Source organism: Ambystoma mexicanum, chromosome 7p (genome assembly GCF_040938575.1).
Source record: "Ambystoma mexicanum isolate Mex_15411 chromosome 7p, UKY_AmexF1_1, whole genome shotgun sequence".
Classification (NCBI taxonomy): domain Eukaryota; kingdom Metazoa; phylum Chordata; class Amphibia; order Caudata; family Ambystomatidae; genus Ambystoma; species Ambystoma mexicanum.
Window position 1 is genome coordinate 192,295,116 of NC_090939.1, and position 72,089 is coordinate 192,367,204.

A 72,089-nucleotide genomic window follows, 5' to 3' on the forward strand; every position below is an offset into this window, starting at 1 on the left:
CCAGCCACCAGGGGCACCCTCCACCAGGCCCCCACTCATGCCCCCTATCACCACCACCCCCCAGCAGTGCAGGGGCAGCCTCCACCAGGCACCCACTCATGTCTCCCACAACCCCCACCCCCCAGCAACCAGGGGCAGCCTCCACAAGGCCACCACTCATGTCCTCTATCACCCCCACCCCCCAGCAGTGCAGGGGCAGCCTCCACCAGGCCCCCACTCATGTCTCTCACCACCCCCACCCCCCAGCCACCAGGGGCACCCTCCACCAGGCCCCCACTCATGTCTCCCTGCACCCCCACCCCCCAGCAGTGCAGGGGCAGCCTCCACCAGGCCCCCACTCATGTCTCCCATCACCCCCACCCCCCAGCACTGCAGGGGCACCCTCCACCAGGCCCCCACTCATGTCTCCCACCACCCCCACCCCCACCCCCAACCACCAGGGGCAGCCTCCACCAGACCGCCACTCATGTCCTCTATCACCCCCACCCCCCAGCAGTGCAGGGCAGCCTCCACCAGGCCCCCACTCATGTCCAACTCATGTCTACCACCACCCCCACCCCCCAGCCACCAGGGGCACCCTCCACCAGGCCCCCACTCATGTCTACCACCACCCCCAGCCCCCAGCCACCAGGGGCACCCTCCACCAGGCCCCCACTCATGTCCCCTATCACCCCCACCCCCCAGCAGTGCAGGGGCAGCCTCCACCAGGGCCCACTCATGTCTCCCATCACCCCCACCCCCCAGCAGTGCAGGGGCACCCTCCACAAGGCCCCCACTCATGTCTCCCATCACCCCCACCCCCCAGCAGTGCAGGGGCACCCTCCACCAGGCCCCCAATCATGTCTCCCACCACCCCCACCCCCCAACCACCAGGGGCAGCCTCCACCAGGCCCCCACTCATGTCTCTCACCACCCCCACCCCCCAGCCACCAGGGGCACCCTCCACCAGGCCCCCACTCATGTCTCCCTGCACCCCCACCCCCCAGCAGTGCAGGGGCAGCCTCCACCAGGCCCCCACTCATGTCTCCCATCACCCCCACCCCCCAGCACTGCAGGGGCACCCTCCACCAGGCCCCCACTCATGTCTCCCACCACCCCCACCCCCAACCACCAGGGGCAGCCTCCACCAGACCGCCACTCATGTCCTCTATCACCCCCACCCCCCAGCAGTGCAGGGCAGCCTCCACCAGGCCCCCACTCATGTCCAACTCATGTCTACCACCACCCCCACCCCCCAGCCACCAGGGGCACCCTCCACCAGGTCCCCACTCATGTCTACCACCACCCCCAGCCGCCAGCCACCAGGGGCACCCTCCACCAGGCCCCCACTCATGTCCCCTATCACCCCACCCCCCAGCAGTGCAGGGGCAGCCTCCACCAGGCCCCACTCATGTCTCCCATCACCCCCACCCCCCAGCAGTGCAGGGGCACCCTCCACCAGGCCCCCACTCATGTCTCCCATCACCCCCACCCCCCAGCAGTGCAGGGGCACCCTCCACCAGGCCCCCAATCATGTCTCCCACCACCCCCACCCCCCAACCACCAGGGGCAGCCTCCACCAGGCCCCCACTCATGTCCAACTCATGTCTCCCTGCACCCCCACCCCCCAGCAGTGCAGGGGCAGCCTCCACCAGGCCCCCACTCATGTCCCCTATCACCCTCACCCCCCAGCAGTGCAGGGCAGCCTCCACCAGGCCCCCACTCATGTCTACCACCACCCCCAGCCACAAGAGGCACCCTCCACCAGGCCCCCACTCATGTCTCCCATCACCCCCACCCCCCATCAGTGCAGGGGCAGCCTTCACCAGACCCCCACTCATGTCTCCCACCACCCACACCACCCAACCACCAGGGGCAGCCTCCACCAGGCCCCCACTCATGTCTCCCATCACCCCCACCCCCAGCAGTGCAAGGGCAGCCTCCACCAGCCCCCCACTCATGTCTCGCACCATCCCCACCCCAAACCACCAGGGGAAGCATCCACCAGGCCCCCACTCATGTCCTCTATCACCCCCACCCCCCAGCAGTGCAGGGGCAGCCTCCACCAGGCCCCCACTCATGTCCCCTAACACCCCACCCCCCAGCCACCAGGGGCACCCTCCACCAGGCCCCCACTCATGTCCCCTATCACCCCCACCCCCCAGCAGTGCAGGGGCAGCCTCCGCCGGGCTCCCACTCATGTCCCCTATCACCCCCACCCCCCATCAGTGCAGGGGCACCCTCCACCAGGCCCCCACTCATGTCCTCTATCACCCCCACCCCCGGCAGTGCAGGGGCAGCCTCCACCAGGCCCCCACTCATGTCCCCTATCACCCCCACCCCCCAGCCACCAGGGGCACCCTCCACCAGGCCCCCACTCATGCCCCCTATCACCACCACCCCCCAGCAGTGCAGGGGCAGCCTCCACCAGGCACCCACTCATGTCTCCCACAACCCCCACCCCCCAGCAACCAGGGGCAGCCTCCACAAGGCCACCACTCATGTCCTCTATCACCCCCACCCCCCAGCAGTGCAGGGGCAGCCTCCACCAGGCCCCCACTCATGTCTCTCACCACCCCCACCCCCCAGCCACCAGGGGCACCCTCCACCAGGCCCCCACTCATGTCTCCCTGCACCCCCACCCCCCAGCAGTGCAGGGGCAGCCTCCACCAGGCCCCCACTCATGTCTCCCATCACCCCCACCCCCCAGCCCTGCAGGGGCACCCTCCACCAGGCCCCCACTCATGTCTCCCTCCACCCCCACCCCCAACCACCAGGGGCAGCCTCTACCAGACCGCCACTCATGTCCTCTATCACCCCCACCCCCCAGCAGTGCAGGGCAGCCTCCACCAGGCCCCCACTCATGTCCAACTCATGTCTACCACCACCCCCACCCCCCAGCCACCAGGGGCACCCTCCACCAGGCCCCCACTCATGTCTACCACCACCCCCAGCCCCCAGCCACCAGGGGCACCCTCCACCAGGCCCCCACTCATGTCCCCTATCACCCCCACCCCCCAGCAGTGCAGGGGCAGCCTCCACCAGGGCCCACTCATGTCTCCCATCACCCCCACCCCCCAGCAGTGCAGGGGCACCCTCCACCAGGCCCCCACTCATGTCTCCCATCACCCCCACCCCCCAGCAGTGCAGGGGCACCCTCCACCAGGCCCCAAATCATGTCTCCCACCACCCCCACCCCCCAACCACCAGGGGCAGCCTCCACCAGGCCCCCACTCATGTCCAACTCATGTCTCCCTGCACCCCCACCCCCCAGCAGTGCAGGGGCACCCTCCACCAGGCCCCCACTCATGTCCCCTATCACCCTCACCCCCCAGCAGTGCAGGGCAGCCTCCACCAGGCCCCCACTCATGTCTACCACCACCCCCACCCCCCAGCCACAAGAGGCACCCTCCACCAGGCCCCCACTCATGTCTCCCATCACCCCCACCCCGCATCAGTGCAGGGGCAGCCTCCACCAGGCCCCCACTCATGTCTCCCACCACCCACACCCCCCAACCACCAGGGGCAGCCTCCACCAGGCCCCCACTCATGTCTCCCATCACCCCCACCCCCAGCAGTGCAAGGGCAGCCTCCACCAGCCCCCCACTCATGTCTCGCACCATCCCCACCCCAAACCACCAGGGGAAGCATCCACCAGGCCCCCACTCATGTCCTCTATCACCCCCACCCCCCAGCAGTGCAGGGGCAGCCTCCACCAGGCCCCCTCTCATGTCCCCTATTACCCCACCCCCCAGCCACCAGGGGCACCCTCCACCAGGCCCCCACTCATGTCCCCTATCACCCCCACCCCCCAGCAGTGCAGGGGCAGCCTCCACCGGGCTCCCACTCATGTCCCCTATCACCCCCACCCCCCATCAGTGCAGGGGCACCCTCCACCAGGCCCCCACTCATGTCCTCTATCACCCCCACCCCCCAGCAGTGCAGGGGCAGCCTCCACCAGGCCCCCACTCATGTCCCCTATCACCCCCACCCCCCAGCCACCAGGGGCACCCTCCACCAGGCCCCCACTCATGCCCCCTATCACCACCACCCCCCAGCAGTGCAGGGGCAGCCTCCACCAGGCACCCGCTTATGTCTCCCATCACCCCCACCCCCAGCAGTGCAGGGGCAGCCTCCACCAGGCCCCCACTCATGTCCCCTATCACCCCACCCCCCAGCTACCAGGGGCACCCTCCACCAGGCCCCCACTCATGTCCCCTATCACCCCCACCCCCAGCAGTGCAGGGGCAGCCTCTTCCAGGCCCCCACTCATGTCTCCCACCACCCCCACCCCCAGCCACCAGGGGCACCCCCCAGCCACCAGGGGCACCCTCCACCAGGCCCCCACTCATGTCTACCACCACCCCCACCCCCCAGCCACCAGGGGCATCCTCCACCAGGCCCCCACTCATGTCCAACTCATGTCTACCACCACCCCCACCACCCAGCCACCATGGGCACCCTCCACCAGGCCCCCACTCATGTCTACCACCGCCCCCACCCCCAAGCCACAAGGGGCACCCTCCACCAGGCTCCCACTCATGTCCCCTATCACCCCCACCACCCAGCAGTGCAGGGGCACCCTCCGCCAGGCCCCCAATCATGTCTCCCACCACCCCCACCCCCCAGCCACCAGGGGCAGCCTCCAACAGGCCCCCACTCATGTCCAACTCATGTCTCCCTGCACCCCCACCCCCCAGCAGTGCAGGGGCACCCTCCACCAGGCCCCCACTCATGTCCCCTATCACCCCCACCCCCCAGCAGTGCAGGGGCAGCCTCCACCAGGCCCCCACTCATGTCTACCACCTCCACCACCCCCCAGCCACCAAGGGCACCCTCCACCAGGCCCCCACTCATGTCCCCTATCACCCCCACACCCCAGCCACCAGGGGCTCCCTCCACCAGGCCCCCACTCATGTCCCCTCTCACCCCCACCCCCCAGCAGTGCAGGGCAGACTCCACCAGGCCCCCACTCATGTCTCCCACCACCCCCACCCCCCAGCCACCAGGGGCACCCTCCACCAGGCTCCCACTCATGTCCCCTATCACCCCCACCCCGCAGCAGTGCAGGGGCACCCTCCACCAGGCCCCACTCATGTCTCCCACCACCCCCACCCCCCAGCCACGAGGGGCACCCTCCACCAGGCCCCCACTCATGTCCCCTATCACCCCCACCCCCCAGCAGTGCAGGGGCAGACTCCACCAGGCCCCCACTCATGTCCCCTATCACCCCCAACCCCCAGCAGTGCAGGGGCAGCCTTCACCAGGCCCCCACTCATGTCTCCCATCACCCCCAGCCCCCAGCAGTGCAGGGGCAGCCTCCACCAGGCCCCCACTCATGTCTACCACCACCCCCACCCCCCAGCAGTGCAGGGGCACCCTCCACCAGGCCCCCACTCATGTCTCCCACCACCCCCACCCCCCAGCCACCAGGGGCAGCCTCCACCAGGCCCCCACTCATGTCCAACTCATGTCTCCCTGCACCCCCACCACCCAGCAGTGCAGGGGCAGCCTCCACCAGGCCCCCACTCATGTCTCCCATCACCCCCACCCCCCAGCAGTGCAGGGGCAGCCTCCACCAGGCCCCCACTCAATCTCCCATCACCCCCACCCCCCATCAGTGCAGGGGCAGCCTCCACCAGGCCCCCACTCATGTCTCCCACCACCCACACCCCCCAACCACCAGGGGCAGCCTCCACCAGGCCCCCACTCATGTCTCCCATCACCCCCACCCCCAGCAGTGAAAGGGCAGCCTCCACCAGCCCCCCACTCATGTCTCGCACCATCCCCACCCCAAACCACCAGGGGAAGCATCCACCTGGCCCCCACTCATGTCCTCTATCACCCCCACCCCCCAGCAGTGCAGGGGCAGCCTCCACCAGGCCCCCTCTCATGTCCACTATCACCCCACCCCCCAGCCACCAGGGGCACCCTCCACCAGGCCCCCACTCATGTCCCCTATCACCCCCACCCCCCAGCAGTGCAGGGGCAGCCTCCACCGGGCTCCCACTCATGTCCCCTATCACCCCCACCCCCCATCAGTGCAGGGGCACCCTCCACCAGGCCCCCACTCATGTCCTCTATCACCCCCACCCCCCAGCAGTGCAGGGGCAGCCTCCACCAGGCCCCCACTCATGTCCCCTATCACCCCCACCCCCCAGCCACCAGGGGCACCCTCCACCAGGCCCCCACTCATGCCCCCTATCACCACCACCCCCCAGCAGTGCAGGGGCAGCCTCCACCTGGCACCCGCTCATGTCTCCCATCACCCCCACCCCCAGCAGTGCAGGGGCAGCCTCCACCAGGCCCCCACTCATGTCCCCTATCACCCCCACCCCCCAGCTACCAGGGGCACCCTCCACCAGGCCCCCACTCATGTCCCCTATCACCCCCACCCCCAGCAGTGCAGGGGCAGCCTCTTCCAGGCCCCCACTCATGTCTCCCACCACCCCCACCCCCAGCCACCAGGGGCACCCCCCAGCCACCAGGGGCACCCTCCACCAGGCCCCCACTCATGTCTACCACCACCCCCACCCCCCAGCCACCAGGGGCATCCTCCACCAGGCCCCCACTCATGTCCAACTCATGTCTACCACCACCCCCACCACCCAGCCACCATGGGCACCCTCCACCAGGCCCCCACTCATGTCTACCACCGCCCCCACCCCCAAGCCACAAGGGGCACCCTCCACCAGGCTCCCACTCATGTCCCCTATCACCCCCACCACCCAGCAGTGCAGGGGCACCCTCCGCCAGGCCCCCAATCATGTCTCCCACCACCCCCACCCCCCAGCCACCAGGGGCAGCCTCCAACAGGCCCCCACTCATGTCCAACTCATGTCTCCCTGCACCCCCACCCCCCAGCAGTGCAGGGGCACCCTCCACCAGGCCCCCACTCATGTCCCCTATCACCCCCACCCCCCAGCAGTGCAGGGGCAGCCTCCACCAGGCCCCCACTCATGTCTACCACCTCCACCACCCCCCAGCCACCAAGGGCACCCTCCACCAGGCCCCCACTCATGTCCCCTATCACCCCCACACCCCAGCCACCAGGGGCTCCCTCCACCAGGCCCCCACTCATGTCCCCTATCACTCCCACCCCCCAGCAGTGCAGGGCAGACTCCACCAGGCCCCCACTCATGTCTCCCACCACCCCCACCCCCCAGCCACCAGGGGCACCCTCCACCAGGCTCCCACTCATGTCCCCTATCACCCCCACCCCGCAGCAGTGCAGGGGCACCCTCCACCAGGCCCCACTCATGTCTCCCACCACCCCCACCCCCCAGCCACGAGGGGCACCCTCCACCAGGCCCCCACTCATGTCCCCTATCACCCCCACCCCCCAGCAGTGCAGGGGCAGACTCCACCAGGCCCCCACTCATGTCCCCTATCACCCCCAACCCCCAGCAGTGCAGGGGCAGCCTTCACCAGGCCCCCACTCATGTCTCCCATCACCCCCACCCCCCAGCAGTGCAGGGGCAGCCTCCACCAGGCCCCCACTCATGTCTACCATCACCCCCACCCCCCAGCAGTGCAGGGGCACCCTCCACCAGGCCCCCACTCATGTCTCCCACCACCCCCACCCCCCAGCCACCAGGGGCAGCCTCCACCAGGCCCCCACTCATGTCCAACTCATGTCTCCCTGCACCCCCACCCCCCAGCAGTGCAGTTGCAGCCTCCACCAGGCCCCCACTCATGTCTCCCATCACCCCCACCCCCCAGCAGTGCAGGGGCAGCCTCCACCAGGCCCCCACTCAATCTCCCATCACCCCTACCCCCCAGCAGTGCAGGGGCAGACTCCACCAGGCCCCCACTCATGTCTCCCACCACCCCCACCCCCCAGCCACCAGGGGCAGCCTCCACCAGCCCCCCACTCATGTCCCCTATCACCCCACCTCCCAGCAGTGTAGGGGCAGCCTCCACCAGGCCCCTACTCATGTCTCCCATCACCCCCACCCCCCAGCAGTGCAGGGGAGCCTCCACCAGGCCCCCACTCATGTCTCCCACCAACCACCAGGGGCAGCCTCCACCAGGCCTCCACTCATGTCCTCTATCACTCCCACCCCCCAGCAGTGCAGGGGCAGCCTCCACCAGGCCCCCACTCATGTCCCCTATAACCCCCACCCCCCAGCCACCAGGGGCACCCTCCACCTTGCCCCCACTCATGTCCCCTATCACCCCCACCCCCCATAAGTGCAGGGGCAGCCTCAACCAGGCCCCCACTCATGTCCCCTATCACCCCCACCCCCCAGCAGTGCAGGGGCAGCCTCCACCAGGCCCCACTCATGTCTACCACCACCCCACCCCCCAGCCACCAGGGGCACCCTCCACCAGGCCCCCACTCATGTCTCTCATCACCCCCACCCCCCAGAAGTGCAGGGGCAGCCTCCACCAGGTCCCCACTCATGTCTCCCACCACCCCCACCCCCAACCACCAGGGGCAGCCACCACCAGGTCCCCACTCTTGTCCTCTATCACCCCCACCCCCCAACAGTGCAGGGGCAGCCTCCACCAGGCCCCCACTCATGTCCCCTATCACCCCCACCCCCCAGCCACCAGGGGCACGCTCCACCAGGCCCCCACTCATGTCCCCTATCACCCCCACCCCCGATCAGTGCAGGGGCAGCCTCCACCAGGCCCCCACTCATGTCCCCTATCACTCCCACCCCCCAGCAGTGCAGGGGCAGCCTCCACGAGGCCCCCACTCATATCTACCAACACCCCCACCCCCCAGCCACCAGGGGCACCCTCCACCAGGCCCCCACTCATGTCTCCCATCACCCCTAGCCCCCAGCAGTGCATGGGCAGCCTCCACCAGGCCCCCACTCATGTCTCCCACCACCCCCACCCCCCAACCACCAGGGGCAGCCTCCACCAGGCCCCCACTCATGTCCTCTATCACCCCACCCCCCAGCAATGCAGGGGCAGCCTCCACCAGGCTCCCACTCATGTTCCCTATCACCCCCACCCCCCAGCCACCAGGGGCACCCTCCACCAGGCCCCCACTCATGTCCCCTATCACCCCCACCCCCCAGCAGTGCAGGGGCAGCCTCCACCAGGCCCCCACTCATGTCCCCTATCACCCCCACCCCCCAGCAGTGCAGGGGCAGCCTCCACCAGGCCCCCACTCATGTCTACCACCACCCCCACGCCCCAGCCACCAGGGGCAGCCTCCACCAGGCCCCCACTCATGTCTCCCATCACCCCCACCCCCCAGCAGTGCAGGGGCAGCCTCCACCAGGCCTCCACTCATGTCTCCCACCACCCCCACCCCCCAACCACCAGGGGCAGCCTCCACCAGGCCCCCACTCATATCCTCTATCACCCCCTCCCCCCAGCAGTGCAGGGGCAGCCTCCACCAGGCCCCCACTCATGTCCCCTATCACCCCCACCTCCCCAGCCACCAGGGGTACCCTCCACCAGGCCCCCACTCATGTCCGCTATCACCCCCACCCCCCAGCAGTGCAGGGGCAGCCTCCACTAGGCCCCCACTCGTGTCCCCTATCACCCCCACCCCCCAGCAGTGCAGGGGCACCCTCCACCAGGCCCCCACTCATGTCCCCCAGCCAACATGTCACCACAATCTAAATCCCTCGCCCTTATGGTCAGCCTCCAAATGCCAAACACCCACCGAAGTATTGCATCCACCCACTTAGAAATGGCAAAAACATGATATAACCCCAATTGCAAGTTTGGAAATTAACACATGTCCCTCACATACACCCAATGGGTGTCAGTGAATGTCAAAACCCATATCATGATATGCATGAAACCAATCAGATGATACTACACATTGAAGTTTGAAGAAAAAATATGTATTAAACGCAACATAAATTGAATCAAAAATAAACAAACAATAACTGATTTTTTTTTTCAAAAAAACAAGCAGGTATGTGAAATAATGCAAAACCACAAATCATAATGCAAACGAAAGGCGTCCAAAGTCACAGTCCACAAAAGTAAATCCAATGGAAAATTAAAATCGAAAACCATTGCTCCATGGGGAAATCATTAAAAAAATGAAAATCCAAAAGTCAACTATATACAGATAAACAATCCAGGGTCCATGATCCCAACCGAAGAAATTAAACCTATCTAATAACACTACCTAAAATAAAAATATATACGAAATTGTGGCCCATTGCCAAAAGGTCCAAAAAAAAATGCTAAACCAAAGGAAACCTAACACTAACTACAGAACTATTTACAAGGGCAGCGGGCTAGTCCGACGGCTCACTTCGGGATGTTCCGGGCCAGGGCATCATCGAACTCCTGCTCAATGTCCCGGAGGCGCTCCTCCTCCATGGCCCCGAGGGTCCGCAGGGCCGTCCACATGTTCCCCCAAACTCCCTGCGGATTGCCTCGAGGCACTCGGCCCGCCTCAGGGCCCTCCGCATGGAGTTCTCCGCACTGACCATCGTAAGCCGTGCCTCTTTCGCCCGCTGCCGCTCCGCATCTATGGCGTGGCCCAAACGCTGCCACACGGAAGACACTTCCCATCCTGGGTCCTCCTGCCCTCTGGCCGATGCCTGCCCCTCCGATGTCGAAGGCCCCGAGCCATCATGGCTCCCACCACATTGCTGCTGCTGCTGCGCCTCTGCCCGTGCACTGCCTCCTGCTGCCTGCACATCCTCCGCTGGCTGGGGTGCAGTCGTTGATGTGGCCACCCCTGCTGGACGTCCGACTCCCGACTGTGGCAGGAATGCCTCCTCCACCAGCCTGGCCGCACCGTCAGAGGCAGCTCCACAGGGCACCCAGGTGACTGATGGGTGGGAAGATGGCACGGAGGATGACTGGCGCATAGGGGGTTCAGTTGAGGAGGGGGTCGGAGCAAGCCCCATCAAACGGAGGAATCCGGCCTGGGTGACCTGTCCCAGTAGGCCGACGCGGTCAACGAGCCATTCGAGATGACGTGCAGTCTCCTCATGAAAAGACTGCAGGTCACCTTGCATGGCCCGTTGACGCAACGCCACACCAGTCAGGACAGGCTCAACCCGGACCCGGATAGCCACGTCCACAGGCAGTGGAAGGCCAGTTGTCGTGAGCTCATCCCCTGCCTGAAAAGGGGTCTGGATGTAAGCATCCCTGCTGGTGCAAGATGATGCAGTGACAGGATCAGGGACAGGATTGCACACAGGCACCTCCGCAGCGACCTGTGCTGCCTCCTGTCCCTGGTCCTGCACTGCACCACTAGCACCAGTGGAATCCCCACCTCCAGACCCCGACGAGATCACTGCGTGTGAAGGGTAGGCAGATGGCACACATTGATGACACCAAGATGGAAGATGAACACATTTGCTGCATGCTGCCTAGCAGTGGCATCACACATTGGCCAGTGATTGGCAGGTCAAATACACATGCCATCACACAGATGGCATGTACCCTAGCCATGAAGTGAAGAGGGAGAGGAGGTCACCAATTGTTCATTCAGTCCAGCTTGCTCATGAAATTGATTTTTCAATTGAAATGGTTCAAATGTTTAACCTGGAGCTGCCAGTCCAAAATGGTCCTATAGCACAGGGACATGTCTAAACAAATCATGTCCAGGAAACAAAGCCAGTCCACTCTAGCATAGCCATGTCAGACATGTGACAATAGGACTGAGAAATCCCGAGTAAAAGTGGTGGTATGCAAACAATCTGCCTGAATAAACAGAGGTAAATAAGCAACAATGTTGTGGCAAGATGACACTCCAAGGGCAACTGACGTGGTGTTGGCTGGATGTCTAATGTTGGCAGAAGGGATGCTGCTACGCCCAAATGCTGGTGCGCAGAATGTATAGGATGAGGCGCATGGGTGACCCAGACCACTCAGGCACACACACTCCTCCTCCTCCTCCTTTGGTAACCCACGGCCACTGCTGCTAGGAACGGTATATTCATCCTGGCGTCTGAGCTTGTTTGTCGTTTGCGAGCACTTTTATGCTGCGCGGGTCGACGTACGCCTGCTTCATGCTGGCGTATGTGTTTCAGGATTGGACCATTTATTTTTCGGAGCGTCATAGGTGAACGTGTGAATCTTCCCGCCCACCCCAGGAATACACGTAGCACGCTCTCCCAGGCCCAGTCGTGAGTATATATTCCCGCCCACCCCTGGAATACACGTACCCCACTCTCACAGGCCCAGTCGAGTGTGGAAGTTCACGCGCACCCCGAAATACACGTACCCAGGCCAATCGCGTGTGGAACTTCCCTCGCACCCCGAAATACACGTACCCAGGCCAATCGTGTGTGGAACTTCCCTCGCACCCTGAAGTACACGTACCCAGGCCAATCGCGTGTGGAACTTCCCGCGCACCCCGAAATACACGTACCCAGGCCAATCGTGTGTGGAACTTCCCGCGCACCCCGTAGTACACGTACCCAGGCTAATCGCGTGTGGAACTTCACGCGCACCCCGAAGTACACGTACCCAGGCAAATCGCACGGCTGGGGGGTGGGGGTGGTGGGAGACATGAGTGGGGGCCTGGTGGAGGGTGCCCCTGGTGGCTGGGGGGTGGGGGTGGTGGGAGAGATGAGTGGGGGCCTGGTGAAGGGTGCCCCTGGTAGCTGGGGGGTGGGGGTGGTGGGAGACATGAGTGGGGGGCCTGGTGGAGGTTGCCCCTGAACTGCTGGGGGGTGGGGGTGGTGGGAGACATGAGTGGGGGCCTGGTGGAGGGTGCCCCTGGTGGCTGGGGGGTGGGGGTGGTGTGAGACATGAGTGGGGGCCTGGTGGAGGGTGCCCCTGCACTGCTGGGGGGTGGGGGTGGTGGGAGACATGAGTTGGACATGAGTGGGGACCTGGTGGAGGGTGCCCCTGGTGACTGGGGGGTGGGGTGGTGGGAGACATGAGTGGGGGCCTGGTGGAAGGTGCCCCTGGTGGCTGGGGGGTGGGGGTGGTGGGAGACATGAGTGGGGGCCTGGTGGAGGCTGCCCTGCATTGTTGGGGGGTGGGGGTGATAGGGGACATGAGTGGGGGCCTGCTGGAGGTTGTCCCTGGTGGCTAGGGGGTGGGGGTGGTGGGAGACATGAGTGGGGGCCTGGTGGAGGCTGCCCCTGCACTGCTGGGGGGTGGGGGTGATAGGGGACATGAGTGGGGGCCTGGTGGAGGATGCCCCTGGTGGCTGGGGGGTGGGGGTGGTTGGAGACATGAGTGGGGGCCTGGTGGAGGGTGCCCCTGGTGGCTGGGGGTGGGGGTGGTGGGAGACATGAGTGGGGGCCTGGTGGAGGGTGCCCCTGGTGGCTGGGGGGTGGGGGTGGTGGGAGACATGAGTGGGGGCCTGGTGGAGGGTGCCCCTGCACTGCTGGGGGATGGGGGAGGTGGTAGACATGAGTGGGGGCCTGGTGGAGGGTGCCCCTGCACTGCTGGGGGGTGGGGGTGGTGGTAGACATGAGTGGGGGCCTGGTGGAGGGTGCCCCTGCACTGCTGGGGGGTGGGGGTGGTGGTAGACATGAGTGGGGGCCTGGTGGAGGGTGCCCCTGGTGGCTTGGGGGTAGGGGTGGTGAGAGACATGAGTGGGGGCCTGGTGGAGGGTGCCCCTGGTGGCTGGGGGGTGGGGGTGATAGGGGACATAAGTGGGGGCCTGGTGGAGGGTGCCCCTGGTGGCTGGGGGGTGGGGGCGGTGGGAGACATGAGTGGGGGCCTGGTGGAGGGTGCCCCTGGTGGCTCGGGGGTGGGGGTGGTGGGAGACATGAGTGGGGGCCTGGTGGAGGGTGCCCCTGGTGGCTGGGGGGTGGGGGTGGTGGGAGACATGAGTGGGGGCCTGGTGGAGGGTGCCCCTGCACTGCTGGGGGGTGGGTGTGGTGGTAGACATGAGTGGGGGCCTGGTGGAGGGTACCCCTGCACTGCTGGGGGGTGGGGGTGGTGGTAGACATGAGTGGGGGCCTGGTGGAGGGTGCCCCTGCACTGCTGGGGGGTGGGGGTGGTGGTAGACATGAGTGGGGGCCTGGTGGAGGGTGCCCCTGGTGGCTGGGGGTGGGGGTGGTGAGAGACATGAGTGGGGGCCTGGTGGAGGGTGCCCCTGGTGGCTGGGGGGTGGGGGTGGTGGGAGACATGAGTGGGGGCCTGGTGGAGGGTGCCCCTGCACTGTTGGGGGGTGGGGGTGATAGGGGACATGAGTGGGGCCCTGGTGGAGGGTGCCCCTGCACTTCTGGAGGGTGGGGGTGGTGGGAGACATGAGTTGGACATGAGTGGGGGCCTGGTGGAGGGTGCCCCTGGTGGCTGGGGGGTGGGGGTGATGGTAGACATGAGTGGGGGCCTGGTGGAGGGTGCCCCTGGTGGCTGGGGGGTGGGGGTGGTGGCAGACATGAGTGGGTGCCTGGTGGAGGGTGCCCCTGGTGGCAGGGGGGTGGGGGTGGTGGGAGACATGAGTGGGGGCCTGGTGGAGGGTGCCCCTGGTGGCTGGGGGGTGGGGGTGGTGGGAGACATGAGTGGGTGCCTGGTGGAGGGTGCCCCTGCACTGCTGGGGGGTGGGGGTGGTGGGAGACATGAGTGGGGGCCTGGTGGAGGCTGCCCCTGCACTGCTGAGGGGTGGGGATGGTGGGAGACATGAGTGGGGGCCTGGTGGAGGATGCCCCTGGTGGCTGGGGGGTGGGGGTGGTCGGGGACTTGAGTGGGGGCCTGGTAGAGGGTGCCCGTAATGGCAGGGGGGTGGGGTGGTGGGAGACATGAGTGGGGGCCTGGTGGAGGGTGCCCCTGGTGGCTGGGGGGTGGTGGGAGACATGAGTGGGGGCCTGGTGCAGGGTGCCCCTGGTGGCTGGGGGGTGGGGGTGGTGGGAGACATGAGTGGGGGCCTGGTGGAGGGTGCCCCTGCACTGTTGGGGGGGTGGGGATGATAGGGGACATGTGTGGGGCCCTGGTGGAGGGTGCCCCTGCACTTCTGGGGGGTGGGGGTGGTGGGAGACATGAGTTGGACATGAGTGGGGGCCTGGTGGAGGGTGCCCCTGGTGGCTGGGGGGTGGGGGTGATGGTAGACATGAGTGGGGGCCTGGTGGAGGGTGCCCCTGGTGGCTGGGGGGTGGGGGTGGTGGGAGACATGGTTGGGTGCCTGGTGGAGGGTGCCCCTGGTGGCAGGGGGGTGGGGGTGGTGGGAGACATGAGTGGGGGCCTGGTGGAGGGTGCCCCTGGTGGCTGGGGGGTGGGGGTGATGGGAGACATGAGTGGGGGCCTGGTGGAGGGTGCCCCTGCACTGCTGGGGGGTGGGGGTGGTGGGAGACATGAGTGGGGGCCTGGTGGAGGCTGCCCCTGCACTGCTGAGGGGTGGGGATGGTGGGAGACATGAGTGGGGGCCTGGTGGAGGGTGCCCCTGGTGGCTGGGGGGTGGGGGTCGTCGGGGACTTGAGTGGGGGCCTGGTAGAGGGTGCCCGTAATGGCAGGGGGGTGGGGTGGTGGGAGACATGAGTGGGGGCCTGGTGGAGGGTGCCCCTGGTGGCTGGGGGGTGGTGGGAGACATGAGTGGGGGCCTGGTGCAGGGTGCCCCTGGTGGCTGGGGGGTGGGGGTGGTGGGAGACATGAGTGGGGGCCTGCTGGAGGGTGCCCCTGGTGGCTGGGGCATGGGGGTGGTGGAAGACATGAGTGGGGGCCTGGTGGAGGGTGCCCCTGGTGGCTGGGGGATGGGGGTGGTGGGAGACATGAGTGGGGGCCTGGTGGAGGGTGCCCCTGCACTGCTGGGGGGTGTGGGTGGTGGGAGACATGAGTGGGGGCCTGGTGGAGGGTGCCCCTGGTGGCTGGGGGGTGTGGGTGGTGGGAGACATGAGTTGGACATGAGTGGGGGCCTGGTGGAGGGTGCCCAAGGATGCTGGGGGGTGGGGCGCTGGGAGACATGTGTTGGTGATCAGTAGTGCAAGGTGACATGTGGGTTGGCTGGTGGGCATGGCCATGGTGGATGGGTTGCCTGTGGGACATGAGCAGGGGTGCAGGGTAGTCCCCTGAGGTGTGGGCTGCCTGCAGGGGCCGTGGAGGGTGTAGAGGGAACACCTGGGTGGACCCACACGGCCAAATCACGTGTAGCATTCCTCGGCACCACCGAAATACACGTACCCTGCTGAAATCGCGTGTGAATCTTCCCACGCACCTCGGAATACACGTACCCAGGCCAATCGCGTGTGGAACTTCCCACGCACCCGAAGTACACGTACCCAGGACAATCGCGTGTGGAACTTCACGCGCACCCCGAAGTACACGTACCCAGGCCAATTGCGTGTGGAACTTCCCTCGCACCCCGAACTACACATACCCAGGCCAATCGGATGTGGAACTTCCCGTGCACCCCGAAGTACACGTACCCAGGCTAATCGCGTGTGGAACTTCCCGCGCACCCCGAAGTACACGTACCGAGGCCAATCGCGTGTGGAACTTCCCGCGCACCCAGAAGTACACGTACCCAGGCCAATCGCGTGTGGAACTTCCTGCGCACCCCGAAACACGTACCGTGGCTAATCGCGTGTGGAACTTCCCGCGCACCCAGGAACACACGCACACGCTATTTTTCACACAGCGGGTGTCCGTGTTTGTCGGTACCCCTTTGCACCTCATTTGGCCTGGAGGGCCACTGTATGGACCATTCATGATGGCTGTATATGGGTGTTTTTTGTTAGCGCACATTTTGGCGCACATTTTTTTCAGGCGCAGAGGGGCTACCGCCTGCTTTCTTGTGGCGGACTTGTTTGGCCCTGTGCGCGTCTTTGACCTGCGCTGGTTTGCCCTATTCGATTCCATGAATATGGGTTGTAGGCGAGCGTGTGGGCGTTCCGCGCACTTGCCTCCTGTACTTCCCCCGTGACGCCCATATTTTCACACGTTGTTCCCCATTCCGAGTGTTACGCCCCGTGTTCCGCCTACTTTTGTGATTTGCACCGCGCTATGTGCGATTTCGCAGTGGCCGTGGCGCACGCTGTTGGATGACCTGTGCGCCGGCGCACATCCAATGTTTTTCTCGTGCACGGACTTCCATGAATCGATGTGCGCTGGTTTCCCTGCGATTTTTGCACTTGCACTGCGATTTTCGCACTTTTACTGCGAATCGCACGTTTTGGCACCTATGCGTGGGAATTTTCGGCGCACATTAATTCCATGAATCGACCCCCAAATCTAAACTGCATGTGGAATGATACAGAAGTCTCCTGCCATGAGTGTGGGGGTGAAGGTGGGCGCGGTGATCAGATAACACCATAGGCCCCTGTCCCCAGTTGCTGGTGTTATCACTAAGAGCTTAGAAATGCAACCATCATGAAACATGGTGGAAGAGAAAGTAGAATGGTACAGGATGTTTTCTGCAATAATGCAGCAGTTCCAGTTTTTGGGGAAAGAGACAGGGGAAATTTGAGGCCACATGTTAAAATGGAGAGAGTCACCTAAGGCCGTGAGGGGAAAAGGGGTGAGCATTGAGCAGTGGGAAGGAATGCAGTAGGGAGGTGCCATTTCAGTGTAAGCATAGAAGGAAGGATAGGGTGAATAACGCAAAAATACACTGTGTGTCGCTGAGGGAAAGGATTATACAAAAACATGAGAGATAAAAAGGAAAGGAAACAAAATAAGAATACATTTATGAAACAATGAGTCAGGCAAAAGAGTAAAATGTGAGGGCTAAATAATGTGAAGAATATGAAAGGTGTGATCTCGGGAGGTGGCTGAGGGTAGCTGGTGGCATGAGTGTGCAAAGACAGCTGACGCTGGGGAAGGAGTAGGCTTGCTCTGCGAGATTGGTTAATGGTCTTGAGACAGATTGTCAGAGCTAAAGCAAGTCAGTGTTGCAACTAACCCTTTCACGGTCCCAACAATATGCATTCTCTGTGGGATAAAGCTCTGCTGTGAGCCTTTAGTAATTTGGCATCACTGGGTATAACTAGTGGCAAAAGACTTCAATTTTGCAGATTTACAAGACAGACTGGCTTTAGTGTGTCATCTACTTGCAGATTGGTGCTCACAGTCCCACTGTCACAGAATAAAGACAGTTCTGCAATGCCACACTCTTACATACATACACAAATCTAGGTCAGAATTGGTGCTTTGTCTGGATAAAGGTCTGTGTGGGCCAACGTAGAGGGTCTGACCATCTCCACAGTCCAGCCATCCACATACACCCATTACAAATAAACAGAGATATTATGGAGGACCGTGAACAGAAAAAGCCCTGGATTCAGCTGCAGTGACGTGAAAGGGACAAATCTAAACTATATGTGGAATGGCACGCCTGCATCAGGAAAAACATCAGTCATTTTAGGAAACTACCAGGGCCCACCTTAAGACTGCTTGCAACTCTCATTTTTATGTGAAATGCAACTCTCAGAATGTGTCATGTTTCCATCCTCTTATGTCCCCCACTTTCAGGAGTGTTTATGGGGTATACACGCATTTCGCCGAACGAAATTTCATCGTGGGACATTTCATCGCCAAACCACTCATCGGCAAAAACCCTTTTTTTTAAAAAAAGAAAACAATTTGGGGGGGGGGGTGTTTTGTAGGGGTTGGGGTATGATTATTAAAGTAGGGGGGAGTCTGGGGTGAATCCACCCCAGAAATAAAAAAAAACGGTTTTTGGCGATGAGTGTTCTGGCGATGAAATGTCCCACGATTAAATTTCGTTCGGTTAAATAACGTAGAACCGTTTATAGCATTTTAGATAAGAAAGCAATTCCAGACCCACATTCTGTTTATTCTGCTTCTCCAGCCAATGAAATGTTCTTTTTTTTGTTTTGAGAATGATCTCTGATGTGGCGTTCCTTTACACATCATTTCACTCTGCAACATCTGATGACGAGGTCTGTAGGACTTCGTAAGGTCATTACCTTAGTCTATCTCTGCATAGATTTTTCTGTCAGTCTAAAAAAACGTATCGAATTGGCATTTTGTGATTTTAAAATTCGACTAACACAGCGTCTAATTTTTCTTTGCTGGTAATATATATATATTATTTTTGCAACAGATTCGTGTGTTAAGGTTCGATATAGCTATGACCTTGTGTGTGCCCCATTAAGTACGGTCTCTTGTTTTAGGTTTGGGTGGAAATATAATCTTCTGATCATGGAATAGATGATTTTCTTTGTTGAGGTAAAACATTGAAATTATTCTGTCTATATGCTCAGGAATGGAGGGGGGCATTTTGTAAAATGTGTTAGCATCCCCATCTAGACCTTGTACAGTGTCAGTCTATAGTCAGCGCCTATGGCTTCTTCCTTCACCATGTAATCATTTATTTGCCTCTTCTATTTATCTGTTAACCACTTTCGGGTGTTGGGGTCCTACTTTTCAATATGTGAAGGCCCTGGTTTTATTGTTGGAACGGTTGCAGATTATGTTCAACTTTGTACTTAATGCTATTTTCTTTGTTATTAATCTATTGCATGTAATATCTTGTTGGTCTGGTTCTGTCTGGGTCTCTATTTGCATGCCGGCAACTTTATCATCTTGTTACCATGCTCAGAATATTTTTGCTTCTGCATCTTTGTTCTGCTGTGTACAGAAACTGTTCAGCAATAGGTGTCTTGTTGGGCCAGTTTATTCCAGATGTTTAACCTGCCAGCATTTGCTCGTAGTCCGCATTTGTCAATGCAATCAGATCTCCCAGACTAACCCCATTTTCTATCAAATAATTCTAGGTGAACTTGAACTATGGTTACTCACTACAGTATATTTTTGTAAAACGTCTCCTGATTTACATGCGTTTGATACTTGCTGACATAGCCCTTTGAAGACCACCTGCCCTAAATGTTTGGCTACTAAACATGCAATCATTTCTGACATATGTTCTTTGGGCATTTGAGTGAAATGTACAGGGGAACATGTTGGAAATAGTTCCTCACACAATGTCCATTTTCCCATTTCTGGACTGGAGACAGCTCCACTTTGTGCCAGTCGGTAGAATCTTCAAATATGTCTTGCATGCTTTTAGTTCGTCTTTAATGAAATAGGGGTACAGGTCATCATATATATTACTTGCCTACAGCAGTATCAGATAATTTCATGTTTGCTTTAATCATTAGGCATCTGCTCATTTGACCTGATTACAAGTACAGTGGTGTGGGTGAAAATGGCAGTAAGTGGTGACAGTTCCATTTACTATCCCGTTAAAATGTACTACGTGTTTGAAGGTGAAATAAAGGGGCTACCTCCAGCAAAATGCTCCAGGTAGTCCAGGTAGTCTATCAGACTTAGGAAAATTATGTTTGTGAACACAATTCTTGATTGAACCGAGGTGAGGATGACCAGCGGTCTGTGTGCAAAGGAGAGATACTACATAATCTGTCAGATAGTGGGGAGATGGTAGAAGCACTTTTTCATTAATGCATTGACTTGGGGTTCCAGCATGAGTTCTTTGGTTCTAGATTACATAAGATGGTTTAGGGCAGTTGCCCATTTGCAAAGGCCATGGTGGAGCGGCATCTGGTTCAAAGTGCGTTCAGATTATCCATTTTGCCTGTGTTGAGTCTTAAGTAGTTGGCTGCCATATGTTCATTTATTCACATGAGGCAGTTGCTGAGGGTAGAGCTGGAGTTTCCCATATCAGTAGTTTTGTATATCATGTATGTGTCATCCTTATAGTTGTAACATGTGAGCTCAGAAGATGTAATGATCTTCATCAAAGGGGTGATAGAGATTTTGTAGAGGAGTTGTGAGGGGCTTGATTCCTGGGGAACTCCACAGGTAATGAATGGGTCGTGAGTTTGAACTGTAGGGGAGGAGGGAGGAGATTTCTGTTCGGTCTGTCAGGAACTGTCTCATCCATTGTAGAGTTGTGTTATGCAGTCCAGAGTCTTCAAGCCTTCTAATTACTGCACTAGTGGTTAACAGCGTTCTATCAACTGGACACTAGTTCCAATCTCGTGGCTCTTATAGGTCTAAAAGTGGTGAGTGATCTAGTAAGTTATTAGACTCTACATATACCATGATTGCACTATCTACATAGCTCTGTAGAATTTTGGCTGGGTATGGTATGCTTGAAATAGAACGAAAGTTCGAGCGGTCTTCTGGGTCGCCAGTGGTGTTTGATGTAGGCAGTTTTGAAAGCTTTTAGCACGATTCATGTTTTGAGCGAGCAGTTCATTAATCTGCAAAAGGTCAAGGCTGGTGTTTCCGTGTTAAGGATCTCTTTCACCAGTGTTATGAAGATTGGTTCAGATATTGATTAAAGCCGGTCCTCAGTGGTGTTGTAGGCCGAATGGCATTGACAAGGGCTTGAATGTTGCTTTCAATTCTGTTCCTTATTGCAGCATCAAAGGCTTGCTGTATTTCTAGTACTTGCTTCTTAAGTGGTTGGTGATATCATAACATACATTTTGGGTAAGTGAAGTTACTTTTCTGCATGAAGTGGGGTTTCATAACGTTTTTTGTTTAAATGAAGTGCATTATTGATTTGTTCGGAATAGTAAGGTTTCTTTGCTTTAATAATTTTTGCTTTGTAGTGTTGATGTTGTCTTTGGTATGCAACGTTGTTTTGTGGGTTGCAGTGTTTCCACACATTCAAATTATTTTTTTCACATTTTCAGTTTTTTTTTGGTGGGGTAAGAACCATCTTGTTGATGTCTCTGTTTTTCTTAGAGGGTGATGTGCTTTAGTGGTGTGGGGGTGGCTGATGCTTTGGTTATCCAGTTTTCTAGTGTTGCTAAAATGTATTTTGGTGGAAAGAGTTCTGGTTCATTCAGGTTGGGCTTGGTCCCTCCCATAATATTTGACGTTTCTCCAGTTTAGTAATTTTCCAACTTCTCACAGTGTTGGTAGATTGTACTTTGTAAATCGAGAGATGACAAATTGGCATGTTGATAGTTAAAATTACCATTAGATGACTGCTAGATGACTGCTCCATTGTACCTGAATGGGAGTTGGATGGTTATAAAGCCTTGTTCATAAAAGCTTGCGTTCAGGGTGTGGCCTAAAACCATGTGTCTGCCCTAGACACTGAGCTACTGGGCCTCACTTTAGAAAACTGAGCTTTTGTGATTATGATATGGCTGTTGAATGTTGAATGGATGCAGATGCAGAACAGAACCAGCAATGCCAATTGGGAAAACATATCAGCTGCTCTCTCTCTCTGAGTCATTTATAATGAAAATAAAGACCAATGAATTTATAAAAGTAAAAAATCATTAAGAGCTAAAAATGTGACATATTTGCTCACAGGGCACAGCTCAAAGGACCAGCTTGAATGGTTCAAGCCAATGAGGGGCTTGAACCTCAACATTGCTTCTTTGACCATTTCTGAGGGTAAGGCTAGTCTTGTAGGAGCTTAAGCTTTTTGGTGCTGATTCTGTTCGCTCCTCGAGTCAAATGCTGAAGTCACTGAGGACTGTTACATGTTTGTCTTATATCTCTAAGTTATTAATTATGTCTACAAAGTTTTCTGCAACGGTTGGCTTTATGATGATGGTCTGTAAATAAGTAGGGAGGAGAGATTGCTTGTTAGTTTAGTGTGAGATGGATAATGAGTCATTCCATGTGGTGTGAAGTCAAGATTTAGAATTGTTGCTTGTGTGCCATTTCAATAACTCCTGTTTGATGTTAAGTAATAGTCCCATTTCACTTTTCATATGTTTGCCTGATACTACACATGTCTCTTGGTGTGTACCTGATCGAAATCATGGTTGATCTTTCACAAGCAAAAGAGTTCCCTGAAGAAACCTCACCTTGTCTCTTAACTAGAGAAGTTGCTAAAATAAATAGCACATCATTCCATATTGCTCCTACTGCTAAGCACTGTAAAATCGATGATATTGTGACCCATTTTAATTGTACTCAATTTGCCAATGTCTGAGGTCTGCATGTTGCACACAGATATCCTAGTTAAGCTCATAACTCACTGTACTTTAGGTTAAGGATTGCTATCATTTTGTTAGAGGATTCAGGCCCTTGACAATACAATTGATAGAATTAGCACATATAAGTTTAACAGGGTCTGCTATTGTCTCTCGCCCAAAGCCTCCAAACGTCTCCACCTCCCATGTCTCTTCTAGCCCTCAGAGAGCCTTAACAGGAAAATGTAATGAAATTAACAGAAACAAATATTTTTTAATAGTCCTTGCCCAGTTACTATCCACACAGAAAGTAGAGATCCACATCACCTCGCCAACTTTGCAATTGCTAATGGATCAAGACATCATTATGTATGGCCAAGGCCTTGTCCCATCCTCTCCAAAAACCACATTGGATTATACAGTAATTAAAAGCATCATACGTGATTGCTGTTGATTGTTGGTTTGTCTCGCCTTTCTTCTGGGTTTCTCAACCTGAAGGGGGAAGCGGACGGACGGCGATCCCTGGGGGTTTGTCGGATGGACTTTTGAGGATAACTGGATGTGATCCACCATTCCTACCCATTTAAAGGGGCATTAGATTAACGTTTGGAAGGAAAGAGGCTTCGGGAATGCACAAGCACTGGGGTTTCCTCTGAGGCTTGCAGTCTGATAGATAGCACGTGTCGTGGGGGTATCCTTTCAGCCAACACAATCTGGTTCATGTGTGCATTGGATTTATACTCATCACCCCCTGCTTCCCCACACTTGTTTCATGCTCGCCTCAACTTCAAATGCAACAACATTGTAGTACCGGCCACAAACTGAGGGCCAGGTTGGAGTCAGTTGAGTCACATCACATATCCTTTCACCTTTGCCCCAGCTCATGCCCAATCAACGTGCAAATTCATCTCCATCAACCCTTATTTTGACCCCCACCTCCATCCAATCCTGCCAATGGCACTACCTAGGAATGCTGCTGCCCTTCTCCTGGCTATCCTTCTCACACCATGCTCTCCCATCTGCAGGTAGCAGAATGTCACCTTTCTTTCCATGGCAACACATACCTCCTGCCCCTCCTCTGGACATTCTGCCTTCAACGCCAGCATTGGCCAGGTGGTTCCTCAGCCATTTCAATGTATTAACCCCACCCAGGCAATGACATGTCCTCTGCTTGTCATTTAAATGCCAAGGCATATGCTCACTATCCCTTACTCTTTGCCTGATTGAGGTATCCCTTCTTGAAGCATGTCATGTGCTTTCCTATTTATTTGCATGCCAACCTTCCCTCTTCTATATTTTTTGCTTGATTGCTGTTCTGTTCTGTTCTTCTTTTCTCTCCTACCGTACCCTGACATAGCATGCACTCGCCTCTGATGCTCGCCCAACATAAACTGGTACCCAGTCAATTAATCTATAACATGGCAGAGTGGTACATTTCACTGCAGACAATAACACAGAAAAACACTGCAACCATTAAATAAATATATAAAAGGTAGTGTGGTGAGGGTTTAAAATGGGTCTGGATGTGGTTGGGGTGGCGTTATAGGGGTTGAAAATCTGAGGGCTTGAGGAGGAACCGCCAAATAAAAAATTGTGTTGGTGTTTTGACCGCGATGAAATGTACCACTCTGTCATTTATGTCGGTAAAATCACATCCAATACTTCCACCCGGTAGTGAGGGCACATATATCTTCCTGTCATTATCTAAGAGTTTCCTTTCTTTCTCAATGTTCAGCTTATTAAGGGACAAGGTATTCGACACTGGCACGCTAAGCTTTTTCGCTGTGAAAGCACGACTGGAGGATTAATTTCTCATTGGGAGATTATGCAGTGCTCCGAGATGAACATGTGCAGGATGCTCAAACAAGCACTCCACATCAGGGTTAGAAAGCTTCGAAGAATCCTGGCAGGTTGGGAATTCATTCCCATATGTACAGTATTTGGCCTGAATTTCCAATAGTGCAACGAAGTTCAGGAAACTGGCCATTTGTGATACTCGTACGTAGGCTGCATGTTCTTAGCCCACTATCAACTAAGGGCCATTCCTAGAGGGGGGATTAATCCATTACCTGTACTGGAAGCATTGATGTTAACACTTTATTGTGAGATCTGCAAAGAAATAGGGTTCTGTCGACCTAGTGCTATTCTTGTCCTTTACACTCACACTATTTGCTCTGTCTGTGACCTTCAGCCACCAGACTCTCTTTCTGGAACACCAAATGAACATTCCCAGGTACAAATAAATGTATATTCCCACACGGAGACAAGCACAGGAATAATCCATCCCTTACAATGTGTTGAAATCACAATCATCATGTTATCATATCACATGGCATAATACAACATTTCCTCCCTTGCCTCACAGTCAAGAGGGATCCACTAGTTCCACAATGACAGCATTGTTCTCCAAGAAACATGGTTTCACATGCCACCAAGTGACTCTCTTTGGCTTCTGCAATGTGTAGTTTTATGGACACATCTTAAAATCAATCATAATCAATCACAATCTGTAGGGATATGTAGCAGAACAGCCTGCTTGTGTAATGTATTGCTGCTCCTGGGGAACGTTCTAATGTTCTGAACATGAATTCATGAGAAGTTACTTCTAACACATTTCTAAATGTGCAGATAACTTGCAGAACATCTTGCTGAGTTTCAAAATTAAATTCTAGTCAACAGTACTTAAATGCTTACTCGATTTAAGCTCTAAGGAATGTAAAATGCACGCTACACAGTGGTAGCGCGCATCCCGATTCACTGGCAATCGGGATTGGCTCCAACCACAACTATCCATGTTTTGACAATAGCGAATGGGTTGGCTTACGAAGTCTGGCATGTTGATTCGAATTCTAAGCAAAGGTCATCAAGGTCAGGCCATGAATAGGTTCAGGTCACATTTCAGAATGGTCTAGACATGATGTCTTCCCTCTCACATTGGTGTTCCTTACTATGGCTGAATAAACCTCTTCCGAGTCTTAATTGCAGCTCAAACGAAATCCATTCCTTTAGAGTCAGAGTTCCTGCGAGATCCTGCAGTGCTTGCCGGTAGCCAATAACAGCACCTGAAGTGTCCCTCAGGTTGGGCGGGTAGAATTCAGTCCAGCTGGCCAATGAGAGTCACCAAATCTCCCAGAGAGATCTGATGCGTTCTGAGAGATTTGAGCCCCTTAATGTGATCATTTTCTCTTTTTGGGTTTTGCGAAACTGTAACAGCAGGGATGTATAGGGCACATCAACAACTGCCTAAGCTGAGTTTTGGTGAATTTTGGAGTAATTGGTTGACTTTTTTTGCCAGTGTATTCAATTTTAGTAACGTTTGATTCCCTTTGCTGCCTCTTCTCTATATGTGTTTAGGGTTTATAGTCATAATATCGAAAACATAATTTCGAATTACAAAAATGTCGAAACGAAAATGTCGAATTCAAAAATGTCGAAAACACATACATATAATAGAAAAAGTCATTAATTCGAAAATAAAATGTTGAAAAAAAATCGAAAAACCAATGTTAAAATAACTAGGTAAAATGTCACAAAAACTAATGTTTTTTATGGGGGGGTCCCCCCCAACCCCCCCATCCCAAACCCCTACCCCAACCCCCCCTCCTCCCCATCCCCTCCCAACACCCCCCATGGATATACCTTTAATTTAAAAAAATATATATTTAATAAAACATTAATTAAATAATTAATTATTAAAAAAAACCATCCCAAACCCCTACCCCAACCCCGCCCTCCTCCCCATCCCCCCACCCACCATGGATATACCTTTAATTATTTAAAACAATTATGTTTAATAAACTATTAATTAATTATTTATTTAAACATTAATTCGAAAAAAAATCGAAAATAATTCGACATTTTTGTAATTCGACATTTTTATTTTCGACATTTTTTTTCGACATTTTGACTTTCGAAAATATTGCATTCGATATTATGACTGGACACCCGTGTTTAGTTGTATGCCACCCTGTTGTCTTTACTGTTTTAACCCTTACTTTCCATCATCAATAGCTACAAACAAATGTTTTCTCTGACATATTCCCTATGTTGTTTTCCTTTTGTGTCCCCCTAAAAGATGTAATGGAAAAGGACAACAAATCAATGTTTCCTTTTGGTATTCCCGTCCCCATTTGGCTGTGTGTGTCCTTCTCTGCATTGTGTGACCTCTTCCATTTGTTTCCATAATCTTGCATTTAAAACCTCAAAAAGTGAAATCAAAAAATGGGGTCCATTTTGTATCCCCAGTTTGTGAAATCTAAAATACCTTTCGATTTGTGTGCACAGTATAGAATCAATCCTGCATTTTAGTGACCTTCCTTTGTGTGTCTCAAAACCCCGTGTGAATCCATGTATTAAGCCTTTACAGTGTGAGTCAGTTGTCTGTTGTTTTTGTCTAGTGTTAATACATTCTAAAAAAAAGGAATACATAACATGAAGAGAGGCATGGATTTGAACTTTGAAGAGGAGGAGGAAGAGGAGTAAGAGGGGATACATTTTACGATGCACTTTGTATGACAAAATAACTTCTTCATAGCAGGAGTGCAAGGGTGAGCAGTAGTGAAACCACTTTCTCAGCTCTCACACTTCCACAAACCAACAGTTATCCCGACCATGAAGGTAAAACAGGCACAGTTAACAGATACACCTTTAGTGGTAACGTGGGCCGAGGGAGGCTATACTCTCAAGAGGGTTTTACTGTGATTCAGTAGCAACCCAAACAGCAAAGCAGAACAATCCAAAATAAAGGGAATGTCCAATCAAGATTATATAAAAATATGTACACATTGTAGATGTATAGGTAATTGAACAACCATCTGAAAGAAAACTAAACAGAAAATCCCTGTGAAGAGAACAGAACATATGCAAAGAAAGAAAGATGCAGAACTCTGGATAAGAATACCGGGCGAAAGAATATTCAATAACCACAATCTTCTTTAAAAAGGATATGTCCTTGATGAAAAGGTGTACAGGAGACCTAACCAGCCTCTAAGGCACAAAATGGACCAGGATGGCAGGTATGGGTTAATGGTACCTTCTTGGTGTTTCTAAAGTGTCAAACCAGGCTTTGAACTGTTGTGCAACTGGATTAATCCCAGTTTGTTTGTGGCAAGGCGTGTTGGCCCAACCAGCAAGCTGGCATCGAATCACTTTGAATGCAGTTGTTCAGAGTGTTTTGAAGGCGGCGTTCTACAGAGACAGGTCGGAACCCTCACCAGGATCTCTGAAGCCTGTTTGAGATGGGTGGTAACCGCAGGTTATGGTGGATGCTTCATGCTCCAGCGGTTGAGTCGAATTTTGGCTATGGTTTGAACCTGTGATCCTGGCGTTCTATTGTGCAGTTCGATGAACTGGTAGTTCGAGGTCGAGTCAGGTTCAGTTGTTCGGTAATTTATCAATGAGTCAATGAGTGACACTCCAGCAGTTTGAGTCGAATCTGGCACTGAGTAGTTGATTCAAGCAGGTAATAGGCTCTTAGACGGCACAGTGCAGCGTTGAGCTGGTTCGAAGTTGCGAGCCGGCTGGTTCAAAGGTTTAGTTGAGTGCCAAAAGTAGCACTTCTGGGTTCCTCTGGTTCAAAGGTTGCGAATGTGGTTTGGCCATTTCCATGCGACTGAACGGAAAACCTTAGCTTATCTGTCCCTCCAGATGCTGGGAGACCCACTACAGCTGTTTCAGACAGGAATAGTCCATTCAGGGTCTGCGTTCCCCGGCTAGGGAGGTTTGTTGCAGAGGGGCAGGACCTTGTCAACTGCAGAGTCACCTAAAATGTACCCTGGGAGTGGAAAGGGGACAGAACTTGCCTCTGTCCTGGACTTCTCCTTCTTCATCGAAGTGGCTTAGGGTTTTGGAAAGATCAACTCACACAAAAGAGGTCCAAACTAATTCTTCCTCAGTTGTTTGTCCAAAGGTGAATCAGAGAAGGAGTGGGAGACCCTTTCTTTTAAAGAGAAACCTCTATAGGTGATTGAACTAAGGCAATACTGCTTTAGGGGTCCAATCCCCGTCTTTGGAACACATGAAAGTTGCCTTCAGACACCATAATCAAAGTGCTATTTGATAAAGGAAGTGAAGGGGACAGGAAGAACGAGTGATGAAGAGAGAAAACAAGAAGTGGCATCTCCCTCCAGCTGGTCTCAGCTCCCCCTGTCTGAACTAACTGCATCCCCTTCCTGTGTCACTATCATCAATGGCCCTTTGGGGATGCAAAGCTCTGGTGTAAGCCTGGTTTTTTTCAGGTTGGTGTGCCCTTTGAGTTCTGTTTTCCAGGCCAGCTCCCGTAACTAACCTCACAAAGGATCAAAAGAAGATGCATAGCTATCCAGTCTCATGCCCTGTTATGTCACAGGGCCAGTCTGTCTGACCAGACTATACTTAACCCTTCCATATCTGAGCTGGACTCACCGGGGTGACAGAGGTATGACATCAAGTTGATGTGGCTGTAATAGCCGTCATAACCTAACTCAGGTAGGCTTGTATTTAAAGTTTACAACCGCCAGCAGGATAGTAACTCACATAGTTATGTGTTCTTTGGAAGAGGGGTGCATATCTTAAATGCAGCCCCTGTCAAGCACTGGCTTTACTGTCAGTGCAGCTGTCAGAGGGCACCTGTACTCACTGAACCTGCACTGTGTCATGAGGGAGCAGGCGCTGCAAAACAGTGTTGTGATTCAGCAAGGCATGGGTGCTTCTGGCTTAGAGTTTGAAGAGAGGGGCACCCGGTCAGCAGACCACCCTCTCTGTGCACGAAAAAGCCACATCATTTAATATTTCATGAAAGTCAAAAAAGATAGGGCTTCTACACCCTTGCCAGATTGCAATCATTCACACTATGGTATTAATTGCAAGGTTCAGGACTCACAGGAGAAGGGTGTACCACTTGTGGGTATGGGTCCTCTAGCTGCCAGAAGCCCACCGAAACAATACGTGTTGCGTGAGCTTGAACAGCTACAGTGGATGACTCAAGAAGAGCAGAGGAGGCAGGGCTGAACATTGGATATTTGTCCCTTCGGCGGGAGGAGGTGAAGATGGAAGAGGCAGAGTCTTCAGAGAGGGCTGTGCAGGGAGTTGTATATCAGACATGGTGGAAGGACCTGGCAAGGCATCTTTGGTATTCTTGGAGGCCCAAGCTGAATTAATGCAAGTAGAGATTATAGCTTAGTGTACGATAGAGGTTTTATTGGGCAACACCTTCACAATCTTTGCAGTTGGAGAGGGAAGTCAGCAGGGAGGGAGTGTAGCAATGGTGTGGGGCAGCCTCAAGATGGATGAGGAGAAAGTACAAGTGGAGACAGAAGAGCAACAGTTGGGAAGAAAGAGTTGCCCCTGACCCCCAACAAATGGTTTTGGGGCAAGGAGGAAGGGACTGTAATCTCTGCCCTCGGGACTGCACTTGAAGAGGGAACAAGCAGCCACAAAGTGATCATGTTTTCAGGTCTTGTTTCACATGGAAAAATGAAAGAAATACCATGGGTACTGCATTGTGCCCTGGTTGAAAGTGTCGCTCAAAGAATTGCTGTGTGGTTGTAAAATAGCAGAAGCAGATGCAAGAAAAGATCAGGATTTGCATAAATGAAGTCAGTCAGCACCAATGAAGTCACTCACTAGAGCTACTAAACAAGTACAGCAGCATTGGTTGGGGCAAAAGTGTGAATTAGGGGTGGTACAGTGACTGATTACTGGTGAGAAGGATGGTTTTCTTGTTTTATGGCTACATCCCAGGCCCATGAATGGTGCTGCCTCATGCGGCACCCAAAAGATGCGGTACCCACGTTGGTCCGATACCCGCAATAGCACACAGTTTTATTGCACAGAGGTCAAGCATAGACACACTGTTGTTCTTTGATCTGTTATGACAAACCTCTATACTTTGGAATTTCTTGATGGACCTGGAAAACATGCCCTCCTATGTTCACATGGCTGTCAAGGTGCTGGTGTTGGAGTCGTTGCTGTGACTGCTACACACTCACATTTTGCACTTTCAGATCTGACAGGCTATCTTTAAAACCCCAGGACACATGTGGAAGGGTTCTGTCCTTCCTTCCTGTCTCTGTACCTCTGGTATTGTCCATCTACCTTTCTCCACATTATTCAACATCGTTTTATGTGGCCTTGTCTCGGGTGGGTCACATTTATCATGGTCTTCATCATAATAATAATAATCATAATCATTATTATCCTCATACTCATCCTCACTGGATGCTGATGGTAATGCAGAGGAAGAGCAGGAACATCCCATATCCTATATCATGTGCCTCTGCACTGTGTGTTGTTTCTTGTAGCTCATTAGTACATTCAACCTGCAATTCCTCCCTCCCTTCGACCTGAAACAGAAGGCAGAATGTATGCTGCATGCCTCACCCTACCCCTTCTAGGCACCCTACCCCTTCTAGGTGCCAAAGACATGTTGCCGCTTGCAATGGTTCCTTCTTGGTTGTCGCAAGAAGGTGGCATGTGTGGTGCACATTCAGTTACAGACACTCACGGAGCTTCCTTGCCTAAACAGAATTCTAAGAATGTTTTTGCATGACTGTGCAAGCAATATACGACTACACACTATAGCCACTGAATTCATTCTCTTGTCTTCAAGGAATTACACACTAGTCCAACGTAAGCAACAAGTATTCTCTTTGCTTGCCAAAAGATGGTTCACTGATTTAGATCTAACGAATATCATTTCGTTTCAGCCTCCCAACAATTCTTTAACGCTCTTCTAATCATTGTGACAAGAAATGTCGCAAGTCTTTATGGCATACAAGGCGGTCACTGGGTTGAAGTGGTCAGTAGTAGTAACGAAAAGATGGCCTATCCTTTTTAACTTTTCTATCTCTCCCTCAACTGAATACCAATGTAATTGTCTACCTGTCCTCAACTGAAGCCTTTTGCCTCAACTGCTCTAGCAACAGACATATTGCAAAAGTGAACCATGAATGTCCTATTTATATTTTAGCCTGAACCACCTGAAACACATTGCCCGAACCAGAGATAATGCTTGGAACTGCCCAATTTGAAAACAACTCTGAATATTTGGGTGAAGATATTATGCTGAATCAGTTTGCCCAGGCTTATTACTTACCTCAAACTTCTTCCAGTAACTACATCATTGTTTTTCTCAAGTGACCAATCCTTGATATAGCTGCTTTAGATGCTGTGACCATTGGCAGCCCCAGGACATTCCACCTGGGGAAATCTTCTGGAAGCGATCGCTAAAGAAGCTACTATACATCACAAGAATGCTGGAGCACCTCTGGACTACCTATACTATCACCCCCCAATGAGTGCTGCTTAGTAAAGTATAACGTTCTACCTATCACACATTGCAAAGTTCAATAGCACATTATCCGTTCGTCACTTCCTTTTGTAGAAGTCATGAACACAGGCTTATACTATATGTCTCCCTAACTTGCTGCTTTGCTCACCACACCTGCTTCTGCTCCTGCTTTTCGTTTGCTCCTTTTTCATATCTCCTAGTTTTCCTATCACAAACTCGGGTCAGCACACTGCCAGCGTTTGACAATTTATAAATGTACTCAGGCAAGCCTGAGCACCGGGAAACCACTACAGTGGCGAGGGTGCAGTATAAACAGTAATGTACTTATCCACTTTCTTCCCTTCTGCAATATGTGGGCATTGTTCTTTAATATCCGAATTCAATATGCTCATTTGCCATGATGTTATGGTACTCAAGCTAAATCCTTACTTTTGTATTGCTGCCCCTCTTCCTTCTTTCCAGGTTTTAGCCTTTACACATTGATGACTTCCAGCAGCACTGTGTTATCCTGACTTCCAGCAGCACTGTGGTATCCTGACTTCCAGCAGCACTGTGTTATCCTGACTTCCAGCAGCAGTGTATTATCCTGCGGCGCTTTGAAGGATATGCATGGCATTTCGATTGGTTTTGCATCCCAAAGCCATCATAAGAATGTGCAAGTGATCCCCATACCCCTCCCCAGAAAGGATATTTTGAAGGGGAATTTCCATCTGTACTTGTTTTTGTTTCTAAGTGTTGCCTGCTAATTCTTAGAATTCCTCTTTTCATCACTGTCCCTGATTCATTGAAATGATGAGGCCCTGATTCATTGAAATGTCACCGTCTTTGAAAGTAATCTTTCCAACATCATTTGCCCCTCAGAGCATCCTTTCTTTCATTTCAAATGAATTACTTTTTGCAAGCATGTTTTGCAAGCAACTCCATTTTCTCCTTGCACACCCATCTTGTAATGCCATTTGCCAGCACAATAACACAAAAGGGGGCACGATATGTCAGTAAAGAGGGTTTGCCCTAACTCGTCAGGTTTTTAACACACAAGAAGGCAAAACGCCTCGGTACATAAGTGCTCCGCAACACACTTTCACCCTGTGGTCATAAGAGGAAACAAAAGCTACAACCATTCAGAAGGACACAAGGATAGAATGATTTTCTATCTACAACTACCCAGCGATAAGCTAATACTAGGAAGACTAGGTAGAATAGTATCCTATAGACGTACTGTAATTTCCTAGGTTCTCGCTAGTTAAAAAATACAACCACTCATGTTTTATAGCATTTCGGTGCTGGACTGCCCTTGTGGGCGGGACAAAGACTGATATGCAAATGGATATTTCCCATCTGTGAAGGTACAGTGAGCAAAAAGCAATGGCTGCGAACTCTCAATGTGGTTAATAACCACTGAACAGGTTATCATGCCTTGTTCTTTCGAGAGAGGGGCGCCTGCTACCTTTTTTGTATTTTTGGAAGGAACTTGGGGTTGGTCACCCTAGGTTACCTGGGGGCAACCAGACGTGGACTCCCTGCTCACTGTGCTTAGAGAGGCTCAGCTTCACCTCACTGATGATGCCCAACAAGGCTGAAACACGTGTATGGGGTTGCTGATGGTACTCTTGTTCAGAGAGGAATTGCCATAGCATTTTGGTGCTGGACTGCCCTTGTGGGTGGGACAAAGACTGATATGCAAATGGATATTTCCCATCTGTGAAGGTACAGTGAGCAAAAAGCAATGGCTGCAAACTCTCAATGTGGTTAATAACCACTGAACAGGTTATCATGCCTTGTTCTTTCGAGAGAGAGGGGCGCCTGCTACCTTTTTTGTATTTTTGGAAGGAACTTGGGGTTGGTCACCCTAGGTTACCTGGGGGCAACCAGACGTGGACTCCCTGCTCACTGTGCTTAGAGAGGCTCAGCTTCACCTCACTGATGATGCCCAACAAGGCTGAAACACGTGTATGGGGTTGCTGATGGTACTCTTGTTCAGAGAGGAATTGCCATAGCATTTCGGTGCTGGACTGCCCTTGTGGGCGGGACAAAGATTGATATGCAAATGGATATTTCCCATCTGTGAAGGTACAGTGAGCAAAAAGCAATGGCTGCGAACTCTCAATGTGGTTAATAACCACTGAACAGGTTATCATGCCTTGTTCTTTCGAGAGAGGGGCGCCTGCAACCTTTTTTGTATTTTTGGAAGGAACTTGGGGTTGGTCACCCTAGGTTACCTGGGGGCAACCAGACGTGGACTCCCTGCTCACTGTGCTTAGAGAGGCTCAGCTTCACCTCACTGATGATGCCCAACAAGGCTGAAACACGTGTATGGGGTTGCTGATGGTACTCTTGTTCAGAGAGGAATTGCCATAGCATTTCGGTGCTGGACTGCCCTTGTGGGCGGGACAAAGACTGATATGCAAATGGATATTTCCCATCTGTGAAGGTACAGTGAGCAAAAAACAATGGCTGCGAACTCTCAATGTGGTTAATAACCACTGAACAGGTTATCATGCCTTGTTCTTTCGAGAGAGGGGCGCTTGCTACCTTTTTTGTATTTTTGGAAGGAACTTGGGGTTAGTCACCCTAGGTTACCTGGGGGCAACCAGACGTGGACTCCCTGCTCACTGTGCTTAGAGAGGCTCAGCTTCACCTCACTGATGATGCCCAACAAGGCTGAAACACGTGTATGGGGTTGCTGATGGTACTCTTGTTCAGAGAGGAATTGCCATAGCATTTCGGTGCTGGACTGCCCTTGTGGGCGGGACAAAGACTGATATGCAAATGGATATTTCCCATCTGTGAAGGTACAGTGAGCAAAAAGCAATGGCTGCGAACACTCAATGTGGTTAATAACCACTGAACAGGTTATCATGCCTTGTTCTTTCGAGAGAGGGGCGCCTGCTACCTTTTTTGTATTTTTGGAAGGAACTTGGGGTTGGTCACCCTAGGTTACCTGGGGGCAACCAGACGTGGACTCCCTGCTCACTGTGCTTAGAAAGGCTCAGCTTCACCTCACTGATGATGCCCAACAAGGCTGAAACACGTGTATGGGGTTGCTGATGGTACTCTTGTTCAGAGAGGAATTGCCATAGCATTTCGGTGCTGGACTGCCCTTGTGGGCGGGACAAAGACTGATATGCAAATGGATATTTCCCATCTGTGAAGGTACAGTGAGCAAAAAGCAATGGCTGCGAACTCTCAATGTGGTTAATAACCACTGAACAGGTTATCATGCCTTGTTCTTTCGAGAGAGGGGCGCCTGCTACCTTTTTTGTATTTTTGGAAGGAACTTGGGGTTGGTCACCCTAGGTTACCTGGGGGCAACCAGACGTGGACTCCCTGCTCACTGTGCTTAGAGAGGCTCAGCTTCACCTCACTGATGATGCCCAACAAGGCTGAAACACGTGTATGGGGTTGCTGATGGTACTCTTGTTCAGAGAGGAATTGCCATAGCATTTCGGTGCTGGACTGCCCTTGTGGGCGGGACAAAGACTGATATGCAAATGGATATTTCCCATCTGTGAAGGTACAGTGAGCAAAAAGCAATGGCTGCGAACTCTCAATGTGGTTAATAACCACTGAACAGGTTATCATGCCTTGTTCTTTCGAGAGAGGGGCGCCTGCTACCTTTTTTGTATTTTTGGAAGGAACTTGGGGTTGGTCACCCTAGGTTACCTGGGGGCAACCAGACGTGGACTCCCTGCTCACTGTGCTTAGAGAGGCTCAGCTTCACCTCACTGATGATGCCCAACAAGGCTGAAACACGTGTATGGGGTTGCTGATGGTACTCTTGTTCAGAGAGGAATTGCCATAGCATTTCGGTGCTGGACTGCCCTTGTGGGCGGGACAAAGACTGATATGCAAATGGATATTTCCCATCTGTGAAGGTACAGTGAGCAAAAAGCAATGGCTGCGAACTCTCAATGTGGTTAATAACCACTGAACAGGTTATCATGCCTTGTTCTTTCGAGAGAGGGGCGCCTGCTACCTTTTTTGTATTTTTGGAAGGAACTTGGGGTTGGTCACCCTAGGTTACCTGGGGGCAACCAGACGTGGACTCCCTGCTCACTGTGCTTAGAGAGGCTCAGCTTCACCTCACTGATGATGCCCAACAAGGCTGAAACACGTGTATGGGGTTGCTGATGGTACTCTTGTTCAGAGAGGAATTGCCATAGCATTTCGGTGCTGGACTGCCCTTGTGGGCGGGACAAAGACTGATATGCAAATGGATATTTCCCATCTGTGAAGGTACAGTGAGCAAAAAGCAATGGCTGCGAACTCTCAATGTGGTTAATAACCACTGAACAGGTTATCATGCCTTGTTCTTTCGAGAGAGGGGCGCCTGCTACCTTTTTTGCACTCATGTTTTAACTAGAGAGAAAATAGGAAATATGAATAAGTCTATAGGATAATACATTGTTTGTACCCTTGAATAGACTGCTGACTGTATGCCATCGGTGTTCCTCTTTCTTTCTTTCCCTTAAATTGACATGAATGAAAGAGAGTGCTCTAGGAGGAAGTGTTTGGTAATTCTCTCACCACGCCAGTGAGATTATAGCTAACGAGCTGTTTAGGTCCTTTTTTTCTTGTCCTATCTACTTTTAGATAAGCGGCACATCAGCACATCCTAGTATTAGCTTATACCTAGATAGTTGTAGATAGAAAATCATTCTAACCTTGTGTCCTTTAAATTGTTGTAGCTTTTGGTTCCTCCTATGACCACAGGGTGATTGAGAAATGTGTTGCAGAGCACTTATGTAAAGATGCGTTGTGCCTTCTTGTGTGTTAAATGCCATTTGCCAGGTGAGACATTGATATTGATATTGTATTTCTATCGCGCTCGTACACAAGTGTTTCAAAGCCCGACAAGTGTTTCAGAGTGTAATGAGGCCTTATGCCCTCTCTTCGTTGAGTGCAGTAAAAAGAGTCAGTGAGGCACTCTCCAATTGAAAAAGCACTGTAAATACAGTCTTACTAGGGAGAGTGCATCCTGATGGATTTTCTGGTACAGACACCCAAATGAATGGTAGGTAGGCAGATGAAATGGAAAGCCAAGCGAGCAAGCAGAATGCCAGAGACATCTATCACATGGGCAGGTGTCAACGACCACTTTGTAGCCAGTTATTACGTTTTTCGTTTAAATATTTGGGGTATTTATTGAGTGCCGCCCTACCATCGAGAAACAGTAAAGCACTGTACAACAATGGGGGCACACGTTACAGCAGGGCTGTGTTACATCACAGGTCTGTAACAAGAGCAGTCATTAAAGGTGAGGTGGGGTTGCTTGGCACACACTGCGACACAGGTATAAATATATGAAATTTTTAAATGATTTCTGCCCACAGTAGATTCACAAACATCATGCAGCACAATAATCATAGAAATTCATTTAGCATCTACTGGCAAATGATACGTCAAGGGAACCTTTGGTGGCCTTTGATATTTTTGATCATAGTCTCCTGCATAAAAGACTAATATCCATAGCCAACTGCTCCAAAAAAAGTGGCAAAATGGATTACGTCATTCTTGTCCAAAGATCATCTAGATTTGTAGTTGAGAACACGCAAGCCATTCCCTTACTCAATACATGTGGTTTACCGCAGGGATCCGGTCTTTCCCACCTGCTTTTTAATATTTACATTCGACCATTCCTTGATTTGTTGGAGGAACTTGGTGTCAAATTCGCCAATTATGCAGACGACACGCAGGTACTCTTTGAACTATCAGGTTAATACCAGAAAGGAATTACCAGAAAGATGTGGAGGCCAAAATACAAACGTAGCTATGATATGATATGACAATCATAACGCGCCTATACACAAGTGTTTCAAGGCGCGACGAGGCAAGAGAGGGGGAAAAGAGGGAAGACAGACAGCGATCTTACTAGGCCAGGTGACATTGAGATCGTGCAAGTGGATCATGCAAGTGCAGGTGAGTGGGGAAGGGAAAAGTGCATGGGAGGGGGCAGTGCAATACATAGGATAACAGTAAAATAAAGACAATAAATAAAAGTGTGGCCGGCTGACAGCAGGTGCAGGGGTAAGTGCAGACATCAGGTATCAAGTTCTGTTAGGGGGCTATAGGGATACAGAAACAGTCCCGGAGTGCAAGGGTTGCCAGGGGTGCAGAGCAGGAGTGCAACTGGCGGGGAAGGGACCCGGGCCTGAGATCAGAGAGTAGCCAGTGCAGTTTCAATCAGGAGATCAGCAGGGTAGAGGAGGAGAGAAAGCAGAAGCAAAGAGGAAGGTCTTGAGGTGCTTCTGGAACCGGAGATGGTTCTCCCTAAGTTTCAGAGAGGCAGGAAGGCCGTTCGATATGGAGGCCCCAGAAGAAGAAATAGATCTACCGCCAACTCGAAGCGACTGACTCTGAGGGAGTTGGAGGTGGATGAGCGAAGAGCTCGAGAAGGAAGATATTTAGAAATACACAGTTGAAGGTATTGAGCACACAGGCCGCAGAAGGCCTTGTGGACAATGCAGAGGGTTTTGAACTTAATCCTTGCCCCCACTGGGAGCCAAAGCAGATATTTCAATCCTGGAGAGATACGATCCCAGGGCTTGAGGCCAAGGACAAGTCTTGCAGTCCTGTTTTGGATGAGTTGCAGATGGCGGAGAGTAGAGGCAGGCAGATTTAGAAAGAGGCTGTTGCAGTAGCCCAGCCTAGAGAGATTAACTCTTTAGCCTTGAATGATTCAAAAACAGAGCTGTTAATCCTGGCATCTGGTTCCACACTGAAGAGTTTATCCCAGCAGTATAAGACTTCCTTATAGCTGGCAACGCCATCCCTGTCAGCAAATCAGTGAAGATGTTGGGTGTGACACTGGACACGAATTTGTCAGTGAAAAGGCAGGCCCCCCAAATATGTTCATCTTGTGGTTATATAATCAAACTTATACATCAGGTTAAACCCTATCTCAGTGTTACCAATAGATCCTGCTAAGCTGCCTTACAAATTAACTCACATATGGACTATTGTAACAGCCTGCTGATGGGAACCTCTCAAGGTAACTTGAAGCAAAAACAAACCATCCAAAATGGAGCTGTTAGGGCAGTTTTTGTCTGGCCAGACAGGACCATGTTACCGCAGCCAGAAGGAAATTGCATTGGCTGCCTGTGCAACAGAGGATTAAGCATAAGACCTTATCCCTTGCTTACAAAAGCCAAAATGGCATGGTTGTGTTGTACCTCACAGAAAGACTAACAAAGAAAGTACACAGTAGATCTCTGCACTCCTCAGACACCTCCCTACTCAGCCAGCCGAGATCACGACTGAAAAACGTTGGGGATTGCAGCTTTGAGTTTAATGCACCCTGTGACTGGAATGCCCTACCCACATATATTAAAAACTCCCTGTCTCTTGTAACATTTAAGAAACAAGTGAAGACAATCTTTTCAATCTTCCCAAATAGATTCCCCTTTTTGGGCTTTCTTATTTCTCTCTTACCTGCGGCGCTCGGAGGCCTACGGGCATGTAGCACCCTACAAGAATCAAAATAAATAAATTAATAAATACATAAATAAACTCTGAGACCCGCAGATTTCCACCCAAATTAGTATTTCGTGGTGTGCTCCTGCCCCGAGTCAGTAAATCAGTATGGGGGAGACACGATCTTCCTTCTCAGCAACTGTGTACAAGAAAGATAAACCCTTGCCATTGCACATACATGTCACTTTCAAAGCCGAGTGACTGCTACATCTTTCCAAGTGATCCATTGAACAAAAATATGCATTTCCACTGCATTTTTGCACTGGGGCAAAGTTTGCCTGAGTGCTAATATGGAATTGTATTAGCACCAGGGCAAACTTTGCCCTGGTGCAAAAAGGCATCAAAAAGCTATCTTTTTTGCACTAGGGCAATTTCTGCCCTGGTGGATATACCATGCCAAAACTGCACTTGTCATGATGCAAATTTTGCCCTCATGCTAATACCGTGCAACTTTGCACTTGCACCGGTGCAACATTCGGTAATATGGCCCGAGGAGGTCGACCCAGACAAGTCAAAGGGTTGGTCTCTTCTAGATTGACATCCATTTTGGATAACCCACCTCATTGAGGATAGAGGATTGTTTGGGATTCCACCATCCAAAATGATGGTTCCAACAGAGAGAACACTGAAAATAAAGTCAGTTTAGAACTGGAGTCCTTGGGACAGAAGCGTGTTCGCTTTGTCAACACATACCACCTCCTCACATACAAAGGAAATGGTTGGTGTCGCTCTGTGGCTTGCATTCATGAGCAATACACCACAGGTGCATAGCAGTAAGCGCCTCACAGTACATGGAAACCAGACACACATGCCAGCACACCCCCACCACCTCCACTGTGGTTTGAGTCTCTAGCTAGTTTAACCTTATCTTTGGTATGCTCAGCTCTCCCGTCTCACCTAGTCAATCTGCCAAAATGAGTGGTCATAGGCTTGCTTCTGTTCTCCTCCACACTTAATCAGTTATGTGTCTGTGGCCCCTCCTTTCTCCTTCTATGGAGTTCTTTCCCTCCCTCTGGACACTCTTTGGAATGGGATGTAGCCTGCAGCACTTCACATCTGTCTTTCCAAGAGTCAGGGCCAACATCTGCACCGCCAGATTAACCAGTGGAATTTCTGCCACCAGAATCTCTGTCCTCCTTGCACCTCTCACAAGTTTAAGGGTTCCATCCATCAACCATCCCATATTGTTCTGTGCAATGACATGACACCTCCTTTCTTATTCTCCCTGTGCTCTTCCAGTCATGAGAAGCCGCAGAGGCGTTGCTAGGGGGGATTAGCATTCTATAGCCCCGGGTCTTTTGGTTGTAGCCCCAGATAGAAGCTCAGGGGCTACAACCAAAACGATATAGCTAGCCCCGAATCCTGCCAGTCCCGACATTAGCTTAGCCCCTGATCTTTTCCATCCTAGCAACACGCCTGTGAGAAGGTATTACTCGTTGTATCGGCACCTGGTTCACTCATCATTCAGGTAAACAGGTATTCAGGCTAGGTCACGTAGAATGAATTGGGTTTCTTTTTCTGGCCCACCCTAACAACCACCCAAGGATTGGACATTATTCTCAAAATCACTGTATGACTTCTATTTTGCTTCCTGGTAATTTTAGCCAGAACATGTCTCTTCTGTTTCCTAAAACAGGACACATGTTGACTGTGTCTAGGGCGGTCTTGTAAAAGGAATGTTTTAGATACTGATGGGTGCAAATTGGGAGCATCGGCTGGACATATAGCCTCGTTTCTTAGCCATGCCCTTTAATTATTGTTTACTTAATGAAGGGAGTTACTGATACTGTGATCAGAAATTGGCACAAACAATCGTTTCTGGCGTTCTAATAGCTGACACATACTGTGGTGAATGGAGCAGGGGGTCAAGTACTGCTTACTTTGGTACAGACTCATTGACCACTAGAGAAGCCAGTGCTGTTGCCCTGCAGAATCAAGAGTAGTAGTCTGCATGATGGGCTTGCCTCAACAGCGGAAGATAACAAACCAACTGATACTTGGTTCATGAGAACAGAGGTGACAGAATCAGCTTTATTTCTTAACAACTCTATAGAAACAGGCCGGGATCCGTCAGAGTATATGGTATATAGTCTTTAACTCTTCCATTCGTTTTCTTTGTCTTTTTCCCTATGAAGACTGTATTTGCTCCTCTCTCGCTACACTTGGTTGGCTTCCTTTCTTCTCTCAAGTTAAATTTCCCTTTCTTTGCCTCGTCTTCAAATCCCTCTACGGTCTTGCCCCTAACTACCTTGCTGTGCTTTTTTCTTCCGTGTGCCAAGTCGCGTTTCCGATCCTTTCAGCTTCTTGCTCCCCTCAACTGGAATGCTCTTCCACTTTCACTTCGATTTATTACTGTTTACTCTCTCTTTTGTGCCTCCTTGAAAACCCACCTTCTTCAACACCCCTGAATGATAGCTATCTGGATTTGATTGTTCAACTGTTTAACCATTTTTTTATCGTACCGTACCCTGTTTTAAAATGTTCAGCGCTTTGAATTAAGGCGCTTTATAAAACGCAACTAAAATACCAAAAAAATATAATACAAAAAATAGAGTTTTGGACAATAAAAATCATACACTGATGCAATACATGTAGGGCTTCATTCCGAGTTTGGCAGTAATTTGGTGGTAATTCTGCAGAATTAGTGGCAAAATGAGTTACTTGTTGCCGCCACTTGGTCACATGGTAAGGCGCTGTTGGTCCATATTTTTGGAGGCCATAGGATCCTATGGGGATTTTTAATTCCACCGACTTTTGGCGGGAAAGTGAATGATTTCTTACAGTGAGGCTGAGCCTCATTTTCATGCCTGCTGTTGTATTATTTCTGCATGGGCCATAGCTCCATTCGGAACAGGTTCTCGCTTCGCAGTTGCACAGCCTTAAGGTCTTCTGTGTCCACACACTACTTTCCAGCAATGAATTCCAGAATTCAGTTCCTTCAAAAAGAAAGTATAAACACTTCAAAATGTAACCTCGGCCTTGATGCACAGCAAAGCGGCACAGCAGGCTAAAAGAGAACGAGAACGTGTTCTTCCGCGGCAGTGCATAAGCTGAAGCAGCCCTCACACATGCCATTGTGACAGTGTTTCTGTAGAATACGCAAGAAACATTCTGCTTTGTTGTTCTCGATTGTTCGATGCGATCTCGCTTCAAATTCAATGAGAATGAGGACATATTGTTGGTCCCTGCGGAGAATAGTGAATGCTTGAAACCTCCCCGTCGTGATTCCAGCATTCAAAACCTCTCTTCAAATAAAGAGAATTCTCATACTTTCTGCAGTTGTAATGCTGTCCTTACTGACCCCTCACCTGTACAATAAAGAAGTATGCTCATATCTCAGGTGCGTTTACTATTTTACAGCATGTAAGACTTTAAATAACTACCATATCGTCTTAAAATGGGTTTCGTTAAATCAATGATATTACCAATGAGTGGAAACGTTCTCTCTTTCACATTCATAGGTTTCAACTCCGGATAGATTGGATGCGAGTTAACCACCCCTCTTGCACGTGAGGAGCTCCTAGGTAAGGTACCTGTCTAATTTGTAGCTAACCTTCGTTATCTAAGAGCCCCAGGACCACTTGCTGAGTTCTCGCTATCTGCTCACTGCCCTTTCTCTACTCCCTGGGAATGCTGGTGAATATGTCGGCTCCCACTAACACAACTGTGGGTAACAAAGCCAGTACAGATGTATGCGCTTGCGCGATGTATGCGCTTGCACGATTTGAATGATGCAAGGCCTAGTAAGGTCGTTGTCTTGTCCCCCCTTTCTTTCTCCCTCCTTGTCTTGTCGCGCCTAGAAACACTTGGGTGCATGCGTGTGATAAATGCCACATCACACCATATCCTTGGATTTGTAATTAGCTACAGACTTTAAGGGGACTATCATGTCTTACACAGATTACAAAATGGCTTTTAGCATTGCCATGCTTATTGTGTGATAGCTATTGTAGATCCACTGATTTTAACACACATGAGCCTCCCATATGTTGTTTCAACTACACACACTTTACAGTGTAAAGCTTGTTTTTGGAAAATTGATCGTTGTATTTTCTTTTAATGAAGGGGTGCTTCCAATGACCCTCCTCTCCACCGCCCTGTCAAACCACGGTCTCTCTCTTTCTCTATACATATTTATTTATTTTTCATTTTTAAAGCGCTCACACAGCCCGCGGGCATCGAGGTGCTGTTACAGGAATTGTTTGTTTTTTAGTTGCGTAATTGTTTTGTCTTAGTTGCGTATTTATAACGCACTTAAATACCCAGAGGTTTCTAAGCGGGGACTCGGGATCGAACCTGTGTTGCTTCGTGTCGCCTTGCTTCCCTGAGCTATGCTCCCGGGACAAAGTGTATACACGTGTATACATCAACAGGACAGGAAGGAAGGGGCTCATATACTCTATATACAAAACACGTGTAATGCCAAACAAGACCAATTCAGCCTTTCACCTTCTGAGGACAATAAATGAGTACCAACTCCGGTTGAGTGATATTGTATGTATATGTGCTCCATGCAAAGTGCTAAGGCGTAAGTGCTTTATAAATAACACGTCATTAGATCCTAGGGGTAATCAAAGGGAAATGCAGTTACAATGATCACCACATCTGCTGAATTTCAAGGATGTTGTGCATTAAATCTGATGACCTTGACAAAAGTGTTTTCACTGAATATCTATCTTAACACTTTCTGTCAGGGGGCTACTCCAGACGGGCCATTGAAAATTCATATGCCAATCAAGAGAACTTAAACGGGGCAATTTGTTAAATATAAACAGAAACATGAATGAGTCAGAACATGATGATTCCCGTCTCACTCTGACATATTGTACCTCTCCCAAGAGTGTAAGAAAGATAATTTAAAGGCGAGTGCATGTCCTCAGAATGGTCAAGGTCTTGTTTTCCTTGCTTTCTTCCCAACCGTGTCTCACATTGAGATGGTTGCCATCATCAAGAGACAAATTGGTCTTAGGTTTTCTTCCACCTAACAATAGGTCTTTGACACACGGTTGGTGATTGTCCACATATCCAGTTGGCTTTTCTAAGTGTCATAAAGGCAAAGTGTGTCCCCATGCAATATCACAAAAACATTCATGCACCATACCTCGTGCCATACAACATCTTATTACATGTGCCACCAAATTTGTTGTGTATGTACTTAGCTGCCCCTGTGATAAATGGTATGTTGGGGGTACCACCTGCAAGCTTAAGATCAGGATTTCTCAACGTTTTAGAGCCATTATAACAGTAGACCCACCATACCCAATGGCCAAACATTTCGAGGAACAGCATGCAACTATTACACAGTCATTAACCTTTTTAGATGTTGACCATGTGCCTACACATCCAAGAGGTGGAGACAGAACTTTAAAACTCTGTCAACTCCAGTCAAAACAAATTCTATACTTCGACATCAAAGTTTTGCATGGCCATAACATCGGCGAGGAACTCTACACTTTCATTCGTGTATGATTATAATAGACTTGAGTTGCCATTGGTGATGTGTATTGCTCTCTGATAGTTTTGCTGCTTGCTGCTTACCGACAACTACTTTTTATCTTTTTTTTTAAAAACTTTTTTTATGTAAAATGTCCAGTGATCATGAGACAGTTGGCTATGAAAATTGTACACTTGTTTGGTGAAGATTCTGGATGTGGTTCTTCCAGTTTTTGAGCTGTGAACAACTGGTTGCCAGGCATTAAAGGCCAACATTAGAGTGGTTAGCACACAATCAATAAGTTTGTTTCGGAAACAGATTGTCCATATCCGCAAATACAAGATAGAAATACATAAGACAATACAAAGTTCAATTCTACATTTAAAAATCCATGATATAAGCTTACAAACTTTTCATATAAAAAAGATTAAAAAGTGCATGTGTGTTTTCCAATTAGTATTCGCCAAACAACGTCCGGATTGTTCATTAAGTTTTCAATGTTCGATCAAGTTTTGAGAGATAAATTTAGTTCTCCAATGCCAGTCCTTTCTCAGATAGTCCACCGAACCCCAAGCCACTGGTACTGTAGCAGCTAAGAGCAGATAACATAGAGGAGCCCTAGCCTGGGACATGCCAGCAGACCTGAGTAGTGTCAAAGGTGTTTTCCGTCTTAGATCTGTGTAATATGGACAAAACAATACAAAATGTAGAAGGTCCTCCACCGGCCACTGACAACAAGGGCAGGCTGTAGGTTGTACATTGTGAGACCAGATTTTTGTTCGAGCCCCTAACCATAGACAGTCAAATCGGGTTCGAGTCAGGGCTCAACGGCCTGAGGATTTGTTACTGTAAAGCCAGTACGACTGAATGGCATCTGCAGTTGTTGGAACAATGTGCCTTCTATTTGCAGAAATGCCTAAGACTCCCTATTTTACACAAGAATGGATTTAAACAATTGCTTGCTTGTATGCACACGAAGTCAAGAAAGTTGAAGGGCAAATGAGGCTAACACAGTGTAACTGTCTGGTACATTTCTGGATATATATGAGTCACAGAATTTTATTTACAGCTGGATTTCTCACCAAGGCTCTTATGATCTTATGTGTGAGAGTGGCTTTCTGATTTGACCATATTGCCAGCCAGTGTGAAACAGGGGCCAGTAACCACACATCAGCAGTGTGTGGGCACCCCAGTTCCCAATGTGTACCTTAATTTGTCAAAGACTGCGGTAGCCCGAGTTCTCAACATTTTCAATTTTTTAAATCTTTTCCAGGCCCCACAGTGCAGCCCCATAATTAGTAGAAGTTTTAGTGTGTGCCCTATACACTTCAAGGATTAGTTTGATTGGATATCCTACGCAATTAAGTTGAAAGCGGGACCAGCCCCCAGGAGCCTGTCTCATCCTCATACATTATTTATCAACATGGTCAAACCTGCACCAATTCTCGGTAAAGTAGATTCCCAGGTATTCAAAACTACTAACCCTCGGAATGGGTTCCCCTCCACTCCATATCCTGCGCATCTTGAGGTGTCTGATGCCCGTGCTCCTACAAGCCATGAAGGCTGATTTTTTGGAGATCACTGTCAACTTATGGGTGGCCATAAATTGAGTGTAAACATCCACCAGGCGTTATAAGGCTCTGGGGGTACAAGCAATTATAACCATGTCATCCGCATAGCCTAGTACTGGTAGGCGGACACCTCCTACCCTGTTGGAATTGACCAATGCCTGATAAACACAGTTTATGTAGAGGGCAAACATTACCAGTGCCACAACACAGCCCTGGCGAACACCCAAAAGGTCTCAAAAAAAGCTGTGCACTGTCCCTGGTCGCCGTATCTGACACAGGCTAATGTATGTTCATGGATTATCTGAAGGACTTTGACCAAATCCTCCGGGCATCCAATGGACCTGAGCACCACCCAGAGCATAGCCCTGTCCGCTTTATGAAATGTTGTGCTCAGGTCCATGAATGCTAAATATAATGGCTCACTCCTCACATATATAGAGTGGTTAGCATTTATCCCAGCCTGTCTATATTTGCACTAGCACTTTATCATTATGATATGCCAGCATCAGGTTGTACAACCAGAGTATGCATGTTATATGTTATATTATGTTATGTTTTGTTACTTTGCATTCATATAGTGCCTTATGTACCATTGGTATGGTCTCAAGGCGCTGGTAGGTTGAACGCCCTCGGGAACCGAAGTTCAGGTCAGTAGAGAGAGTTTAGAGAGTCAAAGGTGTGTGTGAGCACCAGATATGTGTGCAGCTGGTGCGGCATTCGTGTGATAGCTGCTTCTTAGCAGTAGAGGTTATGGTTGGGAGATCAGGAGTATGTGTTCGTTCTGGCCGGTTTTTATTCAGACCGATTCTGGCTGCGTTAGGCCTGAAGAGAACGCCTAGGCTGGAGGGTGTGTAACCAGCAGTGTTTAGTTAGAGTGATGGGGAGTATGAGGCAGATGATGGTATGAGAACAGCTATACCGAATGGTGTCATAGTATCGCTGTGTTCTAGTTGAGTGGTGGTGTAAAGAAGAGAGTAAGCATGGCGATGTGATATGGTGGTTTACATTAAATGTTTGAGATCGGGCCCACTCTGATAGTTCCATGTACTCCATTTGTTGTTGTTTCTCCTGGGTCATCCCGTTCACCCGGTTCATCGGTTCCACCCAGTTTATTCGTTCCAATCACATACTACACTTGTTCCAACCCCGTACTTCCATACTTCCTTCATTCTAATTACATTTTTCATTTAATCGATCCTCTTCACTGTTCCGTCCACATGCTTCAATCATTCTATTCAATATATTTGACCCATTTTGTCCACACACTTCACCCGTTCCTTCCTCATACTTTACACGTCTCATGTGTATACATCACCCATTCTTCCAGATCCATCCTCCATTCCTGCTACCCACTACTCGTTTCCTCCCTTTACTATACCCATTCCTTCGAACCACTTCACCCGTTCGTCCACATACATCACCCATTTGCTCCACGCTCGACACCCACTCCGCGCTCTCCACCCGCTCCGCACTCAGCATCCACTCCTCGCTCCGTTTCCTACACCCGCTCCGCACTCTACACCCGCTGCACCATATGTTGAGAACAGACATCATTTTATCAGGGATATTTGGCCTTTAAGTGAGAACCATGAAGGGCTTTTCTGGTTCAGGCAACGTTTACTACAGCATATACTGCAATGATTGATGCACTTGCCATTTATTGCTTCCATATGATATGGTTTCGTATAGCATTTTTAGTGATAACTTACTGGTGTCATTGGTTTCTGCACATTACTGTAGGATGCATTGTGGATTAGATGAGTTTCCATAGATCGGATCCCGTTTGTATATTCCACTTCTTGGATTCATGTGGCACCATTTCTGTGCACTCAATAATGCATCTTTGTGGATGGCATTCTGGTTCGCAAGTTCCCTTGTTGTAATGTTGCTCTATGCACATGCACTTTATATTGTATGCAATTGGAGCAACAATCCTGCATCTATCACGGCTGCTACTATTGATTGTATGTTCCTTGGATTGTACTTAACACTTGGTCATTTTCCTTCGGTTGAGATCAGATGCTCATTCTTTTGACCTGTAAATATAGAAATGTCTGTCTTTTAGTGGCACTACATGGTGATTGATTTGCCATATTTGTTATGGTGATTGCTGGGGTTTATGTTGCTATTTAATATTTGCACGATGCGTATGCAATGTTTTTTTTCCTGCTATCTATGTTGGATTTTTCCAATATTCGTTGCTGCTCACTACACTTGCACTTTAAGATATGTGCTGCTGCATATGCACTTGCATGTTGCGTTATTTGCTGCTGGAGGCACATGCACTTTATTCCATCTGCATCCGTTTTTTATTTTTTATATTTGGATGTTATAAATATATGTGTGGACTTGTTATTGACTGATGAGGCACTTTGCCTTTTCAAACTTTATGCATTATTATAATAAAGTGTTTGATATCTAACTTATCAACAGCAGTTTATAATTAGGTCACATGCAACTTTGCTCAGAATTTCAAATATAGGTTTACTACTACAAGATGTCTCCCTGCATGCCCTGTGCATCAACATTGGTGTGTTACGGCTTTTGACATGGAAGAGGGACCACATTGTATTAATTCATCTCTTCAGCCAACTGTCTCAGTGTGTGATCAAGCACTTTATAGTGCAAAACCCGTCACGTTGGAACTTTTGTCCTTGTAACCCTTTCATGTGATGTCCTTTTTCTGAAAAAGCAATGTCTGAGTAACTATCCCTTGGATTCTGGAAATTCTTGGCAACTCCGACCTCAGAGTGTGGTCCTGCCGCTTCTCGCAGTTTGTTTTTCTGAGATATATATGTATGTATATTTAGTAAAAAAGTTAGTTTGATCCCATTCACCACAGGAAACCCCAGGAATTCCAGCAGATTTTGGGAAGTGATTACCATCTACATTAGAGTTCCCCCCGTATATGTCCTCCATGTTGTCATTCTTTATCTCATTGTCGATCCCTGTTATGTTCTCATGTATCTGCTTGTGGGTTGAGCAACAAGGGGGATCTCCGAGTGAAGATAGTCATTAATTCCCACACCGCTGAATTTCCTGTTTTCTATTTGATAGATCGGACCATCAAAACTTTGATTTAACTCAGGTTTTTCACTCAATTTCAAGTGTTTTGTTATGCTGTATCTTCTCCATGGCCCTCCGGTCATGTCCCATTGCACCAAAGCACCAAATAGGCTAGTGCCTGTTCAGTGTATATAATATACAGTGGACACTGTTGAAAGCTGCATCCACTAGTAAAGGCCAAAATCTATGGTTGGTAGCTTGTTAGCGTTTTAAAATATTCAGTGCACATGGGCGAAGGTTGTGACCACTCTCCATAACTGAAGGCCATGGCTGGTACCCATTCATGTGTTAAAACATATTGTTGGCCATGCACACTGACCATGGATGAAGGCCATGCCTAATGCCAGTTATTGTTGTAATGTAGTTAGTGATGGCATCAGTGATGTGATCTTAAAATGTCACAGCAACAGGAGGTGTGAGGTTAAGGTGGCATTAGCTGAATTTCCAGGTTTTTGTTGCATTAAGTTCTCACCTTAATGTCCCTGCAACAAAAGGTTTGTCCTTGAATGTCAAGGGTTTTATTATTCCATACACAAAGTTGCATATTTTTAAATATTAACCCTTTAAGTGCCATGGGTATTTCTCCCCAGTGCCAGGGCCTTTTTTTGGTGATTTTGGTATGTGGCCATTCAATGGCTTGTAACTTTTTTGTTACATGAGATATCTCGGCCAAATTTGGCTCCTTTTTTTCTCACATATAGGCGGTCGTAACGCCACCCAGGAATCCCAGGTTGCTGTAGGGGGGTGAGAGAAAATAAGGAAAAAGTGCGAAAATGTTGGGTTTTTTCAAAAAATACCAATAAAATGATGTACAAAGAAGCCTGTGGTTTATTCCTTGTAAGAGCTAGGAACAAATGGTTTGCTGTGCTGAGTTCCCCAACTTCGTGGCTTTCAGGAACAGGTTGAGGGGAAATGGAAAAAAAATATTTTGATGTGGTTATCAACCGTTTTGTGAGAGGTAGGCGATTTTTGTCATTTTTGCCAATTGGACATGCATGGACGGAATGGAAGAAAAGGGCAGAAAAGCCAAATTGGAGGACAGAAAGGCATATATTTCTGAAAAGTAGACAAAATTCCAAGTTTAGGAAGGGGTGATTTGCATAGGTCAGGCAACAACTAGGTAGGGGAAACTGCCATCGAATGGGGGAAAAGCGGGAAAATGACTGAAAAAAAAGGTATGTGTTGGACATGGTTGGCTTGGTACGGCAATGGCTTCTATGAATTTTGAGAAAAGCAATGCTCCGCTACATTCCCCCGACTCTTGCAGTTAGGAGAGCATACCATTTTTGTAGTGTTTTTACAAAACAAGCAATACCACAAGCCAAACACTGAGCATGGTACACAGGAGTTTTACGCTCACGGCCTGCCAGACGCACTTAGCATGTGTAAATTGGGAAAACCAATGTGGTGAGGAACGGCAGCCATACATTTTTTCAAAGAGCACAGGCAGACCTTTTCAAGGGTAGGTGACTTGTGCAGGTTACAAAAGTGTATGGTGGCTAAACCAGCGACTATTTGTAGGTCACATTTGGGAAAAGAAAGGGTTGTGAGACAAAGGGCACCAGCAAATGGGTCAAAACGTTATGAAAACCACACAAACACAACACATGGCCTACCGTCCCACGTTCCCACAGGTGTCCTCATGAAAACGGTACCCCACATGTGTGGGTGCACCTACCTGGCCGCCAAGGGGAAAGCCTAAAACACAAGTTACCCCAAGTCTGTTTTCAGAGCGAAATCTCAGACATTCTGCCGACCGGCACAACGTACAGATATGGGCCTCGGGTGTCCAAGCCACCGAGGAAAACAGGGAACCCCATGCATTTCCGAAAAGAGGACACCCGTGGGAATCCGCAGAGGTATGATTTGCGCACATCGCCCCAGATTTTATTACCCAGACAGCCCTGCAAAGTCCGAAATGTGGGGAAAAAAACGCTTTTTCCGTACATTTCGCTCGACGCACCCATCGAAACACGCCCCCAACAACACATGGCCTACCGTCACAGGTTCCCACAGGTGTCCCGATGAAAACGGTAGCTCACATGTGTGGGTGCACCTACCTGGCCGCCAAGGGGAAAGCCTAAAACACAAGTAACCCCAAGTCTGTTTTCAGAGCGAAATCTCAGACATTCTGCCGACCGGCACAACGTACAGATATGGGCCTCGGGTGTCCAAGCCACCGAGGAAAAAAGGGAACCCCATGCATTTCCGAAAAGAGGACACCCGTGGGAATACGCAGAGGTATGATTTGCGCACATCGCCCCAGAATTTATTACCCAGGCAGCCCCGCAAAGTCCGAAATGCCGGGAAAAAAACGCTTTTCCGCACATTTCGCTCGACGCACCCATCGAAACACGCCCCCAACAACACATGGCCTACCGTCACGCATTCCCACAGGTGTCCCGATGAAAACGGTACCTCACATGTGTGGGTGCACCTACCTGGCCGCCAAGGGAAAAGCCTAAAACACAAGTAACCCCAAGTCTGTTTTCAGAGCGAAATCTCAGACATTCTGCCGACCGACACAACGTACAGATATGGCCCTCGGGTGTCCAAGCCACCGAGGAAAACAGGGAACCCCATGCATTTCCGAAAAGAGGACACCCGTGGGAATACACAGAGGTATGATTTGCGCACATCGCCCCAGATTTTATTACCCAGATAGCCCAGCAAAGTCCGAAATGTCGGGAAAAAAACGCCTTTTCCTAACATTTCGCTCGACGCACCCATCTAAACACACCCCAAACAGCACATGGCCAACCGTCCCGTGTTCCCACAGGTGTCCCGATGAAAACGGTACCCCACATGTGTGGGTGCACCTACCTGGCCGCCAAGTGGAAAGCCTAAAACACAAGTAACCCCAAGTCTGTTTTCAGAGGGAAATTTCAGACATTCTGCCGACCGACACAATGTACAGATCTGGGCCTCGGGTGTCCAAGCCACCGAGGAAAACAGGGATACCCATGTATTTCCGAAAAGAGGACACCCGTGGGAATCCGCAGAGGTATGATTTGCGCACATCGCCCCAGAATTTATTACCCAGACAGCCCTGCAAAGTCCAAAATGTGGGGAAAAAAACGCTTTTTCCGCACATTTCGCTCGACGCACCCATCGAAACACGCCCCCAACAACACATGGCCTACCGTCACACCTTCCCACAGGTGTCCCGATGAAAACGGTACCTCACATGTGTGGGTGCAACTACCTGGCCGCCAAGGGGAAAGCGTAAAACACAAGTAACCCCAAGTCTGTTTTCAGAGCGAAATCGCAGACATTCTACCGACCGGCACAACGTACAGATATGGCCCTCGGATGTCCAAGCCACCGAGGAAAACAGGGAACCCCATGCATTTCCGAAAAGAGGACACCCGTGGGAATCCGCAGAGGTATGATTTGCGCACATCGCCCCAGAATTTTTTACCCAGACAACCCCGCAAAGTCCGAAATGTCGGGAAAAAAACACTTTTTCCGCACATTTCGCTCGACGCACCCATCAAAACACGCCCCCAACAACACATGGCCTACCGTCACGCATTCCCACAGGTGTCCCGATGAAAATGGTACCTCACATGTGTGGGTGCACCTACCTGGCGGCCAAGCGGAAAGCCTAAAACACAATTAACCCCAAGTCTGCTTTCATGGCGAAATCTCAGACATTCTGCCGACCGGCACAACCTACAGATATGGGCCTTGGGTGTCCAAGCCACCGAGGAAAACAGGGAAACCCATGCATTTCCGAAAAGAGGACACCCGTGGGAATACGCAGAGGTATGATTTGCGCACATCGCCCCAGAATTTCTTACCCAGACAGCCCTGCAAAGTCCAAAATGTGGGGAAAAAAACGCTTTTTCCGCACATTTCGCTCGACGCACCCATCGAAACACGCCCCCAACAACACATGGCCTACCGTCACACCTTCCAACAGGTGTCCCGATGAAAACGGTACCTCACATGTGTGGGTGAACCTACCTGCCCGCCAAGGGGAAAGCCTAAAACACAAGTAACCCCAAGTCTGTTTTCAGAGGGAAATCTCAGACATTCTGCCGACCGGCACAACGTACAGATATGAGCCTCGGGTGTCCAAGCCAACAAGGAAAACAGTGAACCCCATGCATTTCCGAAAAGAGGACACCCGTGGGAATCCGCAGAGGTATGATTTGCGCACATCGCCCCAGAATTTATTACCCAGACACCCCCGCAAAGTCCGAAATGTGGGGAAAAAAACGCTTTTTCCGCACATTTTGCTCGACGCAGCCATCGAAACACGCCCCCAACAACACATGGCCTACCTTCACGCGTTTCCACAGGTGTCCCGATGAAAACGGTACCTCACATGTGTGGGTGCACCTACCTGGCCGTCAAGGGGAAAGCCTAAAACACAAGTAACCCCAAGTCTGTTTTCAGAGCGAAATCTCAGACATTCTGCCGACCGGCACAACGTACAGATATGGCCCTCGGGTGTCCAAGCCACCGAGGAAAACAGGGAACCCCATGTATTTCCAAAAAGAGGACACCCGTGGGAATACGCAGAGGTATGATTTGCGCACATCGCCCCAGAATTTATTACCCAGATAGCCCCGCAAAGTCCGAAATGTCGGGAAAAAAATGCCTTTTCCGCACATTTCGCTCAACGCACCCATCGAAACATGCCCCCAACAACACATGGCCTACCGTCACGCGTTCCCACAGGTGTCCTGATAAAAACGGTACCTCACATGTGTGGGTGCACCTACCTGGCGGCCAAGGGGAAAGCCTAAAACACAAGTAACCCCAAGTCTGTTTTCATGGCGAAATCTAAGACATTCTGCCTACCGGCACAAAGTACAGATATGGGCCTCGGGTGTCCAAGCCACCGAGGAAAACAGGGAAACCCGTGCATTTCCGAAAAGAGGACACCCGTGGGAATCCGCAGAGGTATGATTTGCGCACATCGCCCCAGAATTTTTTACCCAGACAGCCCCGCAAAGTCCGAAATCTCGGGAAAAAAACACTTTTTCCGCACATTACACTCGACGCACCCATCGAAACCTGCCCCCAACAACACATGGCCTACCGTCACGCGTTCCCACAGGTGTCCAGATGAAAATGGTACCTCACATGTGTGGGTGCACCTACCTGGCCGCCAAGGGGAAAGCATAAAACACAAGTAACCCCAAGTCTGTTTTCAGAGCGAAATCTCAGACATTCTGCCGACCGGCACAACGTACAGATATGGCCCTCGGGTGTCCAAGCCACCAAGGAAAACAGGGAACCCCATGCATTTCCGAAAAGAGGACACCCGTGGGAATCCGCAGAGGTATGATTTGCGCACATCGCCCCAGAATTTATTACCCAGACAGCCCTGCAAAGTTCGAAATGTGGGGAAAAAAACGCTTTTTCCGCACATTTCGCTCGACGCACCCATCGAAACACGGCCCCAACAACACATGGCCTACTGTCACGCGTTCCCACAGGTGTCCCGATGAAAACGGTACCTCACATGTGTGGGTGCACCTACCTGGCGGCCAAGGGGAAAGCCTAAAACACAATTAACCCCAAGTCTGCTTTCATGGCGAAATCTCAGACATTCTGCCGACCGGCACAACCTACAGATATGGGCCTTGGGTGTCCAAGCCACCGAGGAAAACAGGGAACCCCATGCATTTCCGAAAAGAGGACACCCGTGGGAATCCGCAGAGGTATGATTTGCGCACATCGCCCCAGAATTTTTAACCCAGACGACCCCGCAAAGTCCGAAATGTCGGTAAAAAAACACTTTTTCCGCACATTTCGCTCGACGCACCCATCAAAACACGCCCCCAACAACACATGGCCTACCGTCACGCATTCCCACAGGTGTCCCGATGAAAATGGTACCTCACATGTGTGGGTGCACCTACCTGGCGGCCAAGGGGAAAGCCTAAAACACAATTAACCCCAAGTCTGCTTTCATGGCGAAATCTCAGACATTCTGCCGACCGGCACAACCTACAGATATGGGCCTTGGGTGTCCAAGCCACCGAGGAAAACAGGGAAACCCATGCATTTCCGAAAAGAGGACACCCGTGGGAATACGCAGAGGTATGATTTGCGCACATCGCCCCAGAATTTTTTACCCAGACAGCCCCGCAAAGTCCGAAATGTCGGGAAAAAAACACTTTTTCCGCACATTTTGCTCGACGCACCCATCGAAACATGCCCCCAACAACACATGGCCTACCGTCACGCGTTCCCACAGGTGTCCCGATGAAAACGGTACCTCACATGTGTGGGTGCACCTACCTGGCCGCCAAGTGGAAAGCCTAAAACACAAGTAACCCCAAGTCTGTTTTCAGAGCGAAATCTCAGACATTCTGCCGACCGGCACAACGTACAGATATGGGCCTCGGGTGTCCAAGCCACCAAGGAAAACGGGGAACCCCATGCATTTCCGAAAAGAGGACACCCGTGGGAATCCGCAGAGGTATGATTTGCGCACATCGCCTCAGATTTTATTACCCAGACAGCCCCGCAAAGTCCGAAAAGTCGGGAAAAAAACGCTTTTTCCGCACATTTCGCTCGACGCACCCATCGAAACATGCCCCCAACAACACATGGCCTACCGTCCCGCGTTCCCACAGGTGTCCCGATGAAAACGGTGCCTCACATGCGTGGGTGCACCTACCTGGCTGGCAAGGGCCAAGCCGAAAACGCAAGCAAGCCCCAGTCTGTTTGCAGAGTGGAATCTGAGCCATTCTGCCGACCGGCACAACATACAGATATGGGCCTCGGGTGTCCAAGCCACCTAGGAAAACAGGGAGACCCATGCATTTCCAAAAGGAGGACACCCGTGGGAATCCGCAGAGGTATGATTTGCGCACATCGCCCCAGAATTTATTACCCAGACACCCCCGCAAAGTCCGAAATGTGGGGAAAAAATGCTTTTTCCGCACATTTTGCTCGACGCACCCATCGAAACACACCCCCAACAACACATGGCCTACCGTCACGCGTTCCCACAGGTGTTCCGATGAAAACGGTACCTCACATGTGTGGGTGCACCTACCTGGCGGCCAAGGGGGAAGCCTAAAACACAAGTAACCCCAAGTCTGTTTTCATGGCGAAATCTCAGACATTCTGCCGACCGGCACAACGTACAGATATGGGCCTCGGGTGTCCAAGCCACTGAGCAAAACAGGGAAACCCATGCATTTCCGAAAAGAGGATACCCGTGGGAATCCGCAGAGGTATGATTTGCGCACATCGCCGCAGAATTTTTTACCCAGACAGCCCAGCAAAGTCAGAAATCTCGGGAAAAAAACACTTTTTCCGCACATTTTGCTCGACGCACCCATCGAAACATGCCCCCAACAACACATGGCCTACCGTCACGCGTTCCCACAGGTGTCCCGATGAAAACAGTACCTCACATGTGTGGGTGCACCTACCTGGCCGCCAAGGGGAAAGCATAAAACACAAGTAACCCCAAGTCTGTTTTCAGAGCGAAATCGCAGACATTCTGCCGACCGGCTAACGTACAGATATGGGCCTCGGGTATCCAAGCCACCAAGGAAAACAGGGAATCCCATGCATTTCCGAAAAGAGGACACCCGTGGGAATACGCAGAGGTATGATTTGCGCACATCGCACCAGAATTTATTACCCAGACAGCCCTGCAAAGTCCAAAATGTGGGGAAAAAAACGCTTTTTCCGCACATTTTGCTTGACGCACCCATCGAAAAACGCCCCCAACAACACATGGCCTACCGTCACGCATTCCCACAGGTGTCCCGATGAAAACGGTACCTCACATGCGTGGGTGCACCTACCTGGCTGGCAAGGGGCAAGCCGAAAACGCAAGCAACCCCCAGTCTGTTTGCAGAGGGGAATCTCAGCCATTCTGCCGACTGGCACAACATACAGATATGGTCCTCGGGTGTCCAAGCCACCGAGGAAAACAGGGAGCCCCATGCATTTCCGAAAAGAGGACACCCGTGGGAATCCGCAGAGGTATGATTTGCGCACATCGCCCCAGAATTTATTACCCAGACACACCCGCAAAGTCCGAAATGTCGGGAAAAAAACGCATTTTCCCCACATTTCGCTCGACGCACCCATCGAAACACGCCCCCAACAACACATGGCCTACCGTCCCGCGTTCCCACAGGTGTCCCGATGAAAACGGTACCTCACATGTGTGGGTGCACCTACCTGGCCGCCAAGGGGAAAGCCTAAAACACAAGTAACCCCAAGTCTGTTTTCAGAGGGAAATCTCAGACATTCTGCCGACCGGCACAACGTACAGATCTAGACCTCGGGTGTCCAAGCCACCAAGGAAAACAGGGAACCCCATGCATTTCCGAAAAGAGGACACCCGTGGGAATCCGCAGAGGTATGATTTGCGCACATCGCCCCAGAATGTATCACCCAGACAGCCCTGCAAAGTCCGAAATGTGGGGAAAAAAACTCTTATTCCGCACATTTCGCTCGACGCACCCATCGAAACACGCCCCCAACAACACATGGCCTACCGTCCCGCGTTCCCACAGGTGTCCCGATGAAAACGGTACCTCACATGTGTGGGTGCACCTACCTGGCCGCCAAGGGGAAAGCCTAAAACACAAGTAACCCCAAGTCTGTTTTCAGAGCGAAATCTCAGACATTCTGCCGACCGGCACAACGTACAGATATGGGCCTCCGGTGTCCAAGCCACCAAGGAAAACGGGGAACCCCATGCATTTCTGAAAAGAGGACACCCGTGGGAATCCGCAGAGGTATGATTTGCGCACATCGCCCCAGAATTTATTACCCAGACAGCCCTGCAAAGTCCGAAATGTGGGGAAAAAAACGCTTTTTCCGCACATTTCGCTCGACGCACCCATCGCAACACGGCCCCAACAACACATGGCCTACCGTCACACGTTCCCACAGGTGTCCCGATGAAAACGGTACCTCACATGTGTGGGTGCACCTACCTGCCCGCCAAGGGGAAAGCCTAAAACACAAGTAACCCCAAGTCTGTTTTCAGAGGGAAATCTCAGACATTCTGTCGACCGGCACAATATAAAGATATGGGCCTCGGATGTCCAAGCCACCGAGGAAAACAGGGAACCCAATGCATTTCCGAAAAGAGGACACCCGTGGGAATCCACAGAGGTATGATTTGCGCACATCGCCCCAGAATTTATTACCCAGACACCCCCGCAAAGTCCGAAATGTGGGGAAAAAAACGCATTTTCCCCACATTTCGCTCGACGCACCCATCGAAACACGCCCCCAACAACACATGGCCTACCGTCCCGCGTTCCCACAGGTGTCCCGATGAAAACAGTACCTCACATGTGTGGGTGCACTTACTTGGCCGCCAAGGGGAAAGCCTAAAACACAAGTAACCCCAAGTCTGTTTTCAGAGGGAAATCTCAGACATTCTGCCGACTGGCACAACGTACAGATCTAGGCCTCGGGTGTCCAAGCCACCGGGGAAAACAGGGAACCCCATGCATTTCCGAAAAGAGGACACCCGGGGGAATCCGCAGAGGTATGATTTGCGCACATCGCCCCAGAATGTATTACCCAGACAGCCCTGCAAAGTCTGAAATGTGGGGAAGAAAACGCTTTTTCCGCACATTTCGCTCGACGCACCCATCGAAACACGCCCCCAACAACAGATGGCCTACCGTCCCGTGTTCCCACAGGTGTCCCGATGAAAACGGTACCTCACATGTGTGGGTGCACCTACCTGGCCACCAAGGGGAAAGTCTAAAACACAAGTAACCCCAAGTCTGTTTTCAGAGCGAAATCTCAGACATTCTGCCGACCGGCACAACGTACAGATATGGGCCTCGGGTGTCCAAGCCACCAAGGAAAACGGGGAACCCCATGCATTTCTGAAGAGGACACCCGTGGGAATCCGCAGAGGTATGATTTGCGCACATCGCCCCAGAATTTTATACCCAGACAGCCCTGCAAAGTCCCAAATTTGGGGAAAAAAATGCGTTTTCCGCACATTTCGCTCGACGTACCCATCGAAACACGCCCCCAACAACACATGGCCTACCGTCACGCGTTCCCACAGGTGTCCCGATGAAAACGGTACCTCACATGTGTGGGTGCACCTACCTGGCCGCCAAGGGGAAAGCGTAAAACACAAGTAACCCCAAGTCTGTTTTCAGAGCGAAATCTCAGACATTCTGCCGACCGGCACAAGATCCAGATATGGCCCTCGGTGTCCAAGCCACCGAGGAAAACAGGTACCTGTGGGAATCCGCAGAGGTATGATTTGCGCACATCGGCCCAGAATTTTTTACCCAGACAACCCCGCAAAGTCCGAAATGTCAGGAAAAAAACACTTTTTCCGCACATTTCGCTCGACGCACCCTTCAAAACACGCCCCCAACAACACATGGCCTACCGTCATGCGTTCCCACAGGTGTCCCGATGAAAACGGTACCTCACATGTGTGGGTGCACCTACCTGGCGGCCAAGGGGAAAGCCTAAAACACAAGTAACCCCAAGTCTGTTTTCATGGCGAAATCTCAGACATTCTGCCGACTGGCACAACGTACAGATATGGGCCTCGGGTGTCCTAGCCACCAAGGAAAACAGGGAAACCCATGCATTTCCGAAAAGAGGACACCCGTGGGAATCCGCAGAGGTATGATTTGCGCACATCGCCCCAGAATTTTTTACCCAGACATCCCCGCAAAGTCCGAAATCTCGGGAAAAAAACACTTTTTCCGCACATTTTGCTCGACGCACCCATCGAAACATGCCCCCAACAACACATGGCCTACCGTCGCGCGTTCCCACAGGTGTCCAGATGAAAACAGTACCTCACATGTGTGGGTGCACCTACCTGGCCGCCAAGGGGAAAGCATAAAACACAAGTAACCCCAAGTCAGTTTTCAGAGCGAAATCGCAGACATTCTGCCGACCGGCTAATGTACAGATATGGGCCTCGGGTATCCAAGCCACCAAGGAAAACAGGGAATCCCATGCATTTCCGAAAAGAGGACACCCGTGGGAATACGCAGAGGTATGATTTGCGCACATCGCCCCAGAATTTATTACCCAGACAGCCCTGCAAAGTCCAAAATGTGGGGAAAAAAACGCTTTTTCCGCACATTTCGCTCGACGCACCCATCGAAAAACGCCCCCAACAACACATGGCCTACCGTCACGCATTCCCACAGGTGTCCAGATGAAAACGGTACCTCACATGCGTGGGTGCACCTACCTGGCTGGCAAGGGGCAAGCCGAAAACGCAAGCAACCCCCAGTCTGTTTGCAGAGGGGAATCTCAGCCATTCTGCAGACTGGCACAACATACAGATATGGTCCTCGGGTGTCCAAGCCACCCAGGAAAACAGGGAGCCCCATGCATTTCGGAAAAGAGGACACCCGTGGGAATCCGCAGAGGTATGATTTGCGCACATCGCCCCAGAATTTATTACCCAGACACACCCGCAAAGTCCGAAATGTGGGGAAAAAAACGCATTTTCCCCACATTTGGCTCGACGCACCCATCGAAACACGCCCCCAACAACACATGGCCTACCGTCCCGCGTTCCCACAGGTGTCCCGATGAAAACGGTACCTCATATGTGTGGGTGCACCTACCTGGCCGCCAAGGGGAAAGCCTAAAACACAAGTAACCCCAAGTCTGTTTTCAGAGGGAAATCTCAGACATTCTGCCGACCGGCACAACGTACAGATCTAGGCCTCGGGTGTCCAAGCCACCAAGGAAAACAGGGAACCCCATGCATTTCCGAAAAGAGGACACCCGTGGGAATCCGCAGAGGTATGATTTGCGCACATCGCCCCAGAATGTATCACCCAGACAGCCCTGCAAAGTCCGAAATGTGGGGAAAAAAACTCTTATTCCGCACATTTCGCTCGACGCACCCATCGAAACACGCCCCCAAGAACACATGGCCTACCGTCCCGCGTTCCCACAGGTGTCCCGATGAAAACGGTACCTCACATGTGTGGGTGCACCTACCTGGCCGCCAAGGGGAAAGCCTAAAACACAAGTAACCCCAAGTCTGTTTTCAGAGCGAAATCTCAGACATTCTGCCGACCGGCACAACGTACAGATATGGGCCTCGGGTGTCCAAGCCACCAAGGAAAACGGGGAACCCCATGCATTTCCGAAAAGAGGACACCCGTGGGAATCCGCAGAGGTATGATTTGCGCACATCGCCCCAGAATTTATTACCCAGACAGCCCTGCAAAGTCCGAAATGTGGGGAAAAAAACGCTTTTTCCGCATATTTCGCTCGACGCACCCATCGAAACACGGCCCCAACAACACATGGCCCACCGTCACATGTTCCCACAGGTGTCCCGATGAAAACGGTACCTCACATGTGTGGGTGCACCTACCTGCCCGCCAAGGGGAAAGCCTAAAACACAAGTAACCCCAAGTCTGTTTTCAGAGGGAAATCTCAGACATTCTGCCGACCGGCACAACATACAGATATGGGCCTCGGGTGTCCAAGCCACCGAGGAAAACAGGGAACCCAATGCATTTCCGAAAAGAGGACACCCGTGGGAATCCACAGAGGTATGATTTGCGCACATCGCCCCAGAATGTATTACTCAGACAGCCCTGCAAAGTCTGAAATGTGGGGAAGAAAACGCTTTTTCCGCACATTTCGCTCGACGCACCCATCGAAACATGCCCCCAACAACAGATGGCCTACCGTCCCGCGTTCCCACAGGTGTCCCGATGAAAACAGTACCTCACATGTGTGGGTGCACCTACCTGGCCGCCAAGGGGAAAGCCTAAAACACAAGTAACCCCAAGTCTGTTTTCAGAGGGAAATCTCAGACATTCTGCCGACTGGCACAACGTACAGATCTAGGCCTCGGGTGTCCAAGCCACCGGGGAAAACAGGGAACCCCATGCATTTCCGAAAAGAGGACACCCGTGGGAATCCGCAGAGGTATGATTTGCGCACATCGCCCCAGAATGTATTACCCAGACAGCCCTGCAAAGTCTGAAATGTGGGGAAGAAAACTCTTTTTCCGCACATTTCGCTCGACGCACCCATCGAAACACGCCCCCAACAACAGATGGCCTACCGTCCCGCGTTCCCACACGTGTCCCGATGAAAACGGTACCTCACATGTGTGGGTGCACCTACCTGGCCGCAAAGGGGAAAGTCTAAAACACAAGTAACCCCAAGTCTGTTTTCAGAGCGAAATCTCAGACATTCTGCCGACCGGCACAACGTACAGATATGGGCCTCGGGTGTCCAAGCCACCAAGGAACATGGGGAACCCCATGCATTTCCGAAGAGGACACCCGTGGGAATCCGCAGAGGTATGATTTGCGCACATCGCCCCAGAATTTTATACCCAGACAGCCCTGCAAAGTCCCAAATTTGGGGAAAAAAATGCATTTTCCGCACATTTCGCTCGACGTACCCATCGAAACACGCCCCCAACAACACATGGCCTACCGTCACGCGTTCCCACAGGTGTCCTGATGAAAACGGTACCTCACATGTGTGGGTGCACCTACCTGGCCGCCAAGGGGAAAGCGTAAAACACAAGTAACCCCAAGTCTGTTTTCAGAGCGAAATCTCAGACATTCTGCCGACCGGCACAAGATCCAGAGATGGCCCTCGGTGTCCAAGCCACCGAGGAAAACAGGGAACCCCATGCATTTCCGAAAAGAGGACACCTGTGGGAATCCGCAGAGGTATGATTTGCGCACATCGGCCCAGAATTTTTTACCCAGACAACCCCGCAAAGTCCGAAATGTCAGGAAAAAAACACTTTTTCCGCACATTTTGCTCGACGCACACTTCAAAACACGCCCCCAACAACACATGGCCTACCGTCATGCGTTCCCACAGGTGTCCCGATGAAAACGGTACCTCACATGTGTGGGTGCACCTACCTGGCGGCCAAGGGGAAAGCCTAAAACACAAGTAACCCCAAGTCTGTTTTCATGGCGAAATCTCAGACATTCTGCCGACCGGCACAACGTACAGATATGGGCCTTGGGTGTCCAAGCCACCAAGGAAAACAGGGAAACCCATGCATTTCCGAAAAGAGGACACCCGTGGGAATCCGCAGAGGTATGATTTGCGCACATCGCCCCAGAATTTTTTACCCAGACAGCCCCGCAAAGTCCGAAATGTCAGGAAAAAAACACTTTTTCCGCACATTTTGCTCGACGCACCCATCGAAACATGCCCCCAACAACACATGGCCTACCGTCACGCGTTCCCACAGGTGTCCCGATGAAAACGGTACCTCACATGTGTGAGTGCACCTACCTGGCCGCCAAGTGGAAAGCCTAAAACACAAGTAACCCCAAGTCTGTTTTCAGAGCGAAATCGCAGACATTCTGCCGACCGGCTAATGTACAGATATGGGCCTCGGGTATCCAAGCCACCAAGGAAAACAGGGAATCCCATGCATTTCCGAAAAGAGGACACCCGTGGGAATACGCAGAGGTATGATTTGCGCACATCGCCCCAGAATTTATTACCCAGACAGCCCTGCAAAGTCCAAAATGTGGGGAAAAAAACGCTTTTTCCGCACATTTCGCTCGACGCACCCATCGAAAAACGCCCCCAACAACACATGGCCTACCGTCACGCATTCCCACAGGTGTCCAGATGAAAACGGTACCTCACATGCGTGGGTGCACCTACCTGGCTGGCAAGGGGCAAGCCGAAAACGCAAGCAACCCCCAGTCTGTTTGCAGAGGGGAATCTCAGCCATTCTGCAGACTGGCACAACATACAGATATGGTCCTCGGGTGTCCAAGCCACCCAGGAAAACAGGGAGCCCCATGCATTTCGGAAAAGAGGACACCCGTGGGAATCCGCAGAGGTATGATTTGCGCACATCGCCCCAGAATTTATTACCCAGACACACCCGCAAAGTCCGAAATGTGGGGAAAAAAACGCATTTTCCCCACATTTGGCTCGACGCACCCATCGAAACACGCCCCCAACAACACATGGCCTACCGTCCCGCGTTCCCACAGGTGTCCCGATGAAAACGGTACCTCATATGTGTGGGTGCACCTACCTGGCCGCCAAGGGGAAAGCCTAAAACACAAGTAACCCCAAGTCTGTTTTCAGAGGGAAATCTCAGACATTCTGCCGACCGGCACAACGTACAGATCTAGGCCTCGGGTGTCCAAGCCACCAAGGAAAACAGGGAACCCCATGCATTTCCGAAAAGAGGACACCCGTGGGAATCCGCAGAGGTATGATTTGCGCACATCGCCCCAGAATGTATCACCCAGACAGCCCTGCAAAGTCCGAAATGTGGGGAAAAAAACTCTTATTCCGCACATTTCGCTCGACGCACCCATCGAAAAACGCCCCCAACAACACATGGCCTACCGTCACGCATTCCCACAGGTGTCCAGATGAAAACGGTACCTCACATGTGTGAGTGCACCTACCTGGCCGCCAAGTGGAAAGCCTAAAACACAAGTAACCCCAAGTCTGTTTTCAGAGCGAAATCGCAGACATTCTGCCGACCGGCTAATGTACAGATATGGGCCTCGGGTATCCAAGCCACCAAGGAAAACAGGGAATCCCATGCATTTCCGAAAAGAGGACACCCGTGGGAATCCGCAGAGGTATGATTTGCGCACATCGCCCCAGAATTTATTACCCAGACACACCCGCAAAGTCCGAAATGTGGGGAAAAAAACGCATTTTCCCCACATTTGGCTCGACGCACCCATCGAAACACGCCCCCAACAACACATGGCCTACCGTCCCGCGTTCCCACAGGTGTCCCGATGAAAACGGTACCTCATATGTGTGGGTGCACCTACCTGGCCGCCAAGGAGAAAGCCTAAAACACAAGTAACCCCAAGTCTGTTTTCAGAGGGAAATCTCAGACATTCTGCCGACCGGCACAACGTACAGATCTAGGCCTCGGGTGTCCAAGCCACCAAGGAAAACAGGGAACCCCATGCATTTCCGAAAAGAGGACACCCGTGGGAATCCGCAGAGGTATGATTTGCGCACATCGCCCCAGAATGTATCACCCAGACAGCCCTGCAAAGTCCGAAATGTGGGGAAAAAAACTCTTATTCCGCACATTTCGCTCGACGCACCCATCGAAACACGCCCCCAAGAACACATGGCCTACCGTCCCGCGTTCCCACAGGTGTCCCGATGAAAACGGTACCTCACATGTGTGGGTGCACCTACCTGGCCGCCAAGGGGAAAGCCTAAAACACAAGTAACCCCAAGTCTGTTTTCAGAGCGAAATCTCAGACATTCTGCCGACCGGCACAACGTACAGATATGGGCCTCGGGTGTCCAAGCCACCAAGGAAAACGGGGAACCCCATGCATTTCCGAAAAGAGGACACCCGTGGGAATCCGCAGAGGTATGATTTGCGCACATCGCCCCAGAATTTATTACCCAGACAGCCCTGCAAAGTCCGAAATGTGGGGAAAAAAACGCTTTTTCCGCATATTTCGCTCGACGCACCCATCGAAACACGGCCCCAACAACACATGGCCCACCGTCACATGTTCCCACAGGTGTCCCGATGAAAACGGTACCTCACATGTGTGGGTGCACCTACCTGCCCGCCAAGGGGAAAGCCTAAAACACAAGTAACCCCAAGTCTGTTTTCAGAGGGAAATCTCAGACATTCTGCCGACCGGCACAACATACAGATATGGGCCTCGGGTGTCCAAGCCACCGAGGAAAACAGGGAACCCAATGCATTTCCAAAAAGAGGACACCCGTGGGAATCCACAGAGGTATGATTTGCGCACATCGCCCCAGAATGTATTACTCAGACAGCCCTGCAAAGTCTGAAATGTGGGGAAGAAAACGCTTTTTCCGCACATTTCGCTCGACGCACCCATCGAAACACGCCCCCAACAACAGATGGCCTACCGTCCCGCGTTCCCACAGGTGTCCCGATGAAAACAGTACCTCACATGTGTGGGTGCACCTACCTGGCCGCCAAGGGGAAAGCCTAAAACACAAGTAACCCCAAGTCTGTTTTCAGAGGGAAATCTCAGACATTCTGCCGACTGGCACAACGTACAGATCTAGGCCTCGGGTGTCCAAGCCACCGGGGAAAACAGGGAACCCCATGCATTTCCGAAAAGAGGACACCCGTGGGAATCCGCAGAGGTATGATTTGCGCACATCGCCCCAGAATGTATTACCCAGACAGCCCTGCAAAGTCTGAAATGTGGGGAAGAAAACTCTTTTTCCGCACATTTCGCTCGACGCACCCATCGAAACACGCCCCCAACAACAGATGGCCTACCGTCCCGCGTTCCCACAGGTGTCCCGATGAAAACGGTACCTCACATGTGTGGGTGCACCTACCTGGCCGCAAAGGGGAAAGTCTAAAACACAAGTAACCCCAAGTCTGTTTTCAGAGCGAAATCTCAGACATTCTGCCGACCGGCACAACGTACAGATATGGGCCTCGGGTGTCCAAGCCACCAAGGAAAATGGGGAACCCCATGCATTTCCGAAGAGGACACCCGTGGGAATCCGCAGAGGTATGATTTGCGCACATCGCCCCAGAATTTTATACCCAGACAGCCCTGCAAAGTCCTAAATTTGGGGAAAAAAATGCATTTTCCGCACATTTCGCTCGACGTACCCATCGAAACACGCCCCCAACAACACATGGCCTACCGTCACGCGTTCCCACAGGTGTCCTGATGAAAACGGTACCTCACATGTGTGGGTGCACCTACCTGGCCGCCAAGGGGAAAGCGTAAAACACAAGTAACCCCAAGTCTGTTTTCAGAGCGAAATCTCAGACATTCTGCCGACCGGCACAAGATCCAGATATGGCCCTCGGTGTCCAAGCCACCGAGGAAAACAGGGAACCCCATGCATTTCCGAAAAGAGGACACCTGTGGGAATCCGCAGAGGTATGATTTGCGCACATCGGCCCAGAATTTTTTACCCAGACAACCCCGCAAAGTCCGAAATGTCAGGAAAAAAACACTTTTTCCGCACATTTTGCTCGACGCACACTTCAAAACACGCCCCCAACAACACATGGCCTACCGTCCCGCGTTCCCACAGGTGTCCCGATGAAAACGGTGCCTCACATGCGTGGGTGCACCTACCTGGCTGGCAAGGGCCAAGCCGAAAACGCAAGCAAGCCCCAGTCTGTTTGCAGAGTGGAATCTGAGCCATTTCTGCCGACCGGCACAACATACAGATATGGGCCTCGGGTGTCCAAGCCACCTAGGAAAACAGGGAGACCCATGCATTTCCAAAAAGAGGACACCCGTGGGAATCCGCAGAGGTATGATTTGCGCACATCGCCCCAGAATTTATTACCCAGACACCCCCGCAAATTCCGAAATGTGGGGAAAAAATGCTTTTTCCGCACATTTTGCTCGACGCACCCATCAAAACACGCCCCCAACAACACATGGCCTACCGTCACGCGTTCCCACAGGTGTTCCGATGAAAACGGTACCTCACATGTGTGGGTGCACCTACCTAGCGGCCAAGGGGGAAGCCTAAAACACAAGTAACCCCAAGTCTGTTTTAATGGTGAAATCTCAGACATTCTGCCGACCGGCACAACGTACAGATATGGGCCTCGGGTGTCCAAGCCACTGAGGAAAACAGGGAAACCCATGCATTTCCGAAAAGAGGATACCCGTGGGAATCCGCAGAGGTATGATTTGCGCACATCGCCGCAGAATTTTTTACCCAGACAGCCCAGCAAAGTCAGAAATCTCGGGAAAAAAACACTTTTTCCGCACATTTTGCTCGACGCACCCATCGAAACATGCCCCCAACAACACATGGCCTACCGTCACGCGTTCCCACAGGTGTCCCGATGAAAACAGTACCTCACATGTGTGGGTGGACCTACCTGGCCGCCAAGGGGAAAGCATAAAACACAAGTAACCCCAAGTCTGTTTTCAGAGCGAAATCGCAGACATTCTGCCGACAGGCTAACGTACAGATATGGGCCTCGGGTATCCAAGCCACCGAGGAAAACAGGGAATCCCATGCATTTCCGAAAAGAGGACACCCGTGGGAATACGCAGAGGTATGATTTGCGCACATCGCACCAGAATTTATTACCCAGACAGCCCTGCAAAGTCCAAAATGTGGGGAAAAAAACGCTTTTTCCGCACATTTCGCTTGACGCACCCATCGAAAAACGCCCCCAACAACACATGGCCTACTGTCACGCATTTCCACAGGTGTCCCGATGAAAACGGTACCTCACATGCGTGGGTGCACCTACCTGGCTGGCAAGGGGCAAGCTGAAAACGCAAGCAACCCCCAGTCTGTTTGCAGAGGGGAATCTCAGCCATTCTGCCGACTGGCACAACATACAGATATGGTCCTCGGGTGTCCAAGCCACCGAGGAAAACAGGGAGCCCCATGCATTTCCGAAAAGAGGACACCCGTGGGAATCCGCAGAGGTATGATTTGCGCACATCGCCCCAGAATTTATTACCCAGACACACCCGCAAAGTCTGAAATGTGGGGAAAAAAACGCATTTTCCCCACATTTCGCTCGACGCACCCATCGAAACACGCCCCCAACAACACATGGCCTACCGTCACACGTTCCCACAGGTGTCCCGATGAAAACAGTACCTCACATGTGTGGGTGCACCTACCTGCCCGCCAAGGGGAAAGCCTAAAACACAAGTAACCCCAAGTCTGTTTTCAGAGGGAAATCTCAGACATTCTGCCGACCGGCACGACGTAAAGATATGGGCCTTGGATGTCCAAGCCACCGAGGAAAACAGGGAACCCAATGCATTTCCGAAAAGAGGACACCCGTGGGAATCCACAGAGGTATGATTTGCTCACATCGCCCCAGAATTTATTACCCAGACACCCCCGCAAAGTCCGAAATGTGGGGAAAAAAACACTTTTTCCCCACATTTTGCTCGACGCACCCATCGAAACACGCCCCCAACAACACATGGCCTACCGTCCCGCGTTCCCACAGGTGTCCCGATGAAAACAGTACCTCACATGTGTGGGTGCACCTACCTGGCCGCCAAGGGGAAAGCCTAAAACACAAGTAACCCCAAGTCTGTTTTCAGAGGGAAATCTCAGACATTCTGCCGACTGGCACAACGTACAGATCTAGGCCTCGGGTGTCCAAGCCACCGGGGAAAACAGGGAACCCCATGCATTTCCGAAAAGAGGACACCCGTGGGAATCCGCAGAGGTATGATTTGCGCACATCGCCCCAGAATGTATTACCCAGACAGCCCTGCAAAGTCTGAAATGTGGGGAAGAAAACGCTTTTTCCGCACATTTCGCTCGACGCACCCATCGAAACACGCCCCCAACAACAGATGGCCTACCGTCCCGCGTTCCCACAGGTGTCCCGATGAAAACGGTACCTCACATGTGTGGGTGCACCTACCTGGCCACCAAGGGGAAAGTCTAAAACACAAGTAACCCCAAGTCTGTTTTCAGAGCGAAATCTCAGACATTCTGCCGACCGGCACAACGTACAGATATGGGCCTCGGGTGTCCAAGCCACCAAGGAAAACGGGGAACCCCATGCATTTCTGAAGAGGACACCCGTGGGAATCCGCAGAGGTATGATTTGCGCACATCGCCCCAGAATTTTATACCCAGACAGCCCTGCAAATTCCCAAATTTGGGGAAAAAAATGCGTTTTCCGCACATTTCGCTCAACGTACCCATCGAAACACGCCCCCAACAACACATGGCCTACCATCACGCGTTCCCACAGGTGTCCCGATGAAAACGGTACCTCACATGTGTGGGTGCACCTACCTGGCCGCCAAGGGGAAAGCGTAAAACACAAGTAACCCCAAGTCTGTTTTCAGAACGAAATCTCAGACATTCTGCCGATCGGCACAAGATCCAGATATGGCCCTCGGTGTCCAAGCCACCGAGGAAAACAGGGAACCCCATGCATTTCCGAAAAGAGGACACCTGTGGGAATCCGCAGAGGTATGATTTGCGCACATCGGCCCAGAATTTTTTACCCAGACAACCCCGCAAAGTCCGAAATGTCAGGAAAAAAACACTTTTTCCGCACATTTCGCTCGACGCACCCTTCAAAACACGCCCCCAACAACACATGGCCTACTGTCATGCGTTCCCACAGGTGTCCCGATAAAAACGGTACCTCACATGTGTGGGTGCACCTACCTGGCTGCCAAGGGGAAAGCCTAAAACACAAGTAACCCCAAGTCTGTTTTCATGGCGAAATCTCAGACATTCTGCCGACCGGCACAACGTACAGATATGGGCCTCGGGTGTCCAAGCCACCAAGGAAAACAGGGAAACCCATGCATTTCCGAAAAGAGGACACCCGTGGGAATCCGCAGAGGTATAAGTTGTGCACATCGCCCCAGAATTTTTTACCCAGACAGCCCCGCAAAGTTCGAAATGTCGGGAAAAAAACACTTTTTCCGCACATTTTGCTCGACGCACCCATCGAAACATGCCCCCAACAACACATGGCCTACCGTCACGCGTTCCCACAGGTGTCCCGATGAAAACGGTACCTCACATGTGTGGGTGCACCTACCTGGCCGCCAAGTGGAAAGCCTAAAACACAAGTAACCCCAAGTCTGTTTTCAGAGCGAAATCTCAGACATTCTGCCGACCGGCACATCGTACAGATATGGGCCTCGGGTGTCCAAGCCACCAAGGAAAACGGGGAACCCCATGCATTTCCGAAAAGAGGACACCCGTGGGAATCCGCAGAGGTATGATTTGCGCACATCGCCTCAGATTTTATTACCCAGACAGCCCCGCAAAGTCCGAAAAGTCGGGAAAAAAACGCTTTTTCCGCACGTTTCGCTCGACGCACCCATCGAAACATGCCCCCAACAACACATGGCCTACCGTCCCGCATTCCCACAGGTGTCCCGATGAAAACGGTGCCTCACATGCGTGGGTGCACCTACCTGGCTGGCAAGGGCCAAGCCGAAAACGCAAGCAACCCCCAGTCTGTTTGCAGAGTGGAATCTCAGCCATTCTGCCGACCGGCACAACATACAGATATGGGCCTCGGGTGTCCAAGCCACCGAGGGAAACAGGGAGACCCATGCATTTCCGAAAAGAGGACACCCGTGGGAATCCGCAGAGGTATGATTTGCGCACATCGCCCCAGAATTTATTACCCAGACAGCCCCGCAAAGTCCGAAATGTGGGGAAAAAAACGCTTTTTCCGCACATTTTGCTCGACGCACCCATCGAAACACACCCCCAACAACACATGGCCTACCGTCACGCATTCCCACAGGTGTCCCGATGAAAACGGTACCTCACATGTGTGGGTGCACCTACCTGGCCGCCAAGGGGAAAGCCTAAAACACTGCTATCACCCCCAAAGGGTTTGGGGAGGCAACTGATAGATTTAGGCCTGGGGTGCTCCAGCCACCAAGAAAAACAGGAACCCCCAGGCATTTCCGAAAAGAGGACACCCGTGGGAATCCGCAGAGGTATGATTTGCGCACATCGGCCCAGAATTTTTTACCCAGACAACCCCACAAAGTCCGAAATGTCAGGAAAAAAACACTTTTTCCGCACATTTCGCTCGACGCAACCATCAAAACACGCCCCCAACAACACATGGCCTACCGTCATGCGTTCCCACAGGTGTCCCGATGAAAACGGTACCT